At 41.4% G+C, this 72,089-nt stretch overlaps 4 protein-coding genes across 6 annotated transcripts in view; 1 reads left to right on the top strand and 3 right to left on the bottom strand.

Moving 5' to 3' along the window:
- LOC133541926 (uncharacterized) overlaps positions 1 to 3,060 on the bottom strand; it is a 13,221-nt gene extending 10,161 nt beyond the window's left edge. The window contains exons 1-2 of one of the 2 annotated variants that reach the window (XM_061885647.1): positions 1,584 to 3,060; positions 1,326 to 1,526 (exon numbers count right to left, since the gene is read on the bottom strand). In XM_061885647.1, coding sequence (XP_061741631.1) covers positions 1,326 to 1,526; positions 1,584 to 2,283 — 901 coding nt within the window. In that variant the 5' untranslated portion in view covers positions 2,284 to 3,060. The remainder of the gene's footprint in view (positions 1 to 1,325; positions 1,527 to 1,583) is intronic. The other variant, XM_061885648.1, reaches the window with a different exon arrangement.
- Positions 3,061 to 11,299: 8,239 nt separating this feature from the next.
- LOC133542026 (polyubiquitin-C-like) lies at positions 11,300 to 14,985 on the top strand (the record flags this gene model as incomplete). Its single annotated transcript, XM_061885810.1, is given in 5 exon segments — positions 11,300 to 11,380; positions 11,383 to 13,723; positions 13,726 to 13,894; positions 13,896 to 14,319; positions 14,468 to 14,985. Coding segments are annotated over 4 exon segments (2,727 nt in total), but the record flags the coding sequence as incomplete, so codon positions are not given.
- Positions 14,986 to 19,033: 4,048 nt separating this feature from the next.
- Positions 19,034 to 36,122, bottom strand: LOC133542334 (zinc finger protein 239-like). Of its 2 annotated transcripts, XR_009804126.1 has the most exons (4): positions 35,993 to 36,122; positions 35,661 to 35,758; positions 20,339 to 22,199; positions 19,034 to 20,307 (listed from the first exon to the last, which is right to left on the bottom strand). XR_009804126.1 is itself a non-coding variant. In XM_061886364.1 (3 exons), exon 3 carries the CDS (start codon positions 22,147 to 22,149, stop codon positions 21,076 to 21,078), a length of 1,074 nt encoding a protein of 357 aa, XP_061742348.1. In that variant the 5' UTR covers positions 22,150 to 22,199; positions 35,661 to 35,758; positions 35,993 to 36,122; the 3' UTR covers positions 19,034 to 21,075. The 2 variants fall into 2 exon arrangements, 1 of the variants encoding a protein (XP_061742348.1); XM_061886364.1 differs by having other exon boundaries at positions 19,034 to 22,199.
- Positions 36,123 to 46,572: 10,450 nt separating this feature from the next.
- LOC133542332 (oocyte zinc finger protein XlCOF6.1-like) lies at positions 46,573 to 71,469 on the bottom strand. Its single transcript, XM_061886362.1, has 2 exons — positions 71,176 to 71,469; positions 46,573 to 50,616 (listed from the first exon to the last, which is right to left on the bottom strand). The coding sequence occupies exon 2, from the start codon at positions 50,570 to 50,572 to the stop codon at positions 49,301 to 49,303; it is 1,272 nt and encodes a 423-aa protein (XP_061742346.1). The 5' UTR covers positions 50,573 to 50,616; positions 71,176 to 71,469; the 3' UTR covers positions 46,573 to 49,300.
- Positions 71,470 to 72,089: the final 620 nt, after the last annotated feature.

Raw genomic sequence — 72,089 nt, 5'->3', positions numbered from 1 at the left:
GTTTGGACATTTTGGGCGTCCTGGGACTTGAGGGACTCGAACCTGGGTAGGTATTTTGGACAAAATTGGGACTTTTTCCGACATTTCTCACTTTACTCCACCCCTTCCCGTGAGACTTGGCTGGGTGATTTTTGGACATTTTGGGCGTCCTGGGACTTGAGGGACTCGAACCTGGGTAGGTATTTTGGACAAAATTGGGACTTTTTCCGACACTTCTCACTTTACTCCACCCCTTCCCGTGGGACTTGGCTGGGTGTTTGGACATTTTCATAAAGTTTAGGTCTCGTCCTGGGACTTGCGCTGCCGGTGGCGGGACTCGAACCTGGGTAGAAATTTTGGACAAAATTGGGACTTTTTCCGATTTTTCTCACTCTTCCCTCCCTTTGGACATTTTGGGCGTCCCGGGACTTGTGGGACTCCAACCTGGGTAGGTATATTGGACAAAATTGGGACTTTTGCCAACTTTTCTCCCCCCTTTCCATGGGACTTGGCTGGGCACATTTTGGGTGTCCCGGGACTTGCACTGCCGGTGGCGTGACTCGAACCTGGGTAGGCATTTTGGACAAAATTGGGACTTTTTCCGACTATTCTCACTCTTCCCCCCTTTGGACATTTTGGGCCTCCCGGGACTTGAGGGACTCTAACCTTGGTAGGTATTTTGGACAAAATTGGGATTTTTGCCATCTTTTCTCACTTTCTCTCCACCCCCCCTTCCCATGGGATTTGACTGGGCGCGTTTTGGACATTTTGGGCATCCCAGGACTTGCGCGGCTGGCGGCGGGACTTGTGGGACTCCAACCTGGATAGGTATTTTGAACAAAATTGGGACTTTAGACAACTTTTCTCACTTTCTCTCCACCCCTTCCCATGGGACTTGACTGGGCGCGTTTTGGACATTTTGCACGTCCTGGGACTTGGGGGACTCCAACCTGGGCAGGTATTTTGGACAATACTTCTGATTTCAAGTGTATACATTGTGTCCTCTAAACGTCTTCTGGCTCCAGATGAAATGAATAGCAAAACACTTTCCACTCACCTTAGTGTTTACCATCAAGTCTTTCTTTTGACAGCCCCTCGCGCTAAAGTTGTCCGAGTGCAAACTGAGGCAGTATTTGTCGGTGATAAAACTGTCGTCGAATCAAAATTTACGACCAAATAATTTACGGCAAATATAAACAAAACACCGGTGGGAAGTGATAATCGATAAAATACAAGAAAAAAGCCAACTGGGCAGTAAATTGCGCGTCCTTTTTGATTTCAATGCGTAAAAAGACCCAAAAAGTGCGTTAACGCCAACACTGAGTTCGATCCTGGCAAAAACTCACCGATGATGCTGAGAGACTCCAGGTTCTTGAGGGGAGTCAGCCAGGAGGTCAGGCGACAGTCCACGCCATCCCGGATGTACCTGTAGCGCACCGTCAGCGAACGCAGCGAGGTCAGGCTCCAGAGGGCCGTCTCGGGCAGGATGGTCTCGGGGTAGTCCACTAGCTCCAAGGTGGTCAGGGCCGGGCCGCCGTACTGGGAGCCTGAGAAAGGCGGGTCGATGAAAAGCTTGCACGTGACAATACGAGGACGGTGTTTACCTGGATGCCGAGGGTCCGGGGGGCTCAGGTAGTCATCCGGCAGAGGTTCCTGGGGCTCCCCCCGCATCCCCCACGAGAGGTGTTTGAGCTTCTTCAGGCGCACCATCATGTGGTGGAAGTCCTCACGGGGCACGGGGCGCACCTTGTCCAGGCCGTAGCCCTGCTGGTGGAAGAGCAGGTAGCGCAGGTTGCCGAGCTGCGACACGGCCGCGACGAAGGCCACGGTGCACGGCAGGCTGACGTTGCACACGCTCAGGTGCGTCAGCCGCTCCTTCAGGTGGGCGATCAGGCCGGGGCCCAACATGGGCTCCGTCCAGGTGGTGTCCCGCACGCCCACGTCCCTGATGTCCGGGAACTGCATCAGGTGGTCCAGGTACTTCTGCTTGTAGACCCGCCCGCCGTCCACGAACACGATGGCGGTGAGCGTCGGCAGGAACTTGACCAGCCGCCGCCACTCCTTCCGCCGGAGGTGGCGCACCGCCACCCGGGTCAGCTTGCGCTGGCGCAGGGTGTCCCAGAAGCCGAAGGTGTAGCGGCGCAGCTCCGTCAGCACCACCGTGTACCTCCTCCACAGGTAGGGGTGGTCCACCAGCTTCTTCAGGGCTCGGCAGCAGCCGCGGACGGCGTGCTTCTCCTCCGTGCTCAGGTAGCTGAACACCGACACCCACAGCTCCGGCGGCATCTGCGGCAGCTCCGACATCTTGGCCGCCCCCACCAACCCCGCCCGGTCAAGTCCGAGAGCGAGGCTCCCTCATGGAAGCTAATAAGTCCACTTGGATTAATTCACCATTAAGTGCTGTTAATACTGGCTAAATGCCCGGATGTTGCACTACTGCCAAATGCCCGGATGTTCCACTTACTAGCGAAATGCCCGGATGTTCCACTTACTAGCGAAATGCCCGGATGTTCCACTACTGCACCTTTAATAAGGTACAATCGTCACTTAGGAGAGTTCACCACTAATTGATGTTAATTCTGGCTAAATGGCCGGATCTTCCTCCTTCAAGGAGGTGAAATTGTTACCTAGGAACATTTTAAACTGACTTAAGCTCCCTGGACGAGGTCAGGTTAGCCTAGCCTAGCATGCGCGGCTATATTGTCACACTTGACATATCGCGCCTTAAGATCTCTTCTCAGAGCACACGCCAGCATCAACGAGTCCGACTTTGTCGCGCACCGCGTTTTTATATCTCATCGTAGCAAACAACGCTGGCTTTGTAGCCGTCCATTAATGATGACGTCAGAGGCCTACAAGAGCGCGGCGGGCTTTAGTCGCCATTTCATTAAAGTCGACGACGACAAGCGCGACTTTTTATAAAAAAAACGCTTTCCTTGTTGCCGCCGACAGCGAAAAAAATGTCGAGTAAATGCGGAATAAATTTACCAAAGGGCCTCTGTTGTCGAGGAGGATGCCATCTTGACGTTAGGCACTCAGCGTTCTTTCACAGTGCGCATGTGCGGCGGTGCCGACGTCATCGCAATACAAATAAGCGTCAGGTTGACAGTGCGCATGTGCGGGGGTGCTGACGTCTTCCCGATATTTTATTTAAAAAATAAAAAGCGTCCTTTCCACAAATGTGCCCTTCCTCGCTTTTTACTTTAAAAACGCGTGTTGATCACATTTGCTACTTTTTATGATTTTCAGGGTAAAAGTTGATTTTCAAGAAAAAAAATGTGGTAAAAGTTGATTTTCAAGGAGAAAAAAAGATTTTCAAGACAAAAAAAATGGTTTTCTTTTTTTTTTTTTCATTTTATTTTTATTGACATCCAGCATCAGACATTTCCATCCACTAAGTCAGTGGTCCCCTCTTCTCACTCCTGCACTTACCAAAGGCATGCGGTAAAAGTAAGCATGGACTAATTATTTTAAAACCTCTTCTCACCCCAGCACTTACCAAAGGTATGCAGTAAAAATTTGAGTGTGATGTAAGCTTGGACCTAAAATCTTACTGAATAGATCTTAATCTTCTTCCCTTTATGCGATTTCAAATTACCGGTATCGAAATCAGCCTAATCCATTTTCAAAATGATGACAGGGGAAGTGTCACGAGTTTGATGAGGCGGTAATACTAAGCGTGAGCTAATATATATATATATATATATATTTTTTTTTTAATCATTAAATCAACACAAAAAACACCATATATACATTATATATCAATACAGATCGATACAGTCTGCACCGATACCGTCCGTAAGCACACATAATTGTATTTCTTTATGAAAATAAATAAAAATAATATAATAATAATAAACAGAAAAAAAATAAAATAAATATAAACATACACTTATATGTATAAATACAGATATAGGAGTAGTATTTTTCTTCTTTTTTTAAACAGTACACTAAGTAAAAAAATGATTTTCAATGAAAAAAATGACTTTCAAGGTAAAAGTTGAAAGTTTGTCAACATTATTATGCTCCAGGAAAAATGTTTTCTACTTAAATGTCAATTTAAGAAAGTATGGCCTTCATTTCCTAATTGGCTTCATGTTTTATAATCATTAATCACATTTTGGAGGATGATTAAAAGTACAAAAGCCTTTAAATTGATATCTTTGTTAAAAACATTTAAAGTGATTTAGGTGGTCTTTTTACTTTTTAGTATTATTACTCTGTTTTTGTTTTCTTTCCATGTGAATTATAAAAGTATGTTTGTTGTTCAATAAAAAATGAAAATACAATAAAACTTTAAACCCTTTTTTTTTTTTAACTTTTATTTATAGTCTTCAAGATTCACAACATTAACATCGAAGCAAAGACATAAGAATAATAATCAAAACAAGTACAGAAACAGTACAAAAACTGCACCAGGGTTGATATCTTTGTTAAAAACATTTAAAGTGATTTAGGTAGCCCTTTTTGTCTTGTACTTTTTAGTATTATTACGCTCTGTTTTTGTTTTCTTTCCATGTGAATTATAAAAGTATGTTTGATGTTCAATAAAACAAAAACAAACTTTAAAACACTTTAAAAAAACAACAACTTTATTTATAGTCTTCAAAATTTACAACATTAACATCGAAGCAGACATAATAATAATCAAAACAAGTACAGAAACAGTACAAAAACTGCACCAGGGTTTGATATCTTTGTTAAAAACATTTAAAGTGATTTAAGTAGCCCTTTTTGTATTTATACTTTTTAGTATTATTACGCTGTGTTTTTGTTTTCTTTCCAGTGTGAATTATAAAAGTATGTTTGTTGTTCAATAAAAACAAAAAAAAAAACTTTAAAACACTTAAAAAAAACAACTTTATTTATAGTCTTCAAAATGTACAACATTAACATCGAAGCAAAGACATAATAATAATCAAAACCAGTACAAAAACAGCACCAGGGGTTGAAAACTCAAAGTAACTAAAATATGCAAAATATATATCCATCCATCCTTTTCTACCGCTTGTCCCTTTTGGGGGTGCCACATTTGGTATTTTTTGTTTTTTATAAAGGACTGTAACACAAAAATGTTTGTCAACATTATTATGCTCCAGGCAAAATGTTTTCTACATCCATCCATTTTTCTCTTCTGCTTAGTCACGTCTTGATCTCTGCTTAGTCACGTCTTGATCTCTGTTTAGTCACGTCTTGATCTCTGTTTAGTCACGTCTTGATCTCTGTTTAGTCACGTCTTGATCTCTGCTTAGTCACGTCTTGATCTCTGCTTAGTCACGTCTTGATCTCTGTTTAGTCACGTCTTGATCTCTGTTTTGTCACGTCTTGATCTCTGCTTAGTCACGTCTTGATCTCTGCTTAGTCACGTCTTGATCTCTGCTTAGTCACGTCTTGATCTCTGTTTAGTCACGTCTTGATCTCTGCTTAGTCACGTCTTGATCTCTGCTTAGTCTTGTCTTGATCTCTGCTTAGTCACGTCTTGATCTCTGTTTAGTCACGTCTTGATCTCTGCTTAGTCACGTCTTGATCTCTGCTTAGTCACATCTTGAACTCTGTTTAGTCACGTCTTGATCTCTGCTTAGTCACGTCTTGATCTCTGCTTAGTCTTGTCTTGATCTCTGCTTAGTCACGTCTTGATCTCTGTTTTGTCACGTCTTGATCTCTGCTTAGTCACGTCTTGATCTCTGCTTAGTCACGTCTTGATCTCTGCTTAGTCACGTCTTGATCTCTGTTTAGTCACGTCTTGATCTCTGCTTAGTCACGTCTTGATCTCTGCTTAGTCACATCTTGATCTCTGTTTAGTCACGTCTTGATCTCTGCTAAGTCATGTCTTGATCTCTGTTTAGTCACGTCTTGATCTCTGCTTAGTCACGTCTTGATCTCTGCTTAGTCACGTCTTGATCTCTGCTTAGTCACGTCTTGATCTCTGCTTAGTCACGTCTTGATCTCTGCTTAGTCTTGTCTTGATCTCTGCTTAGTCACGTCTTGATCTCTGTTTAGTCACGTCTTGATCTCTGCTTAGTCACGTCTTGATCTCTGCTTAGTCACATCTTGAACTCTGTTTTGTCACGTCTTGATCTCTGCTTAGTCACGTCTTGATCTCTGTTTAGTCACGTCTTGATCCCTGTTTAGTCACGTCTTGATCTCTGCTTAGTCACGTCTTGATCTCTGCTTAGTCTTGTCTTGATCTCTGCTTAGTCACGTCTTGATCTGTTTAGTCACGTCTTGATCTCTGCTTAGTCACGTCTTGATCTCTGCTTAGTCACATCTTGAACTCTGTTTAGTCACGTCTTGATCTCTGCTTAGTCACGTCTTGATCTCTGCTTAGTCTTGTCTTGATCTCTGCTTAGTCACGTCTTGATCTCTGTTTAGTCACGTCTTGATCCCTGTTTAGTCACGTCTTGATCTCTGTTTAGTCACGTCTTGATCTCTGCTTAGTCACATCTTGATCTCTGTTTTGTCACGTCTTGATCTCTGCTTAGTCACGTCTTGATCTCTGTTTAGTCACGTCTTGATCCCTGTTTAGTCACGTCTTGATCTCTGCTTAGTCACGTCTTGATCTCTGCTTAGTCTTGTCTTGATCTCTGCTTAGTCACGTCTTGATCTCTGTTTAGTCACGTCTTGATCTCTGCTTAGTCACGTCTTGATCTCTGCTTAGTCACATCTTGAACTCTGTTTAGTCACGTCTTGATCTCTGCTTAGTCACGTCTTGATCTCTGCTTAGTCTTGTCTTGATCTCTGTTTAGTCACGTCTTGATCTCTGCTTAGTCACGTCTTGATCTCTGCTTAGTCACGTCTTGATCTCTGTTTAGTCACGTCTTGATCTCTGTTTAGTCACGTCTTGATCTCTGCTTAGTCACGTCTTGATCTCTGTTTAGTCACGTCTTGATCTCTGTTTAGTCACGTCTTGATCTCTGTTTAGTCACGTCTTGATCTCTGTTTAGTCACGTCTTGATCTCTGCTTAGTCACGTCTTGATCTCTGCTTAGTCACGTCTTGATCTCTGTTTAGTCACGTCTTGATCTCTGTTTAGTCACGTCTTGATCTCTGTTTAGTCACGTCTTGATCTCTGCTTAGTCACGTCTTGATCTCTGTTTAGTCACGTCTTGATCTCTGCTTAGTCACGTCTTGATCTCTGTTTAGTCACGTCTTGATCTCTGCTTAGTCATGTCTTGATCTCTACCGCTGGTCTTTGTTAGCAGCTAGCATGCTAAGCTAACTAGCAAGTTAAGGCTGCTGGAAGGGCGTCAAAGTGTGCCCAGATACAAAAAAACACATTCTTACTTCATGAAAGTACATACTTGTGTAGCTATTAGCTACGCAGACTTTTGAAAACCGCCATTTTGCTTCATTCTGGTCCTCTTCAGATCTCGCGCGGTCTTGTCAGATCTGGCGAGAGAAACAAGACGCTATTCCATTGCGTCATCACGCCCGCCATTTTGTTTTTGTTTTGTTTCTTTCCCCCTTCAAATAGTTTTAATACAAACTGCGCAGGCAACTCACAAATGTCTTGGTCAGTGTGATATTTCCGACAGGAAGTGACGCAGCTAAACAGTCACAGCTGTGCTCAATCAATCCACAGAATAAATCAACAACTTCAAAGATGGGAAATTTGTACAAAATTAATCGCAGACTCAGTACAGTGTCATAGGGAAATAAATAAAGCAATAAACAAATGTAAATAGCAATAAAAAAAATGCACAAAGCAATACAAATAATATACATAGCAATAAAAAACATGTTATAAAGCAAGAAAAATGTTTTTTCAACTTTGCACCTTCCTATTAAAATATGGAAGCTACGCGATCATTTGCAATGATGTATACTATAAAATAGAATAGAATAGAAAGTACTCTATTGATCCCTGGTGGGAATTCAGCACCACAGTTGGCTCACAATAGACAATAAACACTTATGTATTTTTATTATTCACATGTGAATAATATAAATACAGTCTATTATACAGCATTATTTACATGTGAATAATATAAATACAGTCTATCATACAGCATTATTCACATGTGAATAATATAAATACAGTCTATAATACAGCATTATTCACATTTCAATAATATACAGTCTATTATACAGCATTATTTACATGTGAATAACATAAATACAGTCTATTATACAGCATTATTCACATGTGAATAACATAAATACAGTCTATTATACAGCGTTATTCACATTTCAATAATATACAGTCTATTATACAGCATTATTCACATGTGAATAACATAAATACAGTCTATTATACAGCATTATTCACATGTGAATAACATAAATACAGTCTATTATACAGCATTATTTACATGTGAATAACATAAATACAGTCTATTATACAGCGTTATTCACATTTCAATAATATACAGTCTATTATACAGCATTATTCACATGTGAATAACATAAATACAGTCTATTATACAGCATTATTCACATGTGAATAACATAAATACAGTCTATTATACAGCATTATTTACATGTGAATAATATAAATACAGTCTATTATACAGCGTTATTTACATGTGAATAATATAAATACAGTCTATTATACAGCATTATTCACATGTGAATAACATAAATACAGTCTATTATACAGTATTATTTACATGTGAATAATATAAATACAGTCTATTATACAGCATTATTCACATGTGAATAACATAAATACAGTCTATTATACAGCATTATTCACATGTGAATAACATAAATACAGTCTATTATACAGCATTATTCACATGTGAATAATATAAATACAGTCTATTATACAGCATTATTCACATGTGAATAATATAAATACAGTCTATTATACAGCATTATTCACATGTGAATAACATAAATACAGTCTATTATACAGCATTATTTACATGTGAATAATATAAATACAGTCTATTATACAGCGTTATTTACATGTGAATAATATAAATACAGTCTATTATACAGTTATTTTTCACATGTGAATAACATAAATACAGTCTATTATACAGCGTTATTCACATGTGAATAACATAAATACAGTCTATTATACAGCATTATTCACATGTGAATAACATAAATACAGTCTATTATACAGCATTATTCACATGTGAATAATATAAATACAGTCTATTATACAGCATTATTCACATGTGAATAATATAAATACAGTCTATTATACAGCATTATTCACATGTGAATAATATAAATAGTCTATAATATAGCATTATTCACATTTCAATAATATACAGTCTATCATACAGTATTATTTGCATGTGAATAACATAAACATACTAAACTGGGAAGTTACCATACTTGGGGGTTTGGTTATTGTTATTATTGTTATATTGCAAATGTATTTAATTCCCTATTTTCAATCATTCATCCTCCATATTTGTAACTTTAATACATCAAATCATGTCGAGTTAGTTGTTTGTTTGTTTTTAATTGAACAAGGAACACAAAAACATGTTCTCAATGTACACAAAAACCAAAGCACAAATCTCAACACTTTCAAACTTCAATCAGGTTGAGCAAATACTGTCTTCTGCAAAACTTCTAAGGGAAAGAAAACTAAAGCTAATACAAATATAATATACAAATAACAATAAATTATAATAAAAAATAGGATAAGAGACAAATAAATCCAAATCACTTAAAAGTTCTGCAATAACGAAATAAATTGAAGGGCTTTTGTATTTTAAATCCTGTGGATTTTTTTTATTGACCAACAAACTTTACGCCAGAGTAATTTTGTTTACATACTTTTTTAAATTTCTCTTTGCTATTTGGGCTTATTGGACCCTAATTAGAATAAAAACTAAGAATCATCTTTTGATATTGTGTACTTAGTCCATAAGTACACAAACGTGTACTTCATGTTTAGTCACATGCTAATTCTTATTTATACACTTTTTTTCCCCCCCCAAATTCCATTGTATGTTATACTCTTCTGAAACCACCAGATGGCAGTATAAGCGTCCACATAAGTGGCCATGAGACCCTAATTCAGTAGTGTACACCATTTTGGAACTAAGAGCTCAAAGGTGCTGTCCACACATGTGGCCACTAAGCCTTTAGAGGTGTTAAAGATCACGATATCTCCGTGTCTGTGTTATTGTTATGAAAGGACAATACTTTTCTGTTTCTTTTGTTTCACAAATTCAGCAAAATGTCACCGTGAACTTATCGAGTCTGTTTAGCTGATTGGAGGGCTTGCTTCCAAAGCCTGTGGGTCAATGACCATGACTTCTGTTTTGTTTGATCAGCCGTTTTACTGCCGTGTTACGGAGCTAAAGTTACGTGTTGACAGCCTGTTTTCACGTCCGCTTTCCCACAATATAAACAGCGTGTCTGCCCGATGATGTTATAACTGTAGAATGATCGAGGGCGAGTTATTGGTTTCTTATGTGGGTTTATTGTTAGGCAGTTTCATTAACGTCCTCCCAGCGCGGTAACAACACACAACGACAGCAGTCACGTTTTCGTCTACCGTAAAGCAGTTCGTCGGCCGTAAACAGCAATGTGGTGACACTCTTAAACAGGACAATACTGCCATCTACTGTACATGCATATGGTTAGAAAAATAGTGACAGAGAATAGAACAAGGATGGACAATTCAACCCTTAACTCAACAATGAGTGGATGAGTGTTGTGTGTATATATGTGTAAATAAATGAACACTGAAATTCAAGTATTTCTTTTATTTATATATATCTATACATAATAAAATAAATATAATTATATATATATATATAGCGAGAATTCACTGAAAGTCAAGTATTTTTAATATATAGTGCCTGTTTTGCTGCTTTAAATGGCACAATGAAAAAGGAGGATTAGCTCCAAATTCTTCAGGACAAGCTAAACTCATCAGCCCGGAGGTTGGGTCTTGGGCACAGTTGGGTTTCCTAACAAGACAATGACCCTAAAAAAACCCTCAAAAGTGGTAAAGGAATGGCTGAATCAGGCTAGAATGAAGGTTTTAGAATGGCCTTCCCAAAGTCCTGACTTACAGGTGTGGACAATGCTGAAGAAACAAGTCCATGTCAGAAACCCAACACATCAAACTTTCTTGTCCTTGTCAAAAGTCTACCAGCCGCATTTTGTACCAATAACTCGTAGAAGCCTCCATTGGAATACTTCCTATAGTTCAAGACTTACGGTCATGTAAAAACACCACAATGGCAAATACAGTTTGGATGTTAAAGGTGCCGAATTTCCCCCAGGGATCAATAAAGTACTTTCTATTCTATTCTACTCTAAAGAACAATGCATTTTGCCCAAGTCCCGGTTATAGTGACATAACTTCTTGTCTTCAGGTAAAAACATACAGATCTTTGTGACGACTATCTGGAAAGACGCTCACTCTCAAGGTGGATCTCACTGACACAATTGAGAAAGTGAAGACCAAAATAAAATCCGTGCCAAGGAAGGACTTCCAGCCCGCCAGCAAAGACTGATCTTTGCCGGCAAGCAACTGGAAGACAACCGCACCCTCTCGGACTACAACATCGCCCGCCAGCAAAGACTGATCTTTGCCGGCAAGCAACTGGAAGACGACCGCACCCTCTCGGACTACAACATCGCCTGCCAGCAAAGACTGATCTTTGCCGGCAAGCAACTGGAAGACGACCGCACCCTCTCGGACTACAACATCGCCTGGCAGTAAAGACTGATCTTTGCCGGCAAGCAACTAGAAGACGACCGCACCCTCTTGGACAACAACATCGCCCGCCAGCTAAGACTGATCTTTGCTGGCAAGCAACTAGAAGACGACCGCACACTCTTGGACTACAACATCGCCCGCCAGCAAAGACTGATCTTTGCCGGCAAGCAACTGGAAGACGACTGCACCCTCTCGGACTACAACATCGCCTGCCAGCAAAGACTGATCTTTGCCGGGAAGCAACTGGAAGACGACCGCACCCTCTCGGACTACAACATCGCCCGCCAGCAAAGACTGATCTTTGCCGGCAAGCAACTGGAAGACGACCGCACCCTCTCGGACTACAACATCGCCTGCCAGCAAAGACTGATCTTTGCCGGCAAGCAACTGGAAGACAACCGCACCCTCTCGGACTACAACATCGCCCGCCAGCAAAGACTGATCTTTGCCGGGAAGCAACTGGAAGACGACCGCACCCTCTCGGACTAAAACATCTCCCGCCAACAAAGACTGATCTTTGCCGGCAAGCAACTGGAAGATGACCGCACCCTCTCGGACTCCAACATCGCCTGCCAGCAAAGACTGATCTTTGCCGGCAAGCAACTGGAAGACGACCGCACCCTCTCGGACTACAACATCGCCCGCCAGCAAAGACTGATCTTTGCCGGCAAGCAACTGGAAGACGACTGCACCCTCTCGGACTACAACATCTCCCGCCAACAAAGACTGATCTTTGCCGGCAAGCAACTGGAAGACGACCGCACCCTCTCGGACTACAACATCGCCCGCCAGCAAAGACTGATCTTTGCCGGCAAGCAACTGGAAGACGACTGCACCCTCTCGGACTACAACATCTCCCGCCAACAAAGACTGATCTTTGCCGGCAAGCAACTGGAAGACGACTGCACCCTCTCGGACTAAAACATCTCCCGCCAACAAAGACTGATCTTTGCCGGCAAGCAACTGGAAGACGACCGCACCCTCTCGGACTACAACATCGCCCGCCAGGAAAGACTGATCTTTGCCGGCAAGCAACTGGAAGACGACTGCACCCTCTCGGACTACAACATCGCCCGCCAGGAAAGACTGATCTTTGCCGGCAAGCAACTGGAAGACGACCGCACCCTCTTGGACTACAACATCGCCCGCCAGCAAAGACTGATCTTTGCCGGCAAGCAACTGGAAGACAACCGCACCCTCTCGGACTACAACATCGCCTGCCAGCAAAGACTGATCTTTGCCGGCAAGCAACTAGAAGACGACCGCACCCTCTTGGACTACAACATCGCCCGCCAGCAAAGACTGATCTTTGCCGGCAAGCAACTGGAAGACGACCGCACCCTCTCGGACTACAACATCGCCCGCCAGCAAAGACTGATCTTTGCCGGCAAGCAACTGGAAGACGACCGCACCCTCTCGGACTAAAACATCTCCCGCCAACAAAGACTGATCTTTGCCGGCAAGCAACTGGAAGACGACCGCACCCTCTCGGACTACAACATCGCCCGCCAGGAAAGACTGATCTTTGCCGGCAAGCAACTGGAAGACGACTGCACCCTCTCGGACTACAACATCGCCCGCCAGGAAAGACTGATCTTTGCCGGCAAGCAACTGGAAGACGACCGCACCCTCTCGGACTACAACATCTCCCGCCAGCAAAGACTGATCTTTGCCGGCAAGCAACTGGAAGACGACTGCACCTTCTCGGACTACAACATCGCCCGCCAGGAAAGATTGATCTTTGCCGGCAAGCAACTGGAAGACGACCGCACCCTCTCGGACTACAACATCGCCTGCCAGCAAAGACTGATCTTTGCCGGCAAGCAACTAGAAGACGACCGCACCCTCTTGGACAACAACATCGCCCGCCAGCAAAGACTGATCTTTGCCGGCAAGCAACTGGAAGACGACCGCACACTCTCGGACTACAACATCCAGAGGGAGTCCACCGTCCACTACATCCTGCCTCTGCGAGGTGGCATGCAGGTCTTTGAGAAGGACTTACTCGGGAGGCTCCACCCTTACGAGGTTGAGATAGGTGACACTGTCGAGAGTTTGAAGGAGAAAATCCAGGACATAACGGGGGTTCCTCTCTACGAGCAAGTACCGGACTGTAACGGCCGGAGCAAGAACGCTTGTCCGACTACGACATCAGTCAACAGTCTGTGATTGATCTTGGAATGAGTAGCTGTCGGAAAATGCGGATCTTCGTGAAGACCCTCACTTGCAGGGTCATCACCCTCGACGTCAGGGTGGAGAACACTATTAAGAATCCGAGAACAAGTAGGGATTCCTCTTCACCAGCAGGCACGGACTTTTGGCCAAAGTCTACTGGAGGATGACAAGTACTTGTTTTCATACAGGATCAAGACCGAAGCGACCCTTTATCTCGTCCTGCGTCATTTGTGAAGATCACAATCGACATTTCTGCCAGTGGGTGTATTAGTGTTGTCCCCATACCGATATGTTGGTACTGGTACAGGCACCAAAAGTATCTTGGAACTTTTCCATCCATTTCTACCGCTTGTCCCTATTGGGTTCGTGGGGGGTGATGAAGCCTATCTCAGCTGCATTCGGGCAAACACAGACAGACAACATTTACACACTAGGGACCATTTAGTGTTGCCAATCAACCTGTCCCCAGGTGCATGTCTTTGGAGGTGGGAGGAGCCTATCCTCAGGTGCATGTCTTTGGAGGTGGGAGGAGCATATCCCCAGGTGCATGTCTTTGGAAGTGGGAGGAGCCCATCCTCAGGTGCATGTCTTTGGAGGTGGGAGGAGCATATCCCCAGGTGCATGTCTTTGGAAGTGGGAGGAGCCTATCCTCAGGTGCATGTCTTTGGAGGTGGGAGGAAGCCGGAATACCCCAAGGGAACCCATGCAAAAATTCCACACAGAAAGATCCCGAGCCCGGGATTGAACCCAGGACTATTCGTATTGTGAGGCTCATGCACAAACCCCTGGTCCACCGTGATGCCCGGTACTTTTCTAAACAAAGGGGACCACAAAAATTGTCATTATTGGCTTTATTTTAACCCCCCCCCAAAAAAAGCACAGTACATTAAAGATGTTTATTAATGTAATTTGAACAATGATAACAAGAGCATGTGTTGTCTGTGTTTTGATGTAAAGGAGAGGTGGTTTTATTGTAAAATAAGTATGTGTCAATGAAAGGGAATTTTATGACTTTCTTTAATTTGAAGACATGCTATAATATGATTTTATTGTTATATTTATTGTATGATTGTTGTATCCCTTCAATTTAGGTAGCCAGGGACTGCAGGCGGAAATCTGGTGCAGAACATATCTGTCTTTGAGCTTCATGATTCTGTGCTTTGTGCCTTCAAATAAAAGTTGGTGCTGCAGGGAATTCTGGGAATTTAGTTGGTTTTTTTTTGCCACAGGAGAATCCGTTCAGTAAACAGCCCTGGGAAGAGAGGAAACATTTGGTACAACTATCCCTGGCGGGAAACGCAAACAGCTGACTTTGAACAACACAATATATAAATATCATATACATAATACAGGATGATGTTAGCAATGGATTCAACAGTTATGTATGAAAATGGCCACATTCACCCATGTTGGTTGCCTCTCGCAAAACATATTAGCATTGGATTCAACAGTTACAGTATGTATGAATATGGCCACATTTACCCATGTTGGTTGCCTCTCCCAAAATAATACAGGATTATGTTAGCATTGGATTCAACAGTTATGTATGAAAATGGCCACATTCACCTATGTTGGATGCCTCTCGCAAAATGATACCGGATGATATTAGCAATGGATTCAACAGTTATGTAAGAAAATGGCCACGTTTACCTATGTTGGTTGCCTCTCGCAAAATGATACAGGATGATGCTAGCAATGAATTCAACACTTATGTATGAAAATGGCCACATTCACCCATGTTGGATGCCTCTCGCAAAATGATACAGGATGATGTTAGCAATGGATTCAACAGTTATGTAAGAAAATGGTCACATTCACCTATGTTGGTTGCCTCTCGCAAAATGATACAGAATATTAGGAAGGGATTCAACAGTTATGTAAGAAAATGGTCACATTCACCTATGTTGGATGCCTCTCGCAAAATGATACAGGATGATGTTAGCAATGGATTCAACAGTTATGTAAGAAAATGGCCACATTCACCCATGTTGGATGCCTCTCGCAAAATGATACAGGATGATGTTAGCAATGGATTCAACAGTTATGTAAGAAAATGGTCACATTCACCTATGTTGGTTGCCTCTCGCAAAATGATACAGAATATTAGGAAGGGATTCAACAGTTATGTAAGAAAATGGTCACATTCACCTATGTTGGATGCCTCTCGCAAAATGATACAGGATGATGTTAGCAATGGATTCAACAGTTATGTAAGAAAATGGCCACATTCACCCATGTTGGATGCCTCTCGCAAAATGATACAGGATGATGTTAGCAATGGATTCAACAGTTATGTAAGAAAATGGTCACATTCACCTATGTTGGTTGCCTCTCGCAAAATGATACAGAATATTAGGAAGGGATTCAACAGTTATGTAAGAAAATGGTCACATTCACCTATGTTGGATGCCTCTCGCAAAATGATACAGGATGATGTTAGCAATGGATTCAACAGTTATGTAAGAAAATGGTCACATTCACCTATGTTGGTTGCCTCTCGCAAAATGATACAGAATATTAGGAAGGGATTCAACAGTTATGTAAGAAAATGGTCACATTCACCTATGTTGGATGCCTCTCGCAAAATGATACAGGATGATGTTAGCAATGGATTCAACAGTTATGTAAGAAAATGGTCACATTCACCTATGTTGGTTGCCTCTCGCAAAATGATACAGAATATTAGGAAGGGATTCAACAGTTATGTAAGAAAATGGTCACATTCACCTATGTTGGATGCCTCTCGCAAAATGATACAGGATGATGTTAGCAATGGATTCAACAGTTATGTAAGAAAATGGTCACATTCACCTATGTTGGTTGCCTCTCGCAAAATGATACCGGATGATATTAGCAATGGATTCAACAGTTAAGTATGAAAATAGCCACGTTTACCTATGTTGGTTGCCTCTCTCAAAATGATACAGGATGATGCTAGCAATGGATTCAACAGTTATGTATGAAAATGGCCACATTCACCTATGTTGGTTGCCTCTCGCAAAATGATACAGGATTATGTTAGCATTGGATTCAACAGTTATTGTATGAAAATGGCCACATTCACCTATGTTGGTTGTCGCTCGCAAATTGATACAAGCTATGGATTCAACAGTTAAGTATGAAAATGGCCACATTTACCTATGTTGGTTGCCTCTCGCAAAACTACACAGAATGATATTAGCAATGGATTCCACAGTTAAGTATGAAAATATCCACATTTACCTATGTTGGTTGCCTCTCGCAAAACTACACAGAATGATATTAGCAATGGATTCAACAGTTAAGTATGAAAATAGCCACATTTACCTATGTTGGTTGCCACTCACAAAAAGATACAGAATGATGTTAGCAATGGATTCAACAGTTATGTATGAAAATGGCCACATTCACCTATGTTGGTTGCCTCTCGCAAAATGATACAGGATTATGTTAGCATTGGATTCAACAGTTATTGTATGAAAATGGCCACATTCACCTATGTTGGTTGCCTCTCACAAAATGATACCGGATGATGTTAGCAATGGATTCAACAGTTATGTATGAAAATGGCCACATTTACCTATGTTGGTTGCCACTCACAAAAAGATACAGGATGATGTTAGCAATGGATTCAACAGTTATGTATGAAAATGGCCACATTCACCTATGTTGGTTGCCTCTCACAAAATGATACAGGATTATGTTAGCATTGGATTCAACAGTTATTGTATGAAAATGGCCACATTCACCTATGTTGGTTGCCTCTCGCAAAATGATACTGGATGATATTAGCAATGGATTCAACAGTTATGTATGAAAATGGCCACATTCACCTATGTTGGTTGCCTCTCACAAAAAGATACTGGATGATATTAGCAATGGATTCAACAGTTATGTATGAAAATGGCCACATTCACCTATGTTGGTTGCCTCTCGCTAAATAATACACGATTATGTTAGCATTGGATTCAACAGTTATGTGTGAAAATGGCCACATTCACCTATGTTGGTTGCCTCTCGCTAAATAATACACGATTATGTTAGCATTGGATTCAACAGTTATGTGTGAAAATGGCCACATTCACCTATGTTGGTTGCCTCTCACAAATAATACAGGATATTAGCAATGGATTCAAAAGTTATGCATGAAAATGGCCACAATTAACTTATTGGATTGTGTTTTAAGAGTGTTTTGCATTTTTCCCATCATGCACTCTAATGGATTTAAATGGGTTTAATTTATAGAAAAGAATAGAAATTACTTTATTGATCCCTGGGGGAGATTCAGCACCGCAGTTCGCTCACAATAGGCAATAATAATAGTAAATAATACATAACATATATTATATATATAATATATGAATAGTATAAATATATTCTACATGTATTCTACATTTAAGTGCAGTCAAGGAACATATGCATTATACAGCCTGATGGCTGTCGGTATGAAGGACCTCCTGTGTGGTTCCGTGTTACATTTAGGGACTCTGAGCCTTCCACTGAATGTGCTCATTCTCTCCGCAAGGTCCGAGTGTAGTGGGTGGGAGGTGTTGTCCATAATGACTTGGAGTTTTGCTAGACTTCTCCTCTCTGACACCAGCGCCAGAGAGTCCAGCTCCACTCCCACCACGTTACTGGCCTTCTCTACCAACTTGTCCAGTCTGTTTGCTTCCCTCACTCTCAGCCTCTAGCCACGGCGTACAAAAAGGTGCTCGCCACCACCGACTCGTAGAACATCTTCAACATCTTTGTACAGACGTTGAAGGTTCCTAGCCTCCTGAGGAAGTAGAGGCGGCTCCGTCCCTTCTTGTCGAGGGCCTCAGCGTGTTTTGACCCATTCAGCTTGTTGTCCATGTGTACTCCCAGCTATCTATAATCCTCATCCATGTCCACATCCACCCCCCTGATGGAAAGAGGGGTCGCTGAAGTTAGAAAATGTTTATGATGTTTGGACGCTTTTCCTAACATCCACAATGTATAGGTTGTGTTATGTTGGTTGATTTGACCTTTAAGTATGTTTTTTGGCACCATGACTAAGGAAGGTTGTTTGGATTGTCTCATATAAATGGTGTTTTAAGAGTATTTTGCATTTTTGCTACCATGCACTGTAATGGATTTATCGGGTGTAATTTAGAACAGTTTTGAAACAGCGCTATAAATATATCTTTGATTTAAGATCATATTTATCAAAATTCCTAAAAACAACAAAATATCAAACATGACGGCAAAACTAAATAGAATACAATACATACTCACAAATCTTCACTACATTTATTGTACCCAACTTTAGTTGAAGCATACATTGTTGCAAAAAGGTGTGGGGACATACATATAAAACAATCACAGAACAATATTAATATTACGAAAGAGTAATAAAAGTCATTAATAAAATGGACTGAGAGTCAACAAATGATTGATAAAGTCACACATTTTAAATAAAAGGGGAACATGATCACAATTTCAAAAGGGTTAAAAACAATAAAAATCCGTTCCCAGTGGCTTGTTGTATTTTTTGAAGTTGTTTTCAAAATGTTACCGGTCTCGGAATATCCCTAAATAAAGCTTTAAAGTGCCTTATTTCGTCTCTCTGCGAAGACACTGGCCATTTCCCTGTGACGTCACACAGTGCTGCCAATGTAAACAAACAATGGGAATACCACAGCAAGATATAGCGACATTAGCTCGGATTCAGACTCGGATTTCAGCGACTTAAGCGATTCAACAGATTACGCATGTATTGAAACAGATGGTTGGAGTATGAAAGTATTGAAGAAGAAACTGAAGCTATTGACGCTATTCATAGCCATAGCATGGCCGAATAGCTGCGTTAGCATCGCCGGTAAAATGTGCGGACCAAACGATCAGGACTTTCGCATCTTTTGACACTGGAGCAACTTAAATCCGTCGATTGGTAAGTGTTTGTTTCGCATTAAATGTGGGTGGAAGGAAACGTAATATAGTTGCAAATGCATCTACAGGTTATCCATACATCTCTGTGCCATGTCTGCTTTAGCACCGCCGGTAAATAGCATGTTAGCATCGATTAGCGTAGCATGTTAGCATCGATTAGCTGGCAGTCAACATCAACAAAACTCACCTTTTGTGATTTCATTGACTTAATCGTTGCAAACGCATCTGGAGGTTATCCATACATTTCTGTGCCATGTCTGCTTTAGCACCGCCGGTAAATAGCATGTTAGCGTTGATTAGCGTAGCATGTTAGCATACATTAGCTGGCAGTCAACATCAATAAAACTCACCTTTGTGATTTCATTGACTTTATCGTTGCTAACGCATCTGCAGGTTATCCATACATCTCTGTGCCATGTCTGCTTTAGCACCGCCGGTAAATAGCATGTTAGCGTCGATTAGCATAGCATGTTAGCATCGATTAGCTGGCAGTCACGCCGCAACCAAATATGTCTGATTAGCACATAAGTCAACATCAACAAAACTCACCTTTGTGATTTCGTTGACTTAATAGTTGCAAATGCATCTGCAGGTTATCCATACTACTCTGTGCCATGTCTGCTTTAGCATCGCCGGTCAAATGTGGAGACACTCTGGCACATTCAATGGGGGTCTGGCGGCAGACACTTTGGCATCTTGGGGCCAGTGGTGCAACTTGAATCCCTCCCTGTTAGTGTTGTTACACCCTCCGACAACACACCCACCAGGCATGATGTCTCCAAGGTCCCAAAAAATAGTCCAAAAGACAGAAAATAACAGAGCTGAGACCCGGTGTTTGTAATGTGAAAATGAAAATGGTGGGTGTGTTACCTCGGCGACGTCACATTCTGACGTCATCGCCTCCAGCCCGATAAACAGAAAGGCGTTTAATCCGCCAAAATCCACCCATTTAGAGTTCGAAAATCGGTTAAAAAAATATATATTCTTTTTTCTGCAGCATCAAGGTATATATTGACGCTTACATAAATCTGCTGATAATGTTCCCCTTTAAATGATCTTGTATAAAACACAACTGCTCAAATGATGTATAAAGTAAATAATCATAAGCTTCCAGAAGTGGTCCAGAAGTATGAACACATGTAAAATGAAGATGTATATCATATAAAGGAACCATTTACAGTTAAAATTGAGAATATAGACTAACAACTCATTGTTGAAGAAAAACTACATAGACTAAGAAAACGTACACAAGTGAACTAAGTATATTTGTACACACATATCTTTATTTTATGTAACATTTTTTGTAGTGCTTACTCTAACATTTTCAGTCAAATTAGTTGAAGTAAAAGTACTGAGTTTTGTACAATGACGAAGTAAAAGACCACAACTCTACACTTTCTCACCCTTGTGTGTTTTCATGTGAACCTTCAAGTGGTGACTGCGTGTGAAACCTTTGCCGCAGACTGAACAGATATGAGGTTTTTCGCCGCTGTGTATCCTGGCGTGTATTTGCAAATACGCCTTCTGGGTGAATCGTTTGGAGCAAATTGAGCACATGAACGGTTTTTCTCCAGTGTGCATCATCATGTGAATTTTCAACTCGCCGCTTTGTGTGAAACCTCTGCTGCACACGGAACACGAAAAGGGTTTTTCTCCGGTGTGTACTCGCATGTGGGTTTTTAAATTGCAGCCTCGTGTGAAACCTTTGCCGCAGACGATGCACGGGAAGGGTTTCGCCCCGGTGTGTATTCTCATGTGTGCTTTCAAGTTGTGACTTTGTGTGAAGCCTTTACCACATTCTGAACAGATAAAAGGTATTTCGCCGGTGTGAATTCTCGAGTGCATTACCAAATTCCCTTTCACGGAGAATATTTTACTACAAACTGAGCACATGAACGGTTTTTCTGCGGTGTGCGTTCTCATGTGTATTTTCAAGTCCCCACTTTGTATGAAACCTTTACCGCACACCGAACACGAGTAAGGTTTTTCTCCGGTGTGCGTTCTCATGTGTACTTTCAGCACATTCTTTCGCGCGAATCCTTTACCGCATTCTGTGCAGGAAAAGGGTTTTTCCCCGGTGTGCGTTCTCATGTGTGTTTTCAGACTGCAACGGTGCTTAAAGGTTTTGTCACAGTGAGAACACGTCAAGTGTGTGTTGTCAGTGTGACATGTTGCATTATCCTTAGAGTCTTCATCATCATCATCAGTGTCAGGAGTGTGTGACGTCCTGTCCTCACCGTCTGATAGTGGCGCTAAGATCTTGTCAGCTGGTGGTCCTCCACTGTGGTCTCTCTCACCTTCTGTTGGAGGCTCCGCCTCTCTTTCAACTTTGACCTCGCCGTCTTCACTCTTCACAACCACCGGGACCTCCTCCGACCATTCCAGACGCTCTCCCACCTGACTGATGATATGCTCCTCCTCTTCCTCTTTAAAGTGGGAGGTCTGTGGCTCCTCCTCCTCCATCCCGAAGCTCCACCCCTGCTGCTCAGGGAGAAGATGTTCCTCACAGATGTCTGGAAAAAAAAGAAGGCACACATTTTTTTTAAGAAACAACACCTTCAGTACGTTTATTTTAGAGGAAAACAAGTTATTGTGTGAACTGCCTTGAAATCTCGCTGCTCTTTGCAATGTTTTTCACAGGAAAAGAAAACAAGCCATAACGGGTGTAATTCTTACTAGGGATGGGCCTAAAACTATTATGGGCCTGCTGCAATGCAAGCAGACTGTTGCGTTTGGACCAGATGTTCCTCCGAGGGAATTTAAGTTGCTGGTCAATCCCAAGTTCTTTAGATGACAGCTGATTTTAAATGATAACCCAGAACAGAATAGGTATTTTGCAATTTATTCCAAAGCTTTGGAGAGACCAACCTAAAATCAACACATTCAAATCGCGTCGCCCTACGGAAACGCTGTCTTCTTCAATATCTTCCCCGCCAACACACCCACCGGAACAAATACACGTATCTGTTGTTCTGCTTAGCCTGAGACAGGAAGATAAGAAGAAGGAGTATTGCTTCCTGTGCACTTAAGATGTGACTTAAAGGTTTTACTACTTACGTATAAAATACTACACGGTCTTGCTCCATCCTATCTTGCCGTTTGTATTGTACCATATGTTCCGGCAAGAAATCTGCCTTCAAAAGACTCCGGCTTATTAGTGATTCCTGAAGCCCAAAAAAAGTCTGCGGGCTATAGAGCGTTTTCCGTTCGGGCTCCAGTACTCTGGAATGCCCTCCCGGTAACAGTTCGAGATGCTACCTCAGTAGAAGCATTTAAGTCTCACCTTAAAACTCATTTGTATACTCTAGCCTTTAAATAGACCTCCTTTTTACACCAGTTGATCTGCCGCTTCTTTTCTTTTTTCTCCTATGTCCCCCCCTCCCTTGTGGAGGGGGTCCGGTCCGATGACCATGGATGAAGTACTGGCTGTCCAGAGTCGAGACCCAGGATGGACCGCTCGCCTGTATCGGTTGGGGAAATCTCTACGCTGCTGATCCGCCTCCGCTTGAGATGGTTTCCTGTGGACGGGACTCTCGCTGCTGTCTTGGATCCGCTTTGAACTGAACTCTCGCGGCTGTGTTGGAGCCACTATGGATTGAACTTTCACAGTATCATGTTAGACCCGCTCCACATCCATTGCTTTCGGTCCCCTAGAGGGGGGGGGGGGTTGCCCACATCTGAGGTCCTCTCCAAGGTTTCTCATAGTCAGCATTGTCACTGGCGTCCCACTGGATGTGAATTCCCCCTGCCCACTGGGTGTGAGTTTTCCTTGCCCTTTTGTGGGTTCTTCCGAGGATGTCGTAGTCGTAATGATTTGTGCAGTCCTTTGAGACATTTGTGATTTGGGGCTATATAAATAAACATTGATTGATAAACATTGATTGATATTGCTACTCCTGCATTCCAAGCTCAAGGTAGTCCACAGTGTACCATCGGTTATGAGATAAAGTAACATAAAAAGAGTAGAAGATGGAAAACTAGCTATTTCACGTATGACTATAGAAAATAACTCCTAAATATGGATATATGTAGATATCTATGTCCGTCACCATATTTTTATTGCTCATACTTCTTATTTGGCATGTTTCCCTTAGACTTAATGCGAGATGATCCGGCCAACGAACCCCCCACATATGTTATACCGTCGGAAAGGGGGCGTTCACGGTCCTATTTTCGGATTTTTATTTTTTTTTTACCGACCCTGCCTTCTCCGTGTCAAAACGGTGTTTTGTTTATATTTGCCAAGTGAAACTTCCAGCCCCGTTTTATCGTGTTTTTATTGGTCGCCTTCAAAGTAATGAAGTTTCCGGTACAATTTCTTTAAATTTTGATTCGCCAAAAATTTTATCGATGACAAATGCTGCATTTCCTGCGTGTTATTGCTTCGGTCGTGGCGAGCAATGAAGCCAAGAAGTGAAGCTTCAAAGAAAAGTGGCTTCAGGAGCATCTTTTCAGCAAATGGCCGACTTACTGAAAATGGAAAGAGGATTGGCACGCCATGTAAACGGGCTAAAAAAAAGGAAGACCTTTACGACTGATTTTCAAAGATCCAGCCTCACCAGGCACCAAAAACATGGTTACACCTTTCCTGTTTGTCGGCTACCAGACCGTAGTCGAGGAGCGCGGGGGAGACCTTCCTTCCAGGGAGTAATGCCCACTCTTTGAATGATGAGGCCGTCGATTTGTTACAACTCTTTATTGATGTTTTCCATGACATCCACCATGCTGTCACCACTAAGTCGTTTAACCACTTAAAGCAGGGCTGGCAACCCAAAATGTTGAAGGAGCCATATTGGACCAAAAATACAAAAACAAATTGAATTAAAGCTGCAAGCAGCGATGGACGGGAGCGCTTTGGCTGCTGCCCCCGCCACCCAAGCCCAGATAAGCGGTAGAAGATGGATGGATGGATTATTACACAGTGAAAAAGTTGTATACACATGTGTTATACATCAGTCTCATAGCAATAACAGTTGTAAAGTTGCTTGGGCATTTTATAAGGACGCCTTGGTGCCGCCATTTTGAGACTCTAATGCACGGTGAATGTAATGCAGTTGTTTAATGAAGTGGGAATAGCAAACTTCCTGTTGATTTTAATTGTGGGTGGTCAGTGTATGAAATATAGGTCTCAGTGAGACCTACATTGAGCTGTTTGTATCACATGTGTATGACAGTCCTACAGGGAGTTAGAGGAAGTTTTGTCTGAGCAGGAAGCCGCCATCTTCTGACAGCAGTAGCGCAGTGGTTCTTTGCGGGCTCATAAAATCCAAACCGGAGCAGTAATTAAAACTGTTTCATCAAATTTTAATCAGGAGGGTTCAATCTCGCTCCTGTTTTGATTTGAATTTGACACGACAAACGGCCTCAGAGGAGATGATGTTTGAGAGAAAGCGACATTTTTTAGCCAACTTTTGTATTTAAGTGGAAATAGCAAACTTCCTGTTGATTTTAGTCCGGGGTTGTCAATGTATGAAATATAGGTCTAAATGAGACCTACGTAGTGGTTTTTGTTTCATCATTCTACGACATTCCTACTGGAAGTTACAGACAGTTTTGTCTGTGTTTTCTTCCTAGGGGTCTCTAGAGCGCAATTTTTAGTTTCGGGGTTTGGTTTTTTTATTAGATCGCAATTTCTGCCAGTCCTGGTGTGTGAGTCCGAGTTTGGTGAGTTTTGAAGCATGTTAAGGAGGTCAAATTACAGCACAAAGAGGCAAAATGTCATTTTTAACAAACTTTTGTTTTGAAGGGGTTTTGCCAACTTCCTGTTGATTTTTGCTGAAGGATGTCATCTTATGAAATCTAGATCTAAATCAAACCTGCATAGAGGTTTTTGTTTCATGTCTCCACGACATTCCTAACGGAAGTTACAAGCAGTTTTGTCTGTTTTTTCCTAGGGGACGCTAGTGCGTAATTTTGAGGTTTTTTTTGGTTTTTTTTATTAGATGGCAATTTTCGCCAGTCCTGATGTGTGTGTAAAATTTGGTGAGTTATGAAGCATGTTAAAGAGGTCAAATTACAGCTCAAAGAGGTGGCGGTATAATAATAAAGAATAATAATAATAAAACCTTAGAAATTCAATAGGGTCCTCTGTCCATCGGTCCCTAATGAGCTCATACATAGCTACAAATGAGGCATAATGATGCAATATGTACATACAGCTAGCTTAAATAGCATCGATTAGCTAGCAGTGAGCAAATATGTCTGATTAGCACTCCACACAAGTCAATAACATCAACAAAACTCACCTTTGTGCATTCACGCACAACGTTAAAAGTTTGGTGGACAAAATGAGACAGAAAAAGTGGCATAAAACACGTCTTAGAAAGTCGGAGAAAGTTCTACATGTAAACAAACTACGGTGAGTTCAATACCCCCAATACTAGTAGGACAAAACGCCGCTAGCCGAATACTAAATTCAGTGAAGCATGTTTAATACAAACAGTGTGCTTTATAAAAATTTAGGGAGGTTTGTGTCAAGTTTGTCCTCCTGCAAAAAACATATTAAAACAAACAAAAAAAATGTTTCCCCTCATCTTTTTCCATTTTTCATACATTTGGGAAAAAGCTCCTGAGAGCCACTAGGGCGGCGCTAAAAGGAATAATCATTTCGCCTAAGCCTCGTTTTAGCCACACTAAACCAGCGTTTAAGGTCACCCTCCTCCGGCTCTTAACTTTGTACGGACTCACTGATCCTTTACAAATTGAGTTCGGAGAGGAAGTGACGCCGGAAGGACACAGGAAGTGACGTCAGAAAGAATAAAGCGCTTTCGTAACTCGGGAGCTAACCACGGGAAATATGGCGGCGAGTCATCCGGACATGTCCGTGTTTCTCCTTCTTCTACGTGTACACACACTTGAGGAGATCACACATAAACACCTTGAGAGAAAGCCATTGCAGCTATTTGGGATACAACACTTCTCTGACGGCAATGTCCAGGTCAGCTGTGATGCTACTTAGCCAAAAACTCTGTAATTTGTCAAAGGAGAGACAACGAGAATGTGGGCTAATTTCCCTTTGAGCTGTCCTGGATGAATAGTTTTGAAGCAATGCGTGATGGGAATCTAATAAACAACACTGTCATAAACATGTGCCATATAGTGAAACCACACTAAACAACACTGTCATAAACATGTGCCATATAGTGAAACCACACTAAACAACACTGTCATAAACATGTGCCATATAGTGAAACCACACTAAACAACACTGTCATAAACATGTGCCATATAGTGAAACCACACTAAACAACACTGTCATAAACATGTGCCATATAGTGAAACCACACTAAACAACACTGTCATAAACATGTGCCATATAGTGAAACCACACTAAACAACACTGTCATAAACATGTGCCATATAGTGAAACCACACTAAACAACACTGTCATAAACATGTGCCATATAGTGAAACCACACTAAACAACACTGTCATAAACATGTGCCATATAGTGAAACCACACTAAACAACACTGTCATAAACATGTGCCATATAGTGAAACCACACTAAACAACACTGTCATAAACATGTGCCATATAGTGAAACCACACTAAACAACACTGTCATAAACATGTGCCATATAGTGAAACCACACTAAACAACACTGTCATAAACATGTGCCATATAGTGAAACCACACTAAACAACACTGTCATAAACATGTGCCATATAGTGAAACCACACTAAACAACACTGTCATAAACATGTGCCATATAGTGAAACCACACTAAACAACACTGTCATAAACATGTGCCATATAGTGAAACCACACTAAACAACACTGTCATAAACATGTGCCATATAGTGAAACCACACTAAACAACACTGTCATAAACATTTGCCATATAGTGAGACCACACTAAACAACACTGTCATAAACATGTGCCATATAGTGAAACCACACTAAACAACACTGTCATAAACATGTGCCATATAGTGAAACCACACTAAACAACACTGTCATAAACATGTGCCATATAGTGAAACCACACTAAACAACACTGTCATAAACATGTGCCATATAGTGAAACCACACTAAACAACACTGTCATAAACATGTGCCATATAGTGAAACCACACTAAACAACACTGTCATAAACATGTGCCGTATAGTGAAACCACACTAAACAACACTGTCATAAACATGTGCCATATACTGAAACCACACTAAACAACACTGTCATAAACATGTGCCATATAGTGAAACCACACTAAACAACACTGTCATAAACATGTGCCATATAGTGAAACCACACTAAACAACACTGTCATAAACATGTGCCATATAGTGAAACCACACTAAACAACACTGTCATAAACATGTGCCATATAGTGAAACCACACTAAACAACACTGTCATAAACATGTGCCATATAGTGAAACCACACTAAACAACACTGTCATAAACATGTGCCATATAGTGAAACCACACTAAACAACACTGTCATAAACATGTGCCATATAGTGAAACCACACTAAACAACACTGTCATAAACATGTGCCATATAGTGAAACCACACTAAACAACACTGTCATAAACATGTGCCATATAGTGAAACCACACTAAACAAAACTGTCATAAACATGTGCCATATAGTGAAACCACACTAAACAACACTGTCATAAACATGTGCCATATAGTGAAACCACACTAAACAACACTGTCATAAACATGCGCCATATAGTGAAACCACACTAAACAACACTGTCATAAACATGTGCCATATAGTGAAACCACACTAAACAACACTGTCATAAACATGTGCCATATAGTGAAAACACACTAAACAACACTGTCATAAACATGTGCCATATAGTGAAACCACACTAAACAACACTGTCATAAACATGTGCCATATAGTGAAACCACACTAAACAACACTGTCACAAACATGTGCCATATAGTGAAACCACACTAAACAACACTGTCATAAACATGTGCCATATAGTGAGACCACACTAAACAACACTGTCATAACCATGTGCCATATAGTGAAACCATACTAAACAACACTGTCATAAACATGTGCCATATAGTGAAACCACACTAAACAACACTGTCATAAACATGTGCCATATAGTGAAACCACACTAAACAACACTGTCACAAACATGTGCCATATAGTGAAACCACACTAAACAACACTGTCATAAACATGTGCCATATAGTGAAACCACACTAAACAACACTGTCATAAACATGTGCCATATAGTGAAACCACACTAAACAACACTGTCATAAACATGTGCCATATAGTGAAACCACACTAAACAACACTGTCACAAACATGTGCCATATAGTGAAACCACACTAAACAACACTGTCACAAACATGTGCCATATAGTGAAACCACACTAAACAACACTGTCATAAACATGTGCCATATAGTGAGACCACACTAAACAACACTGTCATAAACATGTGCCATATAGTGAAACCACACTAAACAACACTGTCATAAACATGTGCCATATAGTGAAACCACACTAAACAACACTGTCATAAACATGTGCCATATAGTGAAACCACACTAAACAACACTGTCATAAACATGTGCCATATAGTGAAACCACACTAAACAACACTGTCATAAACATGTGCCATATAGTGAAACCACACTAAACAACACTGTCATAAACATGTGCCATATAGTGAAACCACACTAAACAACACTGTCATAAACATGTGCCATATAGTGAAACCACACTAAACAACACTGTCATAAACATGTGCCATATAGTGAAACCACACTAAACAACACTGTCATAAACATGTGCCATATAGTGAAACCACACTAAACAACACGGTCATAAACATGTGCCATATAGTGAAACCACACTAAACAACACTGTCATAAACATGTGCCATATAGTGAAACCACACTAAACAACACTGTCATAAACATGTGCCACATAGTGAAACCACACTAAACAACACTGTCATAAACATGTGCCATATAGTGAAACCACACTAAACAACACTGTCATAAACATGTGCCATATAGTGAAACCACACTAAACAACACTGTCATAAACATGTGCCATATAGTGAAACCACACTAAACAACACTGTCATAAACATGTGCCATATAGTGAGACTACACTAAACAACACTGTCATAAACATGTGCCATATAGTGAGACCACACTAAACAACACTGTCATAAACATGTGCCATATAGTGAAACCACACTAAACAACACTGTCATAAACATGTGCCATATAGTGAAACCACACTAAACAACACTGTCATAAACATGTGCCACATAGTGAAACCACACTAAACAACACTGTCATAAACATGTGCCATATAGTGAAACCACACAAACAACACTGTCATAAACATGTGCCATATAGTGAAACCACACTAAACAACACTGTCATAAACATGTGCCATATAGTGAAACCACACTAAACAACACTGTCATAAACATGTGCCATATAGTGACACCACACTAAACAACACTGTCATAAACATGTGCCATATAGTGACACCACACTAAACAACACTGTCATAAACATGTGCCATATAGTGAAACCACACTAAACAACACTGTCATAAACATGTGCCATATAGTGAAACCACACTAAACAACACTGTCATAAACATGTGCCATATAGTGAAACCACACTAAACAACACTGTCATAAACATGTGCCATATAGTGAAACCACACTAAACAACACTGTCATAAACATGTGCCATATAGTGAAACCACACTAAACAACACTGTCATAAACATGCGCCATATAGTGAAACCACACTAAACAACACTGTCATAAACATGTGCCATATAGTGAAACCACACTAAACAACACTGTCATAAACATGTGCCATATAGTGAAAACACACTAAACAACACTGTCATAAACATGTGCCATATAGTGAAACCACACTAAACAACACTGTCATAAACATGTGCCATATAGTGAAACCACACTAAACAACACTGTCACAAACATGTGCCATATAGTGAAACCACACTAAACAACACTGTCATAAACATGTGCCATATAGTGAGACCACACTAAACAACACTGTCATAACCATGTGCCATATAGTGAAACCATACTAAACAACACTGTCATAAACATGTGCCATATAGTGAAACCACACTAAACAACACTGTCATAAACATGTGCCATATAGTGAAACCACACTAAACAACACTGTCACAAACATGTGCCATATAGTGAAACCACACTAAACAACACTGTCATAAACATGTGCCATATAGTGAAACCACACTAAACAACACTGTCATAAACATGTGCCATATAGTGAAACCACACTAAACAACACTGTCATAAACATGTGCCATATAGTGAAACCACACTAAACAACACTGTCACAAACATGTGCCATATAGTGAAACCACACTAAACAACACTGTCACAAACATGTGCCATATAGTGAAACCACACTAAACAACACTGTCATAAACATGTGCCATATAGTGAGACCACACTAAACAACACTGTCATAAACATGTGCCATATAGTGAAACCACACTAAACAACCTGTCATAAACATGTGCCATATAGTGAAACCACACTAAACAACACTGTCACAAACATGTGCCATATAGTGAAACCACACTAAACAACACTGTCATAAACATGTGCCATATAGTGAGACCACACTAAACAACACTGTCATAACCATGTGCCATATAGTGAAACCACACTAAACAACACTGTCATAAACATGTGCCATATAGTGAAACCACACTAAACAACACTGTCATAAACATATGCCATATAGTGAAACCACACTAAACAACACTGTCATAAACATGTGCCATATAGTGAAACCACACTAAACAACACTGTCATAAACATGTGCCATATAGTGAAACCACACTAAACAACACTGTCATAAACATGTGCCATATAGTGAAACCACACTAAACAACACTGTCATAAACATGTGCCATATAGTGAAACCACACTAAACAACACTGTCATAAACATGTGCCATATAGTGAAACCACACTAAACAACACTGTCATAAACATGTGCCATATAGTGAGACCACACTAAACAACACTGTCATAAACATGTGCCATATAGTGAAACCACACTAAACAACACTGTCATAAACATGTGCCATATAGTGAAACCACACTAAACAACACTGTCATAAACATGTGCCATATAGTGAAACCACACTAAACAACACTGTCACAAACATGTGCCATATAGTGAAACCACACTAAACAACACTGTCATAAACATGTGCCATATAGTGAGACCACACTAAACAACACTGTCATAACCATGTGCCATATAGTGAAACCACACTAAACAACACTGTCATAAACATGTGCCATATAGTGAAACCACACTAAACAACACTGTCATAAACATATGCCATATAGTGAAACCACACTAAACAACACTGTCATAAACATGTGCCATATAGTGAAACCACACTAAACAACACTGTCATAAACATGTGCCATATAGTGAAACCACACTAAACAACACTGTCATAAACATGTGCCATATAGTGAAACCACACTAAACAACACTGTCATAAACATGTGCCATATAGTGAAACCACACTAAACAACACTGTCATAAACATGTGCCATATAGTGAAACCACACTAAACAACACTGTCATAAACATGTGCCATATAGTGAGACCACACTAAACAACACTGTCATAAACATGTGCCATATAGTGAAACCACACTAAACAACACTGTCATAAACATGTGCCATATAGTGAAACCACACTAAACAACACTGTCATAAACATGTGCCATATAGTGAAACCACACTAAACAACACTGTCATAAACATGTGCCATATAGTGAAACCACACTAAACAACACTGTCATAAACATGTGCCATATAGTGAAACCACACTAAACAACACTGTCATAAACATGTGCCATATAGTGAGACCACACTAAACAACACTGTCATAAACATGTGCCATATAGTGAAACCACACTAAACAACACTGTCATAAACATGTGCCATATAGTGAAACCACACTAAACAACACTGTCATAAACATGTGCCATATAGTGAAACCACACTAAACAACACGGTCATAAACATGTGCCATATAGTGAAACCACACTAAACAACACTGTCATAAACATGTGCCATATAGTGAAACCACACTAAACAACACTGTCATAAACATGTGCCATATAGTGAAACCACACTAAACAACACTGTCATAAACATGTGCCATATAGTGAGACCACACTAAACAACACTGTCATAAACATGTGCCATATAGTGAAACCACACTAAACAACACTGTCATAAACATGTGCCATATAGTGAGACCACACTAAACAACACTGTCATAAACATGTGCCATATAGTGAAACCACACTAAACAACACTGTCATAAACATGTGCCATATAGTGAAACCACACTAAACAACACTGTCATAAACATGTGCCATATAGTGAAACCACACTAAACAACACTGTCATAAACATGTGCCATATAGTGAAACCACACTAAACAACACTGTCATAAACATGTGCCATATAGTGAAACCACACTAAACAACACTGTCATAAACATGTGCCATATAGTGAGACCACACTAAACAACACTGTCATAAACATGTGCCATATAGTGAAACCACACTAAACAACACTGTCATAAACATGTGCCATATAGTGAAACCACACTAAACAACACTGTCATAAACATGTGCCATATAGTGAAACCACACTAAACAACACGGTCATAAACATGTGCCATATAGTGAAACCACACTAAAAACCGACAAACACTTTTTGGAAGAATATTTACACCGCAACACAACATAAACACTGCAGAACAAATACCCAGAATTCCCTGCAGCACCAACATTTCCAGGACGCTCCAATATAAACAAACGCCATTGGTGGATCTACACCTAACGTCCACTGTAATGATACCACGTAGAATAGCGTATCTAGTCGATACTACTATGATTACATCGATATTTTTAACATCACAAAATCTTTTTACGCTTTTTAAATATTCATATTATGTTGATAAAGTCAGTAAATATGTCCCTGGACACATGAGGACTTTGAATATGACCATTGTATGATCCTGGAACTACTTGTTATCGGATCGATACCCAAATTCGTGGTATCATCCAAAACTAATGTCAAGTATCAAAGAAGAGAAGTATAAGTGATTATTACATTTGAACAGAAGTGTAGATAGAACATGTGAAAACAGAAAACGAGCAGATATTAACAGTAAATGAACAAGTGGATTAATAATCAATTTTTACAGTTTGTCCCTCATAATGTGTATAAAATAATAGGTGTATAAATGACACAATATGTTAGTGCAGACTAATTAGGAGTCTTTGTTTGTTTACTTACTACTAAAAGACAAGTTGTCTAGTATGTTCAACATTTTATTTAAGGACTAAATGACAATAATAAACACATGTTTCATGTACAATAACATTTTTTTTGCTAAACAAAAGACTATAAATAAATTGTTTTTGGTCCCCTTTATTTAAAAAAGTACCGAAATACTTTTAGTACCGGTACCAGAACCAGAATATTGGTATGGAGACCACACTGATACACACACACACCGAGTGGAAATGTAGTTTGGCGCCTGTGATGTTAGTGATGTCATAGGAAGTTAGTAAAGATGTGAGAGTAAGAAGTAAACAAAATATGAAGTTAGTAAAGATGTGAGAGTAAGAAGTAAACAAAATATGAAGTTAGTAAAGATGTGAGAGTAAGAAGTAAACAAAATATGAAGTTAGTAAAGATGTGAGAGTAAGAAGTAAACAAAATATGAAGTTAGTAAAGATGTGAGAGTAAGAAGTAAACAAAATATGAAGTTAGTAAAGATGTGAGAGTAAGAAGTAAACAAAATATGAAGTTAGTAAAGATGTGAGAGTAAGAAGTAAACAAAATATGAAGTTAGTAAAGATGTGAGAGTAAGAAGTAAACAAAATATGAAGTTAGTAAAGATGTGAGAGTAAGAAGTTAACAAAATATGAAGTTAGTAAAGATGTGAGAGTAAGAAGTAAACAAAATATGAAGTTAGTAAAGATGTGAGAGTAAGAAGTAAACAAAATATGAAGTTAGTAAAGATGTGAGAGTAAGAAGTAAACAAAATATGAAGTTATTAAAGATGTGAGAGTAAGAAGTAAACAAAATATGAAGTTAGTAAAGATGTGAGAGTAAGAAGTAAACAAAATATGAAGTTATTAAAGATGTGAGAGTAAGAAGTAAACAAAATATGAAGTTAGTAAAGATGTGAGAGTAAGAAGTAAACAAAATATGAAGTTATTAAAGATGTGGGAGTAAGAAGTAAACAAAATATGAAGTTATTAAAGATGTGAGAGTAAGAAGTAAACAAAATATGAAGTTAGTAAAGATGTGAGAGTAAGAAGTAAACAAAATATGAAGTTAGTAAAGATGTGATAGTAAGAAGTAAACAAAATATGAAGTTAGTAAAGATGTGAGAGTAAGAAGTAAACAAAATATGAAGTTATTAAAGATGTGAGAGTAAGAAGTAAACAAAATATGAAGTTAGTAAAGATGTGAGAGTAAGAAGTAAACAAAATATGAAGTTAGTAAAGATGTGATAGTAAGAAGTAAACAAAATATGAAGTTAGTAAAGATGTGAGAGTAAGAAGTAAACAAAATATGAAGTTATTAAAGATGTGAGAGTAAGAAGTAAACAAAATATGAAGTTAGTAAAGATGTGAGAGTAAGAAGTAAACAAAATATGAAGTTAGTAAAGATGTGAGAGTAAGAAGTAAACAAAATATGAAGTTATTAAAGATGTGAGAGTAAGAAGTAAACAAAATATGAAGTTAGTAAAGATGTGAGAGTAAGAAGTAAACAAAATATGAAGTTAGTAAAGATGTGAGAGTAAGAAGTAAACAAAATATGAAGTTAGTAAAGATGTGAGAGTAAGAAGTAAACAAAATATGAAGTTAGTAAAGATGTGAGAGTAAGAAGTAAACAAACCTGCGGTGTGCAACACAACTTGATGTTTGAATCAAACAGCGTCCAGTAGTTGATGTTGTGGCTCCTTTTCCTCCTTGGTCAAAGTCCCCCCTCGTATTCTGGTTTTTAACACAACAACAACATTTTACTCTGAAACGTGTCAGTTTGGTCATTAGTTGACTACTTCTGCGCGTCTTTGTTAGCGGCTAGCAAGCTAAGCTAACTAGCCAGCTAAGCTAACTAGCAAGCGCAGCTAACACGAGGAGTTTGGGTGAGTTCAGCTTAATGTGTCCCACTCCAAACCAGCATTAGCGATGTTTAGTCTGTCAAACAACATGTGGACATGTACGTACCGATTAATAAGACAGAGATTTAAAAAGCACGATAACGTCTTCTCCGTCAGCCGCCATTTTGTTCTTCTTCCGGCCCGCTTCCTCCACGCGCACTCTCGTCACATGTCTCGTAGGATCTCGCGAGAGAAACAAGCAAGCAGCTCTTTTAACTCTACTCCTAAAGTACATTTGAAGAATATGAATGTATAAATAAACACTGTCTGTTGTATATTTTATGAATAAATACATGTTAAACTTTAAACAAGGTATTGAGACAACACGACCATTAATAATAATAATAATGGACAGACTTTCTAGGCACAGTCAAGGAGTTGAGGGGATCTGGTTTGGTGGCTGCAGGATTAGGTCTCTGCTTTTTGCACATGATGTGGTCCTGATGGCTTCATCTGGTCAGGATCTTCAGCGAGTGTGAAGAGACCGGGAAGAGAATCAGCACCTCCGAGTCCGAGTCCATGGTTCTCACCCGGGAAAGTGTGGAGTGCCATCTCTGGGTTGGGGAGGAGACCCCGAGTGCCCCAAGTGGAGGAGTTCAAGTACCTAGGAGTCTTGTTCACGAGTGAAGGAAGAGTGGATGGTGAGATGGACAGGTGGATCAGTGTGGCGTCTTCAGTAATGTGGACGCTGTATCGATCCGTCTTTGTTTGTTTCCACAGCATGTTGTTGTCTTCTTGAAGGGTCTTTGTTTGTTTCCACAGCATGTTGTTGTCTTCTTGAAGGGTCTTTGTTTGTTTCCACAGCATGTTGTTGTCTTCTTGAAGGGTCTTTGTTTGTTTCCACAGCATGTTGTTGTCTTCTTGAAGGGTCTTTGTTTGTTTCCACAGCATGTTGTTGTCTTCTTGAAGGGTCTTTGTTTGTTTCCACAGCATGTTGTTGTCTTCTTGAAGGGTCTTTGTTTGTTTCCACAGCATGTTGTTGTCTTCTTGAAGGGTCTTTGTTTGTTTCCACAGCATGTTGTTGTCTTCTTGAAGGGTCTTTGTTTGTTTCCACAGCATGTTGTTGTCTTCTTGAAGGGTCTTTGTTTGTTTCCACAGCATGTTGTTGTCTTCTTGAAGGGTCTTTGTTTGTTTCCACAGCATGTTGTTGTCTTCTTGAAGGGTCTTTGTTTGTTTCCACAGCATGTTGTTGTCTTCTTGAAGGGTCTTTGTTTGTTTCCACAGCATGTTGTTGTCTTCTTGAAGGGTCTTTGTTTGTTTCCACAGCATGTTGTTGTCTTCTTGAAGGGTCTTTGTTTGTTTCCACAGCATGTTGTTGTCTTCTTGAAGGGTCTTTGTTTGTTTCCACAGCATGTTGTTGTCTTCTTGAAGGGTCTTTGTTTGTTTCCACAGCATGTTGTTGTCTTCTTGAAGGGTCTTTGTTTGTTTCCACAGCATGTTGTTGTCTTCTTGAAGGGTCTTTGTTTGTTTCCACAGCATGTTGTTGTCTTCTTGAAGGGTCTTTGTTTGTTTCCACAGCATGTTGTTGTCTTCTTGAAGGGTCTTTGTTTGTTTCCACAGCATGTTGTTGTCTTCTTGAAGGGTCTTTGTTTGTTTCCACAGCATGTTGTTGTCTTCTTGAAGGGTCTTTGTTTGTTTCCACAGCATGTTGTTGTCTTCTTGAAGGGTCTTTGTTTGTTTCCACAGCATGTTGTTGTCTTCTTGAAGGGTCTTTGTTTGTTTCCACAGCATGTTGTTGTCTTCTTGAAGGGTCTTTGTTTGTTTCCACAGCATGTTGTTGTCTTCTTGAAGGGTCTTTGTTTGTTTCCACAGCATGTTGTTGTCTTCTTGAAGGGTCTTTGTTTGTTTCCACAGCATGTTGTTGTCTTCTTGAATGGTCTTTGTTTGTTTCCACAGCATGTTGTTGTCTTCTTGAAGGGTCTTTGTTTGTTTCCACAGCATGTTGTTGTCTTCTTGAAGGGTCTTTGTTTGTTTCCACAGCATGTTGTTGTCTTCTTGAAGGGTCTTTGTTTGTTTCCTCAGCATGTTGTTGTCTTCTTGAAGAGTCTTTGTTTGTTTCCACAGCATGTTGTTGTCTTCTTGAAGGGTCTTTGTTTGTTTCCACAGCATGTTGTTGTCTTCTTGAAGGGTCTTTGTTTGTTTCCTCAGCATGTTGTTGTCTTCTTGAAGAGTCTTTGTTTGTTTCCACAGCATGTTGTTGTCTTCTTGAAGGGTCTTTGTTTGTTTCCACAGCATGTTGTTGTCTTCTTGAAGGGTCTTTGTTTGTTTCCTCAGCATGTTGTTGTCTTCTTGAAGGGTCTTTGTTTGTTTCCACAGCATGTTGTTGTCTTCTTGAAGGGTCTTTGTTTGTTTCCTCAGCATGTTGTTGTCTTCTTGAAGGGTCTTTGTTTGTTTCCACAGCATGTTGTTGTCTTCTTGAAGGGTCTTTGTTTGTTTCCTCAGCATGTTGTTGTCTTCTTGAAGGGTCTTTGATTGTTTCCACAGCATGTTGTTGTCTTCTTGAAGGGTCTTTGATTGTTTCCACAGCATGTTGTTGTCTTCTTGAAGGGTCTTTGTTTGTTTCCACAGCATGTTGTTGTCTTCTTGAAGGGTCTTTGTTTGTTTCCACAGCATGTTGTTGTGTTCTTGAAGAGTCTTTGTTTGTTTCCACAGCATGTTGTTGTCTTCTTGAAGGGTCTTTGATGGTTTCCATAGCATGTTTTTGTCTTCTTGAAGGGTCTTTGATGGTTTCCATAGCATGTTGTTGTCTTCTTGAAGGGTCTTTGTTTGTTTCCACAGCATGTTGTTGTCTTCTTGAAGGGTCTTTGTTTGTTTCCACAGCATGTTGTTGTCTTCTTGAAGGGTCTTTGATTGTTTCCACAGCATGTTGTTGTCTTCTTGAAGGGTCTTTGTTTGTTTCCATAGCATGTTGTTGTCTTCTTGAAGGGTCTTTGATTGTTTCCACAGCATGTTGTTGTCTTCTTGAAGGGTCTTTGTTTGTTTCCACAGCATGTTGTTGTCTTCTTGAAGGGTCTTTGTTTGTTTCCATAGCATGTTGTTGTGTTCTTGAAGGGTCTTTGATTGTTTCCACAGCATGTTGTTGTCTTCTTGAAGGGTCTTTGTTTGTTTCCACAGCATGTTGTTGTCTTCTTGAAGGGTCTTTGTTTGTTTCCACAGCATGTTGTTGTCTTCTTGAAGGGTCTTTGTTTGTTTCCACAGCATGTTGTTGTCTTCTTGAAGGGTCTTTGTTTGTTTCCACAGCATGTTGTTGTCTTCTTGAAGGGTCTTTGTTTGTTTCCACAGCATGTTGTTGTCTTCTTGAAGGGTCTTTGTTTGTTTCCACAGCATGTTGTTGTCTTCTTGAAGGGTCTTTGATTGTTTCCACAGCATGTTGTTGTCTTCTTGAATGGTCTTTGTTTGTTTCCACAGCATGTTGTTGTCTTCTTGAAGGGTCTTTGTTTGTTTCCACAGCATGTTGTTGTCTTCTTGAAGGGTCTTTGTTTGTTTCCACAGCATGTTGTTGTCTTCTTGAAGGGTCTTTGTTTGTTTCCACAGCATGTTGTTGTCTTCTTGAAGGGTCTTTGTTTGTTTCCACAGCATGTTGTTGTCTTCTTGAAGGGTCTTTGTTTGTTTCCACAGCATGTTGTTGTCTTCTTGAAGGGTCTTTGTTTGTTTCCACAGCATGTTGTTGTCTTCTTGAAGGGTCTTTGTTTGTTTCCACAGCATGTTGTTGTCTTCTTGAAGGGTCTTTGTTTGTTTCCACAGCATGTTGTTGTCTTCTTGAAGGGTCTTTGTTTGTTTCCACAGCATGTTGTTGTCTTCTTGAAGGGTCTTTGTTTGTTTCCTCAGCATGTTGTTGTCTTCTTGAAGGGTCTTTGTTTGTTTCCACAGCATGTTGTTGTCTTCTTGAAGGGTCTTTGTTTGTTTCCACAGCATGTTGTTGTCTTCTTGAAGGGTCTTTGTTTGTTTCCACAGCATGTTGTTGTCTTCTTGAAGGGTCTTTGTTTGTTTCCACAGCATGTTGTTGTCTTCTTGAAGGGTCTTTGTTTGTTTCCACAGCATGTTGTTGTCTTCTTGAAGGGTCTTTGTTTGTTTCCACAGCATGTTGTTGTCTTCTTGAAGGGTCTTTGTTTGTTTCCACAGCATGTTGTTGTCTTCTTGAAGGGTCTTTGTTTGTTTCCACAGCATGTTGTTGTCTTCTTGAAGGGTCTTTGATTGTTTCCACAGCATGTTGTTGTCTTCTTGAATGGTCTTTGTTTGTTTCCACAGCATGTTGTTGTCTTCTTGAAGGGTCTTTGTTTGTTTCCACAGCATGTTGTTGTCTTCTTGAAGGGTCTTTGTTTGTTTCCACAGCATGTTGTTGTCTTCTTGAAGGGTCTTTGTTTGTTTCCTCAGCATGTTGTTGTCTTCTTGAAGAGTCTTTGTTTGTTTCCACAGCATGTTGTTGTCTTCTTGAAGGGTCTTTGTTTGTTTCCACAGCATGTTGTTGTCTTCTTGAAGGGTCTTTGTTTGTTTCCTCAGCATGTTGTTGTCTTCTTGAAGAGTCTTTGTTTGTTTCCACAGCATGTTGTTGTCTTCTTGAAGGGTCTTTGTTTGTTTCCACAGCATGTTGTTGTCTTCTTGAAGGGTCTTTGTTTGTTTCCTCAGCATGTTGTTGTCTTCTTGAAGGGTCTTTGTTTGTTTCCACAGCATGTTGTTGTCTTCTTGAAGGGTCTTTGTTTGTTTCCACAGCATGTTGTTGTCTTCTTGAAGGGTCTTTGTTTGTTTCCTCAGCATGTTGTTGTCTTCTTGAAGGGTCTTTGATTGTTTCCACAGCATGTTGTTGTCTTCTTGAAGGGTCTTTGATTGTTTCCACAGCATGTTGTTGTCTTCTTGAAGGGTCTTTGTTTGTTTCCACAGCATGTTGTTGTCTTCTTGAAGGGTCTTTGTTTGTTTCCACAGCATGTTGTTGTGTTCTTGAAGAGTCTTTGTTTGTTTCCACAGCATGTTGTTGTCTTCTTGAAGGGTCTTTGATGGTTTCCATAGCATGTTTTTGTCTTCTTGAAGGGTCTTTGATGGTTTCCATAGCATGTTGTTGTCTTCTTGAAGGGTCTTTGTTTGTTTCCACAGCATGTTGTTGTCTTCTTGAAGGGTCTTTGTTTGTTTCCACAGCATGTTGTTGTCTTCTTGAAGGGTCTTTGATTGTTTCCACAGCATGTTGTTGTCTTCTTGAAGGGTCTTTGTTTGTTTCCATAGCATGTTGTTGTCTTCTTGAAGGGTCTTTGATTGTTTCCACAGCATGTTGTTGTCTTCTTGAAGGGTCTTTGTTTGTTTCCACAGCATGTTGTTGTCTTCTTGAAGGGTCTTTGTTTGTTTCCATAGCATGTTGTTGTGTTCTTGAAGGGTCTTTGATTGTTTCCACAGCATGTTGTTGTCTTCTTGAAGGGTCTTTGTTTGTTTCCACAGCATGTTGTTGTCTTCTTGAAGGGTCTTTGTTTGTTTCCACAGCATGTTGTTGTCTTCTTGAAGGGTCTTTGTTTGTTTCCACAGCATGTTGTTGTCTTCTTGAAGGGTCTTTGTTTGTTTCCACAGCATGTTGTTGTCTTCTTGAAGGGTCTTTGTTTGTTTCCACAGCATGTTGTTGTCTTCTTGAAGGGTCTTTGTTTGTTTCCACAGCATGTTGTTGTCTTCTTGAAGGGTCTTTGATTGTTTCCACAGCATGTTGTTGTCTTCTTGAATGGTCTTTGTTTGTTTCCACAGCATGTTGTTGTCTTCTTGAAGGGTCTTTGTTTGTTTCCACAGCATGTTGTTGTCTTCTTGAAGGGTCTTTGTTTGTTTCCACAGCATGTTGTTGTCTTCTTGAAGGGTCTTTGTTTGTTTCCACAGCATGTTGTTGTCTTCTTGAAGGGTCTTTGTTTGTTTCCACAGCATGTTGTTGTCTTCTTGAAGGGTCTTTGTTTGTTTCCACAGCATGTTGTTGTCTTCTTGAAGGGTCTTTGTTTGTTTCCTCAGCATGTTGTTGTCTTCTTGAAGAGTCTTTGTTTGTTTCCACAGCATGTTGTTGTCTTCTTGAAGGGTCTTTGTTTGTTTCCACAGCATGTTGTTGTCTTCTTGAAGGGTCTTTGTTTGTTTCCTCAGCATGTTGTTGTCTTCTTGAAGGGTCTTTGTTTGTTTCCACAGCATGTTGTTGTCTTCTTGAAGGGTCTTTGTTTGTTTCCACAGCATGTTGTTGTCTTCTTGAAGGGTCTTTGTTTGTTTCCTCAGCATGTTGTTGTCTTCTTGAAGGGTCTTTGATGGTTTCCATAGCATGTTTTTGTCTTCTTGAAGGGTCTTTGTTTGTTTCCTCAGCATGTTGTTGTCTTCTTGAAGGGTCTTTGTTTGTTTCCTCAGCATGTTGTTGTCTTCTTGAAGGGTCTTTGATTGTTTCCACAGCATGTTGTTGTCTTCTTGAAGGGTCTTTGATTGTTTCCACAGCATGTTGTTGTCTTCTTGAAGGGTCTTTGTTTGTTTCCACAGCATGTTGTTGTCTTCTTGAAGGGTCTTTGTTTGTTTCCACAGCATGTTGTTGTGTTCTTGAAGAGTCTTTGTTTGTTTCCACAGCATGTTGTTGTCTTCTTGAAGGGTCTTTGATGGTTTCCATAGCATGTTTTTGTCTTCTTGAAGGGTCTTTGATGGTTTCCATAGCATGTTGTTGTCTTCTTGAAGGGTCTTTGTTTGTTTCCACAGCATGTTGTTGTCTTCTTGAAGGGTCTTTGTTTGTTTCCACAGCATGTTGTTGTCTTCTTGAAGGGTCTTTGTTTGTTTCCATAGCATGTTGTTGTCTTCTTGAAGGGTCTTTGATTGTTTCCACAGCATGTTGTTGTCTTCTTGAAGGGTCTTTGTTTGTTTCCACAGCATGTTGTTGTCTTCTTGAAGGGTCTTTGTTTGTTTCCACAGCATGTTGTTGTCTTCTTGAAGGGTCTTTGTTTGTTTCCATAGCATGTTGTTGTGTTCTTGAAGGGTCTTTGATTGTTTCCACAGCATGTTGTTGTCTTCTTGAAGGGTCTTTGTTTGTTTCCACAGCATGTTGTTGTCTTCTTGAAGGGTCTTTGTTTGTTTCCACAGCATGTTGTTGTCTTCTTGAAGGGTCTTTGTTTGTTTCCACAGCATGTTGTTGTCTTCTTGAAGGGTCTTTGATTGTTTCCACAGCATGTTGTTGTCTTCTTGAAGGGTCTTTGTTTGTTTCCACAGCATGTTGTTGTCTTCTTGAAGGGTCTTTGTTTGTTTCCACAGCATGTTGTTGTCTTCTTGAAGGGTCTTTGTTTGTTTCCACAGCATGTTGTTGTCTTCTTGAAGAGTCTTTGTTTGTTTCCACAGCATGTTGTTGTCTTCTTGAAGGGTCTTTGATGGTTTCCACAGCATGTTGTTGTCTTCTTGAAGGGTCTTTGTTTGTTTCCACAGCATGTTGTTGTCTTCTTGAAGGGTCTTTGTTTGTTTCCCCAGCATGTTGTTGTCTTCTTGAAGAGTCTTTGTTTGTTTCCACAGCATGTTGTTGTCTTCTTGAAGGGTCTTTGTTTGTTTCCACAGCATGTTGTTGTCTTCTTGAAGGGTCTTTGTTTGTTTCCACAGCATGTTGTTGTCTTCTTGAAGGGTCTTTGTTTGTTTCCACAGCATGTTGTTGTCTTCTTGAAGGGTCTTTGTTTGTTTCCTCAGCATGTTGTTGTCTTCTTGAAGGGTCTTTGTTTGTTTCCACAGCATGTTGTTGTCTTCTTGAAGGGTCTTTGTTTGTTTCCTCAGCATGTTGTTGTCTTCTTGAAGGGTCTTTGTTTGTTTCCACAGCATGTTGTTGTCTTCTTGAAGGGTCTTTGTTTGTTTCCACAGCATGTTGTTGTCTTCTTGAAGAGTCTTTGTTTGTTTCCACAGCATGTTGTTGTCTTCTTGAAGGGTCTTTGTTTGTTTCCACAGCATGTTGTTGTCTTCTTGAAGGGTCTTTGTTTGTTTCCACAGCATGTTGTTGTCTTCTTGAAGGGTCTTTGTTTGTTTCCTCAGCATGTTGTTGTCTTCTTGAAGGGTCTTTGTTTGTTTCCACAGCATGTTGTTGTCTTCTTGAAGGGTCTTTGTTTGTTTCCTCAGCATGTTGTTGTCTTCTTGAAGGGTCTTTGTTTGTTTCCACAGCATGTTGTTGTCTTCTTGAAGGGTCTTTGTTTGTTTCCACAGCATGTTGTTGTCTTCTTGAAGAGTCTTTGTTTGTTTCCACAGCATGTTGTTGTCTTCTTGAAGGGTCTTTGTTTGTTTCCACAGCATGTTGTTGTCTTCTTGAAGGGTCTTTGTTTGTTTCCACAGCATGTTGTTGTCTTCTTGAAGGGTCTTTGTTTGTTTCCACAGCATGTTGTTGTCTTCTTGAAGGGTCTTTGTTTGTTTCCACAGCATGTTGTTGTCTTCTTGAAGGGTCTTTGTTTGTTTCCACAGCATGTTGTTGTCTTCTTGAAGGGTCTTTGTTTGTTTCCACAGCATGTTGTTGTCTTCTTGAAGGGTCTTTGTTTGTTTCCCCAGCATGTTGTTGTCTTCTTGAAGAGTCTTTGTTTGTTTCCACAGCATGTTGTTGTCTTCTTGAAGGGTCTTTGTTTGTTTCCACAGCATGTTGTTGTCTTCTTGAAGGGTCTTTGTTTGTTTCCTCAGCATGTTGTTGTCTTCTTGAAGGGTCTTTGTTTGTTTCCACAGCATGTTGTTGTCTTCTTGAAGGGTCTTTGTTTGTTTCCTCAGCATGTTGTTGTCTTCTTGAAGGGTCTTTGTTTGTTTCCACAGCATGTTGTTGTCTTCTTGAAGGGTCTTTGTTTGTTTCCACAGCATGTTGTTGTCTTCTTGAAGGGTCTTTGTTTGTTTCCTCAGCATGTTGTTGTCTTCTTGAAGGGTCTTTGTTTGTTTCCACAGCATGTTGTTGTCTTCTTGAAGGGTCTTTGTTTGTTGGCACATCTCATGCTTTTGGTTGCTAGGCAACCGCTTTGAACTGCGGTAAAGCCGCCCTTGGCTTGAGTCTAAGAACTCTTCCAACTCGCCTTATTGCAGCTATCAGTGCCTCTCAACTGACTAAACTCAGAGGCCAGGTGACCAGGTGAGTCTCCCGGGGAAAATCTTCAGACTGAAGAAAAACTCCGGCATTGAAGCGCAGCCTTGGCGTTTGCGTCCTTTCTCGTTGACAGGAAGTGACGTAAGAAAGTCATCAATAAAGGAATTCAAGTTTCGGGAGGTATTTTGCTGTAATGCAGTAGTTTTTCCACCAGATGGCAATGTTGATTAATTTCATTCCACTTTGTATCTTTCAGTGTGGAGGAAAATTGGGCAAATTAAGGCCCGGGGGCCACATTTGGCTCGTTAAGCTTTTCAATCTGGCCCCGGGGACATCCATCCATCCATCCATTTTCTACCGCTTATTCCCTTTTGGGGTCGCGGGGGGCGCTGGCGCCTATCTCAGCTCCCGGGGACATTGGCATATAATTTATTTTTATATCTTTAAGTGTAGCTGCACTCACACAAGTCTTCAACTATACCTGGTTGGAATCTGCACTTTTGCATGATATTTTAGCGACTAGTGTTGTCTTGATACCAATATTATTTCCATACTTTTAAGCAGGGGTCCCCAAACTACGGCCCGCCAGCGTCCAAAATCCAACCCGTGGGAAGTCCCAAGTAAAAAAATAATTAAATAATTATATTATTTTATTTTTAATTTTATTTTTTATTTTTAAATGTGCTCTTTCTAATACATTTAACTCTTCTAGCCGCTCACTGTTTGTTGCATTTGGCTTGACTGTAAAATAAACGTTCATATGTTGTCAATATTCAGGGTTTTATCCTTCATAGAAACTTCTAAATTCCATTCCGTTTTTAAGGCAGACTGTCATAACATTTATAGCGTTCAATCAGACATTTTTATTAGCTTTTGTATTAGTTTTCCTAAAAATATAGATATACCGGCCCCCAGAACCATTTTTTCCTCCAAATTTGGCCCCCTGAGTCAAAATAATTGCCAAGGTCTGGTGTGGAGTCTCCAAAGACATGCACCTGGGGATAGGCCCCTCCCACCTCCAAAGAGGGATAGGCCCCTCCCACTTCCAAAGACATGCACCTGGGGATAGACCCCTCCCACCTCCAAAGACATGCACCTGGGGATAGGCCCCTCCCACCTCCAAGGACATGCACCTAGGGATAGGCCCCTCCCACCTCCAAGGACATGCACCTGGGGATAGGCCCCTCCCACCTCCAAAGACATGCACCTGGGGATAGGCCCCTCCCACCTCCAAGGAAATGCACCTGGGGATAGGCCCCTCCCACCTCCAAGGACATGCACCTGGGGATAGGCCCCTCCCACCTCCAAGGACATGCACCTGGGGATAGGCCCCTCCCACCTCCAAAGACATGCACCTGGGGATAGGCCCCTCCCACCTCCAAGGAAATGCACCTGGGGATAGGCCCCTCCCACCTCCAAGGACATGCACCTGGGGATAGGCCCCTCCCACCTCCAAGGACATGCACCTGGGGATAGGCCCCTCCCACCTCCAAGGACATGCACCTGGGGATAGGCCCCTCCCACCTCCAAGGACATGCACCTGGGGAGTAAATCTGTTGTTTTCTTCTCTCCAATTTACAAGTTGAAGGCGTTCCTCCAATGTTATTTCTTCAAAAAGAGAGACATTAATTGGAGGGCAAATGTCGTGGGTGCTCTTTTTTTATTTTTATATTCACAAATGTAGATTATTAAAAACAAAAATATCCTTCATGTCCTTTCACAAATAATTATGCCGTCTTCCTTCTTCTACATATTGCATAAAAGATGTGGGGACATGCATATAAAACAATCACAAAACAATATTCATATCACAAAAAGGAGTAATAAAGATCATTAGTAGAATGGATTATCGATACCCAACAAATGGTTCATAAAGTCTTACACTTGAGTAAATTATCTTGTATAAAACAAAAAAACTGCTCAAATAATGAGCTTCCGGAAGTGGTCCAGAAGATGTTTCCCATGTGAACCAGTAAATATCAACTCAAAAGGAATTAAGTGTTTATTTAAAAGCAAAGGTATGAACACATGTAAAACAATTAAAGCTGCAAGCAGCGATGCACGGGACAGAGTATTTACAGCCATCTTTTGTATTGAAGGGGGAATTGGAAACTTCCTGTTGATTTTAGCTGGGGGTTGTCAGTGTATGAAATGTATAGGTCTAAGTGAGACCTGCATTGAGGTTTTTGTTTCATGTGTCTACGACAAACCTACTGGGAGTTAGAGGCAGTTTTGTCTGAGCAGGGTGCCGCCATCTTGAGACTCTAATGTATTGCGAATGGAGAGAAGCTTTTGTATTGAATGGGGGATGGCAAACTTACTGTTGATTTTAGCTCGGGGTTGTCAGTGTATGAAATATAGGTCTAAGTGAGACCTGCATTGAGGTTTTTGTTTCATGTGTCTATGACAATCCTACTGGGAGTTAGAGGCAGTTTTGTCTGAGCAGGGTGCTGCCATCTTGAGACTCTAATGTATTGCGAATGGAGAGAAGCTTTTGTATTGAATGGGGGATGGCAAACTTACTGTTGATTTTAACTGGGGGTTGTCAGTGTATGAAATATAGGTCTGAGTGAGACCCACATTGAGGTGTTTGTCTCATGTGTCTCTGACATTCCTACTGGGAGTTAGAGAAGGTTTTGTCTGAGCAGGGTGCCGACATCTTGAGACTCTAATGTATTGCGAATGGAGAGAAGCTTTTGTATAGAATGGGGAATGGCAAACTTCCTGTTGATTTTAGCTGGGGGTTGTCAGTGTATGAAATATGGGTCTAAGTGAGACTTACATTGAAGTTTCTGTCTCATGTGTCTCTGACATTCCTACTGGGAGTTAGAGGCAGTTTTGAGACAGCAGCAGCACACCAGCAGCGACTCTTTAAGGGCTCATAAAATCCAAACAGGAGCAGTAATTTAAATTCTTTCATCAACTTTTAATCAGAAGGGTTCAATCCCTCTCCTGTGGTTATTTGAAGCCGACACGACAAAAGCACTCAGAGGAGATAATGTTTGAAAAATGGTGACTGTTTTTACACAACTTTTGTTTTGAAGGGGTAATTGCAAACGTCCTGTTGATTTTAGCTGGGGGTTGTCAGTGTATGAGATATAGGTCTAAGTGTGACCTACATAGAGGTGTTTGTTTCATGTGTGTACGACATTCCTACTGGGAGTTAGAGGCCGTTTTGTCTGTGTTTTCTTCCTGGGGGGCGCTCAAGCACAATTTTGAGTTTTGGTTTTTTGATTAGATCGCAATTTTTGCCAGTCCTGATATGTGTGTCCAGTTTGGTGAGTTTTGAAGCATGTTGAGGGGATCAAATTACAGATCAAAGAGGCGGCGGTATAATAATAAAGAATAATAAAATGCTAGAAATTCAATAGGGTCATTTACAATAAATAAAAAAAGCTAACATTTTTAACAATTAATTATTTCAAAAACCTCTATAAAACACTATTGTGAATAAGTATAAAATAGTCTTTAAAATATCTTTATACATGTACATTGTATTTATTGTAACATGTTTTGTACTGTTTACTCTCCAGTCAAATTGTTCTGTTACTTCTAAATAAATGTACACAATGTTGTAAAAATAAGGCATGTACTTGACTGGAAAAAAAACACTAAAGTATTTAATCTACGAATAGTACGAGCAAAATAACAAGAAAACAATTTATGTTAACCCCAAAAGCAGTGAAGTAGTCAGCTTGTGTAAATGCTAAATAAAAAGAGAATACAACAAATCCTTTTCAACTTATATTCTATTGAATAGACTGCAAAGACAAGATTTTTCATCTTCACACTGACAAACTTTGTTAGTTTTTAGCAAATATTAGCTCATTTGGAATTTGATGCCGGCAACATGTTTCAAAAAAAGAGTGAGAAAGTTGAGGAATGCTCATCAAATACTTATTTGGAACATCCCACAGCTGTGCAGGCTAATTGGGAACAGGTGGGTGCCACGATTGGCTATAAAAGCAGCTTCCATGAAATGCTCACTCGTTCACAAACAAGGACGGGGCGAGGGTCACCACTTGGTCAACGCACCTTCCATCCTTCAGGCCTCAAAAAGCCACACCAGTGTGTAAAGGATATCACCACATGGGCTCAGGAACACTTCAGAAAACCATGTCAGTAACTACAGTTGGTCGCGACGTATGTAAGTGCAAGGTAAAACTCTACTATGCAAAGCCACAGCCATTTATCAACAACACCCAGAAACGCTTCGCCGGGCTTGAGCTCATCTAAGATGGATTTTGGAATTTTAATATTAGTCGAAAAGGATTTGCAAATCATTGTTATTGTTTTTATTTACACAACGTGACATCTTCACTGCTTTTGTATGTGTTGATGATGTTTGTTTGTCAGCTTCTTTGAAAGCCTTCAGCTTCCTTTGCTGCTGTCCTCACCAGCACACTTGTGCTTCTTGCACTGGTACTTGTAAGAGAATCCTTGGCCGCACACACTGCAACTCAACACTTTCTCTCCCGTGTGTCTTCTCGTGTGTCTTTTCAAATGGTGACTCTGTATAAAACTTTTACCGCAGACCGAACAGATAAAAGGTTTTTCGCCGGTGTGTATTCTCGTGTGTATTTGCAAATTTGCCTTCTGGGGGAATATTTTACTACAAATGGAGCAGGAGAATGTTTTTTCTCCGACGTGTGTTCTCATGTGAACTTTCAACTCGCCTCGTTGTAAGAAACCTTTACCGCAGACCGAACATGAAAAAGGTTTTTCCCCGGTGTGTATTCTCATGTGTGCTTTCAAACAGAGACTTTGCGCAAAACCTTTACCACACACTGAACAGATAAAAGGTTTCTCACCAGTGTGTGTTCTCACGTGTGCTTTCAAACTGTGATTTTGTGTAAAACCTTTCCCACATTCTGAACAGACAAAAGGTTTTTCTCCAGTGTGCGTTCTTGCGTGCATTATTAAATTTGCCTTCACGGAGAATATCTTATTACAAACGGAGCACACGAATGGTTTTTCTGCAGTGTGTATTCTCATGTGTATTTTCAAATGTTGCCTCTGACTAAAATACTTGCCGCAGATTGAACAGGAACAGGGTTTTTCTCCGGTGTGCGTCCTCGTGTGCACTTTCAACACGTTTTTCCGCGCAAAGCCTTTGCCGCACTCCGCGCAGGAAAAGGGTTTTTCCCCGGTGTGCGTTCTCACGTGCACTTTCAGAGTACAGCGGTGTTTGAAGGTTTTGTCACAGTGAGAACATTTAAAGCGCGTGTCGCCGTCGCCATCAGAGTCAGGAGAGTGAGACGTCGTCTCGTCCCCGTCTGATAGTGGAGCTAAGATCTTGTCTGCTGGTGGTCCTCCACAGGGGTCTCCATCACCTTCTGTCGGAGGCTCCGCCTCTCTTTCAACTTTGACCTCCTCATCTTCACTCTTCACAACCACCGGGATGTCGTCCAACCATTGGATGCTGTGCTCCTCCTCTTCCTCCTTAATGTGGGGGGTCCACGCATCCTCTTCCTTTTTAAGCCCTGCCTCTTGTTCCTCTTTGATACGTGGGGTCAGCGGGTCCTCCTCTTCTTTTTCAAGGTGCATGATCTGTGGCACCTCCTCTTCCTTTTTCATGTAAAGGGTCTGTGGCGCCCCGTCTTCCTTTTCAACGTGGGGGGGCTGTGGCTCCTGCTGCTGCATCCCAAAGCTCCTCTCCGCTTGTTCGAGGCGATGAAGTGCGATGTCTGTCGGACACAAGAAAACAAACTTTAGAAACAGACAGCTTTTCTCAGTCACATGAGAGATTCAGCACATTTCCATGGATACTATATCGCCAAAAGTATTTGGCCACCTGCCTTGACTCACATATGTGCCATATAGTGAAACCACACTAAACAACACTGTCATAAACATGTGCCATATAGTGAAACCACACTAAACAACACTGTCATAAACATGTGCCATATAGTGAAACCACACTAAACAACACTGTCATAAACATGTGCCATATAGTGAAACCACACTAAACAAGACTGTCATAAACATGTGCCATATAGTGAGACCACACTAAACAACACTGTCATAAACATGTGCCATATAGTGAAACCACACTAAACAACACTGTCATAAACATGTGCCATATAGTGAAACCACACTAAACAACACTGTCATAAACATGTGCCATATAGTGAAACCACACTAAACAACACTGTCATAAACATGTGCCATATAGTGAAACCACACTAAACAACACTGTCATAAACATGTGCCATATAGTGAAACCACACTAAACAACACTGTCATAAACATGTGCCATATAGTGAAACCACACTAAACAACACTGTCATAAACATGTGCCATATAGTGAAACCACACTAAACAACACTGTCATAAACATGTGCCATATAGTGAGACCACACTAAACAACACTGTCATAAACATGTGCCATATAGTGAAACCACACTAACCAAGACTGTCATAAACATGTGCCATATAGTGAGACCACACTAAACAACACTGTCATAAACATGTGCCATATAGTGAGACCACACTAAACAACACTGTCATAAACATGTGCCATATAGTGAAACCACACTAAACAACACTGTCATAAACATGTGCCATATAGTGAAACCACACTAAACAACACTGTCATAAACATGTGCCATATAGTGAAACCACACTAAACAACACTGTCATAAACATGTGCCATATAGTGAAACCACACTAAACAACACTGTCATAAACATGTGCCATATAGTGAAACCACACTAAACAACACTGTCATAAACATGTGCCATATAGTGAGACCACACTAAACAACACTGTCATAAACATGTGCCATATAGTGAAACCACACTAAACAACACTGTCATAAACATGTGCCATATAGTGAAACCACACTAAACAACACTGTCATAAACATGTGCCATATAGTGAAACCACACTAAACAACACTGTCATAAACATGTGCCATATAGTGAGACCACACTAAACAACACTGTCATAAACATGTGCCGTATAGTGAAACCACACTAAACAACACTGTCATAAACATGTGCCATATAGTGAGACCACACTAAACAACACTGTCATAAACATGTGCCATATAGTGAAACCACACTAAACAACACTGTCATAAACATGTGCCATATAGTGAAACCACACTAAACAACACTGTCATAAACATGTGCCATATAGTGAAACCACACTAAACAAGACTGTCATAAACATGTGCCATATAGTGAGACCACACTAAACAACACTGTCATAAACATGTGCCATATAGTGAAACCACACTAAACAACACTGTCATAAACATGTGCCATATAGTGAAACCACACTAAACAACACTGTCATAAACATGTGCCATATAGTGAAACCACACTAAACAACACTGTCATAAACATGTGCCATATAGTGAAACCACACTAAACAACACTGTCATAAACATGTGCCATATAGTGAAACCACACTAAACAACACTGTCATAAACATGTGCCATATAGTGAAACCACACTAAACAACACTGTCATAAACATGTGCCATATAGTGAAACCACACTAAACAACACTGTCATAAACATGTGCCATATAGTGAGACCACACTAAACAACACTGTCATAAACATGTGCCATATAGTGAAACCACACTAAACAAGACTGTCATAAACATGTGCCATATAGTGAGACCACACTAAACAACACTGTCATAAACATGTGCCATATAGTGAGACCACACTAAACAACACTGTCATAAACATGTGCCATATAGTGAAACCACACTAAACAACACTGTCATAAACATGTGCCATATAGTGAGACCACACTAAACAACACTGTCATAAACATGTGCCATATAGTGAGACCACACTAAACAACACTGTCATAAACATGTGCCATATAGTGAAACCACACTAAACAACACTGTCATAAACATGTGCCATATAGTGAAACCACACTAAACAACACTGTCATAAACATGTGCCATATAGTGAGACCACACTAAACAACACTGTCATAAACATGTGCCATATAGTGAAACCACACTAAACAACACTGTCATAAACATGTGCCATATAGTGAAACCACACTAAACAACACTGTCATAAACATGTGCCATATAGTGAAACCACACTAAACAACACTGTCATAAACATGTGCCATATAGTGAGACCACACTAAACAACACTGTCATAAACATGTGCCGTATAGTGAAACCACACTAAACAACACTGTCATAAACATGTGCCATATAGTGAGACCACACTAAACAACACTGTCATAAACATGTGCCATATAGTGAAACCACACTAAACAACACTGTCATAAACATGTGCCATATAGTGAAACCACACTAAACAACACTGTCATAAACATGTGCCATATAGTGAAACCACACTGTCATAAACATGTGCCATATAGTGAAACCACACTAAACAACACTGTCATAAACATGTGCCATATAGTGAAACCACACTAAACAACACTGTCATAAACATGTGCCATATAGTGAGACCACACTAAACAACACTGTCATAAACATGTGCCATATAGTGAAACCACACTAAACAACACTGTCATAAACATGTGCCATATAGTGAAACCACACTAAACAACACTGTCATAAACATGTGCCATATAGTGAAACCACACTAAACAACACTGTCATAAACATGTGCCATATAGTGAAACCACACTGTCATAAACATGTGCCATATAGTGAAACCACACTAAACAACACTGTCATAAACATGTGCCATATAGTGAAACCACACTAAACAACACTGTCATAAACATGTGCCATATAGTGAAACCACACTAAACAACACTGTCGTAAACATGTGCCATATAGTGAAACCACACTAAACAACACTGTCATAAACATGTGCCATATAGTGAAACCACACTAAACAACACTGTCATAAACATGTGCCATATAGTGAAACCACACTAAACAACACTGTCATAAACATGTGCCATATAGTGAAACCACACTAAACAACACTGTCATAAACATGTGCCATATAGTGAAACCACACTAAACAACACTGTCATAAACATGTGCCATATAGTGAAACCACACTAAACAACACTGTCATAAACATGTGCCATATAGTGAAACCACACTAAACAACACTGTCAAACATGTGCCATATAGTGAAACCACACTAAACAACACTGTCATAAACATGTGCCATATAGTGAAACCACACTAAACAACACTCTCATAAACATGTGCCATATAGCAGTGGTACCCAACCACCGGGCCGCGGCCCGGTATTGGGTCGCAGAAGAATTTTTTATTAATTTTTATTTAAAAAAATAAATAAATAAATAAAAAATAAATATATATATATATTTTTTTTTTAATTAAATCAACATAAAAAACACAATATACACTTACAATTAGTGCACCAACAACAAAAACCTCCCTTTTTCATGACAAAAACGCCCCTTTTTCATGACAAAGCAAAAAAAACCCAAAAAAAACCCCGACATTAGTGTGTAAAGGATATCACCACATGGGCTCAGGAACACTTCATAAAACCACTGTCAGTAACTACAGTTGGTCGCTACATCTGTAAATGCAAGTTAAAACTCTACACTGCAAAGCGAAAGCCATTGATCAACAACATCCAGGAACGTCGCCGGCGTAGCTGGGCCCGAGATCATCTAAGAGGGACTGATGCAAAGTGGAAAAGTGTTCTGTGGTCTGACGAGTCCACATTTTAAATGATATTTGGAAACTGTGGATGTGGTGTCCTCCGGAACAAAGAGGAAAATAACCATCCGGGTTGTTATCCACACAAAGTGTAAAAGCCAGCATGTGTGATGGTATGGGGGTGTATTAGTGAACAAGACATGGGTAACTTACACATGTGTGATGGTATGGGGGTGTATTAGTGCCCAAGACATGGGTAACTTACACATGTGTGATGGTATGGGGGTGTATTAGTGCCCAAGACATGGGTAACTTACACATGTGTGATGGTATGGGGGTGTATTAGTGAACAAGACATGGGTAACTTACACATGTGTGATGGTATGGGGGTGTATTAGTGAACAAGACATGGGTAACTTACACATGTGTGATGGTATGGGGGTGTATTAGTGCCCAAGACATGGGTAACTTACACATGTGTGATGGTATGGGGGTGTATTAGTGAACAAGGCATGGGTAACTTACACATGTGTGATGGTATGGGGGTGTATTAGTGCCCAAGGCATGGGTAACTTACACATGTGTGATGGTATGGGGGTGTATTAGTGCCCAAGACATGGGTAACTTACACATGTGTGATGGTATGGGGGTGTATTAGTGAACAAGACATGGGTAACTTACACATGTGTGATGGTATGGGGGTGTATTAGTGCCCAAGGCATGGGTAACTTACACATGTGTGATGGTATGGGGGTGTATTAGTGAACAAGACATGGGTAACTTACACATGTGTGATGGTATGGGGGTGTATTAGTGCCCAAGACATGGGTAACTTACACATGTGTGATGGTATGGGGGTGCATTAGTGCCCAAGGCATGGGTAACTTACACATGTGTGATGGTATGGGGGTGTATTAGTGAACAAGACATGGGTAACTTACACATGTGTGATGGTATGGGGGTGTATTAGTGCCCAAGACATGGGTAACTTACACATGTGTGATGGTATGGGGGTGTATTAGTGCCCAAGGCATGGGTAACTTACACATGTGTGATGGTATGGGGGTGTATTAGTGCCCAAGACATGGGTAACTTACACATGTGTGATGGTATGGGGGTGTATTAGTGAACAAGACATGGGTAACTTACACATGTGTGATGGTATGGGGGTGTATTAGTGCCCAAGGCATGGGTAACTTACACATGTGTGATGGTATGGGGGTGTATTAGTGAACAAGACATGGGTAACTTACACATGTGTGATGGTATGGGGGTGTATTAGTGCCCAAGACATGGGTAACTTACACATGTGTGATGGTATGGGGGTGTATTAGTGAACAAGACATGGGTAACTTACACATGTGTGATGGTATGGGGGTGTATTAGTGCCCAAGACATGGGTAACTTACACATGTGTGATGGTATGGGGGTGTATTAGTGCCCAAGGCATGGGTAACTTACACATGTGTGATGGTATGGGGGTGTATTAGTGCCCAAGACATGGGTAACTTACACATGTGTGATGGTATGGGGGTGTATTAGTGAACAAGACATGGGTAACTTACACATGTGTGATGGTATGGGGGTGTATTAGTGCCCAAGGCATGGGTAACTTACACATGTGTGATGGTATGGGGGTGCATTAGTGCCCAAGGCATGGGTAACTTACACATGTGTGATGGTATGGGGGTGTATTAGTGAACAAGACATGGGTAACTTACACATGTGTGATGGTATGGGGGTGTATTAGTGCCCAAGACATGGGTAACTTACACATGTGTGATGGTATGGGGGTGTATTAGTGCCCAAGGCATGGGTAACTTACACATGTGTGATGGTATGGGGGTGTATTAGTGCCCAAGACATGGGTAACTTACACATGTGTGATGGTATGGGGGTGTATTAGTGAACAAGACATGGGTAACTTACACATGTGTGATGGTATGGGGGTGTATTAGTGCCCAAGGCATGGGTAACTTACACATGTGTGATGGTATGGGGGTGTATTAGTGAACAAGACATGGGTAACTTACACATGTGTGATGGTATGGGGGTGTATTAGTGCCCAAGACATGGGTAACTTACACATGTGTGATGGTATGGGGGTGTATTAGTGAACAAGACATGGGTAACTTACACATGTGTGATGGTATGGGGGTGTATTAGTGCCCAAGACATGGGTAACTTACACATGTGTGATGGTATGGGGGTGTATTAGTGCCCAAGGCATGGGTAACTTACACATGTGTGATGGTATGGGGGTGTATTAGTGCCCAAGACATGGGTAACTTACACATGTGTGATGGTATGGGGGTGTATTAGTGAACAAGACATGGGTAACTTACACATGTGTGATGGTATGGGGGTGTATTAGTGCCCAAGGCATGGGTAACTTACACATGTGTGATGGTATGGGGGTGTATTAGTGAACAAGACATGGGTAACTTACACATGTGTGATGGTATGGGGGTGTATTAGTGCCCAAGACATGGGTAACTTACACATGTGTGATGGTATGGGGGTGTATTAGTGAACAAGACATGGGTAACTTACACATGTGTGATAGTATGGGGGTGTATTAGTGCCCAAGGCATGGGTAACTTACACATGTGTGATGGTATGGGGGTGTATTAGTGCCCAAGACATGGGTAACTTACACATGTGTGATGGTATGGGGGTGTATTAGTGAACAAGACATGGGTAACTTACACATGTGTGATGGTATGGGGGTGTATTAGTGAACAAGACATGACTAACTTACACATGTGTGATGGTATGGGGGTGTATTAGTGAACAAGACATGGGTAACTTACACATGTGTGATGGTATGGGGGTGTATTAGTGCCCAAGGCATGGGTAACTTACACATGTGTGATGGTATGGGGGTGTATTAGTGAACAAGACATGGGTAACTTACACATGTGTGATGGTATGGGGGTGTATTAGTGCCCAAGACATGGGTAACTTACACATGTGTGATGGTATGGGGGTGTATTAGTGAACAAGACATGGGTAACTTACACATGTGTGATGGTATGGGGGTGTATTAGTGCCCAAGGCATGGGTAACTTACACATGTGTGATGGTATGGGGGTGTATTAGTGCCCAAGACATGGGTAACTTACACATGTGTGATGGTATGGGGGTGTATTAGTGAACAAGACATGGGTAACTTACACATGTGTGATGGTATGGGGGTGTATTAGTGAACAAGACATGACTAACTTACACATGTGTGATGGTATGGGGGTGTATTAGTGCCCAAGACATGGGTAACTTACACATGTGTGATGGTATGGGGGTGTATTAGTGAACAAGACATGACTAACTTACACATGTGTGATGGTATGGGGGTGTATTAGTGCCCAAGACATGGGTAACTTACACATGTGTGATGGTATGGGGGTGTATTAGTGAACAAGACATGACTAACTTACACATGTGTGATGGTATGGGGGTGTATTAGTGCCCAAGACATGGGTAACTTACACATGTGTGATGGTATGGGGGTGTATTAGTGAACAAGACATGGGTAACTTACACATGTGTGATGGTATGGGGGTGTATTAGTGCCCAAGGCATGGGTAACTTACACATGTGTGATGGTATGGGGGTGTATTAGTGCCCAAGGCATGGGTAACTTACACATGTGTGATGGTATGGGGGTGTATTAGTGCCCAAGGCATGGGTAACTTACACATGTGTGATGGTATGGGGGTGTATTAGTGAACAAGACATGGGTAACTTACACATGTGTGATGGTATGGGGGTGTATTAGTGCCCAAGGCATGGGTAACTTACACATGTGTGATGGTATGGGGGTGTATTAGTGCCCAAGGCATGGGTAACTTACACATGTGTGATGGTATGGGGGTGTATTAGTGAACAAGACATGGGTAACTTACACATGTGTGATGGTATGGGGGTGTATTAGTGAACAAGACATGGGTAACTTACACATGTGCGATGGTATGGGGGTGTATTAGTGCCCAAGGCATGGGTAACTTACACATGTGTGATGGTATGGGGGTGTATTAGTGCCCAAGACATGGGTAACTTACACATGTGTGATGGTATGGGGGTGTATTAGTGCCCAAGGCATGGGTAACTTACACATGTGTGATGGTATGGGGGTGTATTAGTGCCCAAGGCATGGGTAACTTACACATGTGTGATGGTATGGGGGTGTATTAGTGCCCAAGGCATGGGTAACTTACACATGTGTGATGGTATGGGGGTGTATTAGTGAACAAGACATGGGTAACTTACACATGTGTGATGGTATGGGGGTGTATTAGTGCCCAAGGCATGGGTAACTTACACATGTGTGATGGTATGGGGGTGTATTAGTGAACAAGACATGGGTAACTTACACATGTGTGATGGTATGGGGGTGTATTAGTGCCCAAGACATGGGTAACTTACACATGTGTGATGGTATGGGGGTGTATTAGTGCCCAAGACATGGGTAACTTACACATGTGTGATGGTATGGGGGTGTATTAGTGCCCAAGGCATGGGTAACTTACACATGTGTGATGGTATGGGGGTGTATTAGTGCCCAAGACATGGGTAACTTACACATGTGTGATGGTATGGGGGTGTATTAGTGAACAAGACATGGGTAACTTACACATGTGTGATGGTATGGGGGTGTATTAGTGCCCAAGGCATGGGTAACTTACACATGTGTGATGGTATGGGGGTGTATTAGTGAACAAGACATGGGTAACTTACACATGTGTGATGGTATGGGGGTGTATTAGTGCCCAAGACATGGGTAACTTACACATGTGTGATGGTATGGGGGTGCATTAGTGCCCAAGGCATGGGTAACTTACACATGTGTGATGGTATGGGGGTGTATTAGTGAACAAGACATGGGTAACTTACACATGTGTGATGGTATGGGGGTGTATTAGTGCCCAAGACATGGGTAACTTACACATGTGTGATGGTATGGGGGTGTATTAGTGCCCAAGGCATGGGTAACTTACACATGTGTGATGGTATGGGGGTGTATTAGTGCCCAAGACATGGGTAACTTACACATGTGTGATGGTATGGGGGTGTATTAGTGAACAAGACATGGGTAACTTACACATGTGTGATGGTATGGGGGTGTATTAGTGCCCAAGGCATGGGTAACTTACACATGTGTGATGGTATGGGGGTGTATTAGTGAACAAGACATGGGTAACTTACACATGTGTGATGGTATGGGGGTGTATTAGTGCCCAAGACATGGGTAACTTACACATGTGTGATGGTATGGGGGTGTATTAGTGAACAAGACATGGGTAACTTACACATGTGTGATGGTATGGGGGTGTATTAGTGCCCAAGGCATGGGTAACTTACACATGTGTGATGGTATGGGGGTGTATTAGTGCCCAAGACATGGGTAACTTACACATGTGTGATGGTATGGGGGTGTATTAGTGAACAAGACATGGGTAACTTACACATGTGTGATGGTATGGGGGTGTATTAGTGAACAAGACATGACTAACTTACACATGTGTGATGGTATGGGGGTGTATTAGTGCCCAAGACATGGGTAACTTACACATGTGTGATGGTATGGGGGTGTATTAGTGAACAAGACATGGGTAACTTACACATGTGTGATGGTATGGGGGTGTATTAGTGCCCAAGGCATGGGTAACTTACACATGTGTGATGGTATGGGGGTGTATTAGTGCCCAAGGCATGGGTAACTTACACATGTGTGATGGTATGGGGGTGTATTAGTGAACAAGACATGGGTAACTTACACATGTGTGATGGTATGGGGGTGTATTAGTGAACAAGACATGGGTAACTTACACATGTGCGATGGTATGGGGGTGTATTAGTGCCCAAGGCATGGGTAACTTACACATGTGTGATGGTATGGGGGTGTATTAGTGCCCAAGACATGGGTAACTTACACATGTGTGATGGTATGGGGGTGTATTAGTGCCCAAGGCATGGGTAACTTACACATGTGTGATGGTATGGGGGTGTATTAGTGCCCAAGGCATGGGTAACTTACACATGTGTGATGGTATGGGGGTGTATTAGTGAACAAGACATGGGTAACTTACACATGTGTGATGGTATGGGGGTGTATTAGTGCCCAAGGCATGGGTAACTTACACATGTGTGATGGTATGGGGGTGTATTAGTGCCCAAGGCATGGGTAACTTACACATGTGTGATGGTATGGGGGTGTATTAGTGCCCAAGGCATGGGTAACTTACACATGTGTGATGGTATGGGGGTGTATTAGTGAACAAGACATGGGTAACTTACACATGTGTGATGGTATGGGGGTGTATTAGTGAACAAGACATGGGTAACTTACACATGTGTGATGGTATGGGGGTGTATTAGTGCCCAAGGCATGGGTAACTTACACATGTGTGATGGTATGGGGGTGTATTAGTGCCCAAGACATGGGTAACTTACACATGTGTGATGGTATGGGGGTGTATTAGTGAACAAGACATGGGTAACTTACACATGTGTGATGGTATGGGGGTGTATTAGTGCCCAAGGCATGGGTAACTTACACATGTGTGATGGTATGGGGGTGTATTAGTGAACAAGACATGGGTAACTTACACATGTGTGATGGTATGGGGGTGTATTAGTGCCCAAGGCATGGGTAACTTACACATGTGTGATGGTATGGGGGTGTATTAGTGCCCAAGGCATGGGTAACTTACACATGTGTGATGGTATGGGGGTGTATTAGTGAACAAGACATGGGTAACTTACACATGTGTGATGGTATGGGGGTGTATTAGTGCCCAAGGCATGGGTAACTTACACATGTGTGATGGTATGGGGGTGTATTAGTGCCCAAGACATGGGTAACTTACACATGTGTGATGGTATGGGGGTGTATTAGTGAACAAGACATGGGTAACTTACACATGTGTGATGGTATGGGGGTGTATTAGTGCCCAAGGCATGGGTAACTTACACATGTGTGATGGTATGGGGGTGTATTAGCGAACAAGACATGGGTAACTTACACATGTGTGATGGTATGGGGGTGTATTAGTGAACAAGACATGGGTAACTTACACATGTGTGATGGTATGGGGGTGTATTAGTGCCCAAGACATGGGTAACTTACACATGTGTGATGGTATGGGGGTGTATTAGTGAACAAGACATGGGTAACTTACACATGTGTGATGGTATGGGGGTGCATTAGTGCCCAAGACATGGGTAACTTACACATGTGTGATGGTATGGGGGTGTATTAGTGAACAAGACATGGGTAACTTACACATGTGTGATGGTATGGGGGTGTATTAGTGAACAAGACATGGGTAACTTACACATGTGTGATGGTATGGGGGTGTATTAGTGCCCAAGGCATGGGTAACTTACACATGTGTGATGGTATGGGGGTGTATTAGTGAACAAGACATGGGTAACTTACACATGTGTGATGGTATGGGGGTGCATTAGTGCCCAAGACATGGGTAACTTACACATGTGTGATGGTATGGGGGTGTATTAGTGAACAAGACATGGGTAACTTACACATGTGTGATGGTATGGGGGTGTATTAGTGAACAAGACATGGGTAACTTACACATGTGTGATGGTATGGGGGTGTATTAGTGAACAAGACATGGGTAACTTACACATGTGTGATGGTATGGGGGTGTATTAGTGCCCAAGACATGGGTAACTTACACATGTGTGATGGTATGGGGGTGTATTAGTGCCCAAGACATGGGTAACTTACACATGTGTGATGGTATGGGGGTGCATTAGTGCCCAAGGCATGGGTAACTTACACATGTGTGATGGTATGGGGGTGTATTAGTGCCCAAGGCATGGGTAACTTACACATCTGTGAAGGCACCATTAATGCTGAATGGTCCATACAGGTTTTGGAGCAACATATGTTGTCATCCAAGCAACGTTATCATGGACGCCCCTGCTTATTTCAGCAAGACAATGCCAAGCCACGTGTTACAACAGCGTGGCTTCATAGTAAAAGAGTGCGGGTACTTTCCTGGCCCGCCTGCAGTCCAGACCTGTCTCCCATGGAAAATGTGTGGCGCATTATGAAGCGTAAAATAGGACAGCGGAGACCCCGGACTGTTGAAGGACTGAAGCTCTACATAAAACAAGAATGGGAAAGAATTCCACTTTCAAAGCTTCAACAATTAGTTTCCTCAGTTCCCAAACGTTTATTGAGTGTTGTTAAAAGAAAAGGTGATGTAACACAGCGGTGAACATGCCCTTTCCCAACTACTTTGGCACGTGTTGCAGTCATGAAATTCTAAGTTAATTTGCAAAAAACAAATAAAGTTTATGAGTTTGAACATGAAATATGTTGTCTTTGTAGCATATTCAACTGAATATGGCTTGAAAAGGATTTGCAAATCATTGTATTCTGTTTATATTTACATCTAACACCATTTCCCAACTTATATGGAAACGGGGTTTGTATATTCTGGGTTCCTCATTCAGTAAAAAAATGTAAAATTCCATTCCATTTAAGGTGGTCTCTGTCATATAACGTTGTTAGCATTTAATCCGACATTATTGTGAGGTTTTGTCTTCCATCCATCCATCCATCCATTTTCTACCGCTTATTCCCTTTCGGGGTCGCGGGGGGCGCTGGCGCCTATCTCAGCTACAATCGGGCGGAAGGCGGGGTACACCCTGGACAAGTCGCCACCTCATCACAGGGCCAACACAGATAGACAGACAACATTCACACTCACATTCACACACTAGGGACCATTTAGTGTTGCCAATCAACCTTAGTGTTCTAAAAATAGATGTAAAATGGACGTCACACGGCGGTGAGGGATGTCTTGTTTTGGGGTTTTTGTCTTATGCTTTTAATTTGAAAAGTAACTCTCCTCTGGTTTCAGGTCACTTCCTTTTGTGTCATCAGTCTGACGTCATCCTTGTTCTCTGATTGTTTCCAGCTGTTCTCTATTACCTTCATGTGTTTATAAGCTCACTCCTTCCTTTCTTCTGTGCCAGATTGTCTGCTTTATTGGTGCTCTCTAGCGTCCATGTCTTTGTCCATGTCTTTGTCCATGCCTTGCCTTGTCTTTGTCCATGTCTTTGTCCATGCCTTGCCTTGTCTTTGTCCATGTCTTTGTCCATGTCTTGCCTTGTCTTTGTCCATGTCTTTGTCCATGCCTTTGTCCATGTCTTTGTCCATGCCTTTGTCCATGCCTTGCCTAGTCTTTGTCCATGTCTTTGTCCATGCCTTGCCTTGTCTTTGTCCATGTCTTTGTCCATGCCTTGCCTTGTCTTTGTCCATGTCTTTGTCCATGTCTTTGTCCATGTCTTTGTCCATGCCTTTGTCCATGTCTTTGTCCATGCCTTGCCTTGTCTTTGTCCATGTCTTTGTCCATGTCTTTGTCCATGCCTTGCCTTGTCTTTGTCCATGTCTTTGTCCATGTCTTTGTCCATGCCTTGCCTTGTCTTTGTCCATGTCTTTGTCCATGTCTTTGTCCATGTCTTTGTCCATGCCTTTGTCCATGTCTTTGTCCATGTCTTTGTCCATGCCTTTGTCCAAGTCTTTGTCCATGCCTTGCCTTGTCTTTGTCCATGTCTTTGTCCATGTCTTTGTCCATGCCTTGCCTTGTCTTCGTCCATGTCTTTGTCCATGTCTTTGTCCATGTCTTTGTCCATGTCTTTGTCCATGTCTTTGTCCATGCCTTGCCTTGTCTTTGTCCATGCCTTGCCTTGTCTTTGTCCATGCCTTGCCTTGTCTTTGTCCATGTCTTTGTCCATGTCTTTGTCCATGCCTTGCCTTGTCTTTGTCCATGTCTTTGTCCATGTCTTTGTCCATGCCTTGCCTTGTCTTTGTCCATGTCTTTGTCCATGCCTTGCCTTGTCTTTGTCCATGTCTTTGTCCATGCCTTGCCTTGTCTTTGTCCATGTCTTTGTCCATGTCTTTGTCCATGCCTTTGTCCATGTCTTTGTCCATGCCTTGCCTTGTCTTTGTCCATGTCTTTGTCCATGCCTTGCCTTGTCTTGGTCCATGTCTTGTCCATGCCTTGCCTTGTCTTCTGCTTATGTCCCTTGATGCTGAACCCCTTCATGAATATTTGGAGTTTTCCTTTCTTCCTCCTCAGCAGAGTGATTTTGCTTATTTAGTTATTCAGCCGCAGTGCTAAGTTTCAGTTAATTTCTTTCATTCATTCCTCAACTTTTTGAGTGACTATTTTTGTTAAATACTTTATTACATTAGTTAGTGTAGAATTGTTTTTGTCCTCCTGTTGGAGCGCTTTTTGTTAAATACTGTTTATAGTTCGTCTTCACTTTTGTGTTTTCCTCCGTTCGGAGCGATTTTCGGTTGTTCCTTCTTTTTCTGGAACCTTTTCACCGCGTAGTTTTTTTTTTTGTGATATTAGATGTTTTTTCTTGACTCGGGAGGTAAAAGGAAACCGTCAAAATAAAAGCCTGTCTAAAGTCCCAAATCTGCATCGGAGTCCAAATCCTTTTATCAAAGCCTTACAGCCATATTGGACTAAAAATACAAAAACAAATCTGCAAAAAATCCAAAGCCATATTACGTACAAATAGTGTGTCAGGAGATATAAATGAGTTAAGAGGACTTAAAGGAACCTAAATGAGATGAAATATAGCAACAAATGAGGCAAAATGGGGCTTCACGGTGGCAGAGGGGTTAGTGCGTCTGCCTCACAATACGAAGGTCCTGAGTAGTCCTGGGTTCAAATCCAGGCTCGGGATCTTTCTGTGTGGAGTTTGCATGTTCTCCCCGTGACTGCGTGGGTTCCCTCTGGGTACTCCGGCTTCCTCCCACCTCCAAAGACATGCACCTGGGGATAGGCCCCTCCCACCTCCAAAGACATGCACCTGGGGATAGGCCCCTCCCACCTCCAAAGACATGCACCTGGGGATAGGCCCCTCCCACCTCCAAAGACATGCACCTGGGGATAGGCCCCTCCCACCTCCAAAGATATGCACCTGGGGATAGGCCCCTCCCACCTCCAAAGACATGCACCTGGGGATAGGCCCCTCCCACCTCCAAAGACATGCTCCTGGGGATAGGCCCCTCCCACCTCCAAAGACATACACCTGGGGATAGGCCCCTCCCACCTCCAAAGACATGTACCTGGGGATAGGCCCCTCCCACCTCCAAAGACATGCACCTGGGGATAGGCCCCTCCCACCTCCAAAGACATGCACCTGGGGATAGGCCCCTCCCACCTCCAAAGACATGCACCTGGGGATAGGCCCCTCCCACCTCCAAAGACATGCACCTGGGGATAGGCCCCTCCCACCTCCAAAGACATGCTCCTGGGGATAGGCCCCTCCCACCTCCAAAGACATACACCTGGGGATAGGCCCCTCCCACCTCCAAAGACATGCACCTGGGGATAGGCCCCTCCCACCTCCAAAGACATGCACCTGGGGATAGGCCCCTCCCACCTCCAAAGACATGCTCCTGGGGATAGGCCCCTCCCACCTCCAAAGACATACACCTGGGGATAGGCCCCTCCCCCCTCCAAAGACATGCACCTGGGGATAGGCCCCTCCCACCTCCAAAGACATACACCTGGGGATAGGCCCCTCCCACCTCCAAAGACATGCACCTGGGGATAGGCCCCTCCCACCTCCAAAGACATGCACCTGGGGATAGGCCCCTCCCACCTCCAAAGACATACACCTGGGGATAGGCCCCTCCCACCTCCAAAGACATGCACCTGGGGATAGGCCCCTCCCACCTCCAAAGACATGCACCTGGGGATAGGCCCCTCCCACTTCCAAAGACATGCACCTGGGGATAGGCCCCTCCCACCTCCAAAGACATGCACCTGGGGATAGGCTCCTCCCACCTCCAAAGACATGCACCTGGGGATAGGCCCCTCCCACCTCCAAAGACATCCACCTGGGGATAGGCCCCTCCCACCTCCAAAGACATGCACCTGGGGATAGGCCCCTCCCACCTCCAAAGACATGCACCTGGGGATAGGCCCCTCCCACCTCCAAAGACATGCACCTGGGGATAGGCCCCTCCCACCTCCAAAGACATGCCCCTGGGGATAGGCCCCTCCCACCTCCAAAGACATGCCCCTGGGGATAGGCCCCTCCCACCTCCAAAGACATGCCCCTGGGGATAGGCCCCTCCCACCTCCAAAGACATGCACCTGGGGATAGGCCCCTCCCACCTCCAAAGACATGCACCTGGGGATAGGCCCCTCCCACCTCCAAAGACATGCACCTGGGGATAGGCCCCTCCCACCTCCAAAGACATGCACCTGGGGATAGGCCCCTCCCACCTCCAAAGACATGCACCTGGGGATAGGCCCCTCCCACCTCCAAAGACATGCACCTGGGGATAGGCCCCTCCCACCTCCAAAGACATGCACCTGGGGATAGGCCCCTCCCACCTCCAAAGACATGCACCTGGGGATAGGCCCCTCCCACCTCCAAAGACATACACCTGGGGATAGGTAGATTGGCAACACTAAATGGTCCCTAGTGTGTGAATGTTCTCTTATCTGTGTTGGCCCTGCGATGAGATGGCGACTTGTCCAGGGTGTACCCCGCCTTCCGCCCGATTGTAGCTGAGATAGGCGCCAGCGCCCCCCCGCGACCCCAAAAAAAGGGAATAAGCGGTAGAAAATGGATGGGATGGATGAGGCAAAATGATGCAATATGTACATACAGCTAGCCTAAATAGCATGTTAGCATCGATTAGCTTACAGCAGGGGTGTCCAAACTTTTTCCACTGAGGGCCGCACACGCCACTATATTTTTAATTTTCAAACCATAACAAAATATATGGATTTATTTTCATTTATTTTTTTACCTTTAGGGCTGCTGGAGACCATAAAGGGTGTAGTGAATTATATTTATATAGCGCTTTTCTCAAGTGACTCAAAGCGCCTTACATAGTGAAACCCAATATCTGAGTTCCATTTAAAGCAGTGTGGGTGGCACTGGGAGCAGGTGGGTCAAGTGTCTTGCCCAAGGACACAACGGCAGTGACTAGGATGGCGGAAGCGGGAATCGAACCTGCAACCCTCAAGTTGCTGGGACAGCCACTCTACCAACCGAGCTATGTCGCCCCAGTTAGTTGTTTTTTAATTATTTAATGCTTATAGTAAATATTTACAGTACATCAACTTCAGGTTGATATAAAGCTAAAAAACAAACAAAAAGGTTTTATGCCTTTTCTGTTATTTAACATTTTTCAACATTGAAAACAACTAAATTTGTGCATTTTTAAGCATGACCAACATTTGCAGAATATAATATATTCTTTTTAACAACATTGTTATTCTAAAAGTTAACCCATAATAAATATAATACTTCTTACCATTAATGCGACTTTTTGAACAGGTGCGGTAGAAAACGGATGGTTGGATTAAAATGCATGAGAATGTTTTATAATTTGAACGTTATTTTTGAAACTGTGATTACCGGCCGAATTATCGTGTTAAGCAATGTCAGCTAAGATTGATCTGAGACAGGTGCAGTCATCAAAAGAGCCACATCTGGCTCTAGAGCCATAGGTTCCCCACCCCTGGTTTATTTTACCTGCACTCTGCCTCCCGCTGTTTCCCACATCTTCAAAGCAATTAGCTACCGACTGCCACCTACTGATATGGAAGAGTATTACACGGTTACTCGGCATAGCTCGGTTGGTAGAGTGGCCGTGCTAGCAACCTGAGGGTTCCAGGTTCGATTCCCGCTTCCGCCATCCTAGTCACTGCCGTTGTGTCCTTGGGCAAGATACTTGACCCACCTGCTCCCAGTGCCACCCACACTGCTTTAAATGTAACTCAGATATTGGGTTTCACTATGTAAAGCGCTTAGAGTCACTAGAGAAAAGCGCTATATAAATATAATTATACAAGTACAACCCATTTATCATTTATCATTTATTATCTGAGAGCCATATGTGGTCATCCAAAGAGCCACATCTGGTTCCCTACCCCTGAATTAGAGCCTTGAAAAGATCAATAATGCAGAACATCGTTGATTTCAATGATTATTTTTGAGTAATCACAGTGAAAATATAAATAAAATCCCAATAAATATATTTGGGATCCAAAAGGTGCCTCACTCATAAAGTCATACATTTTTATTATTGTTTTTTTACTTTCAACACTTCAACTTTCAACACGTTTATGTTTTTGTATGGCAACCACAAAATATATGCAATATTTTCAATATTAAAACATTGTAAAGTCAAATATTTGTAGCCTTGAATAGGGCAATAATACATTACAACATACTATATCACACACGTCGACACAAACACCACACTTTATACTATATCACACACGTCGACACAAACACCACACTTTATACTATATCACACACGTCGACACAAACACCACACTTTATACTATATCACACACGTCGACACAAACACCACACTTTATACTATATCACACACGTCGACACAAACACCACACTTTATACTATATCACACACGTCGACACAAACACCACACTTTATACTATTTCACACACGTCGACACAAACACCACACTTTATACTATTTCACACACGTCGACACAAACACCACACTTTATACTATTTCACACACGTCGACACAAACACCACACTTTATACTATTTCACACACGTCGACACAAACACCACACTTTGTACTATATCACACACACACGTCGACACAAACACAACACTTTATACTATATCACACACATGTCGACACAAACACCACACTTTGTACTATATCACACACGTCGACACAAACACCACACTTTATACTGTATCACACACACGTCGACACAAACACCACACTTTATACTATTTCACACACGTCGACACAAACACCACACTTTATACTATTTCACCCACGTCAACACAAAAACCACACTTTGTACTATATCACACACGTCGACACAAACACCACACTTTATACTATATCACACACATGTCGACACAAACACCACACTTTGTACTATTTCACACACATGTCGACACAAACACCACACTTTGTACTATTTCACACACGCATGTTGACACAAACACCACACTTTATACTATTTCACACACGTCGACACAAACACCACACTTTGTACTATATCACACACGTCGACACAAACACCACACTTTATACTATATCACACACACGTCGACACAAACACCACACTTTATACTATTTCACACACGTCGACACAAACACCACACTTTATACTATTTCACCCACGTCAACACAAAAACCACACTTTGTACTATATCACACACGTCGACACAAACACCACACTTTATACTATATCACACACATGTCGACACAAACACCACACTTTGTACTATTTCACACACATGTCGACACAAACACCACACTTTGTACTATTTCACACACGCATGTTGACACAAACACCACACTTTATACTATTTCACACACGTCGACACAGACACCACACTTTATACTATTTCACACAGATGTCAACACAAACACCACACTTTGTACTATTTCACACAGATGTCAACACAAACACCACACTTTGTACTATTTCACACAGATGTCAAAACAAACACAACACTTTATACTATTTCACACAGATGTCAACACAAACACCACACTTTATACTATTTCACACAGATGTCAACACAAACACCACACTTTGTACTATTTCACACACGCATGTTGACACAAACACAACACTTTATACTATTTTACACACGCATGTTGACACAAACACCACACTTTGTACTATTTCACACAGATGTCAAAACAAACACAACACTTTATACTATTTCACACACGCATGTTGACACAAACACAACACTTTATACTATTTCACACACGCATGTTGACACAAACACAACACTTTATACTATTTCAGACACACGTGTTGACACAAACACAACACTTTATACTATTTCACACACATGTTGACACGAACAACACTTTATACTATTTCACACACATGTTGACACGAACACAACACTTTATACTATTTCACACACATGTCGACACAAACGCAACACTTTACACTATTTCACACACGTCGACACAAACGCAACACTTTATACTATTTCACACACATGTCGACACGAACAACACTTTACACTATTTCACACACATGTCGACACAAACGCAACACTTTATACTATTTCACACACATGTCGACACGAACAACACTTTACACTATTTCACACACATGTCGACACAAACACAACACTTTATACTATTTCAGACACACATGTCGACACAAACACAACACTTTATACTATTTCAGACACACGTGTCGACACAAACGCAACACTTTATACTATTTCACACACATGTCGACACGAACAACACTTTACACTACTTCACACACATGTCGACATAAACGCAACACTTTATACTATTTCACACACATGTCGACACAAACGCAACACTTTATACTATTTCACACACATGTCGACACAAACACAACACTTTATTCTATTTCACACAAACGTTTCGACACAAACACCACACTTAATACTATATCACACACACGTGTCGACACAAACACCACACTTAATACTATATCACACACACATGTTGACACAAACACCACACATTATAATATATCACACAAAGGTGTCGACACAAACACCACACTTAATAGTATATGTCCCACACAGGTGTGGACACAAACACCGCACTTTATACTCACAGGTGGCTGACTTCCGGCCGTCTTAGTTAGCCTAGCAGCTAAGCTAACTAGCAAGTAGAGCAGGAAAAGACACTTCAAAGACGAGATGACGTCATCCTAACAAAGTTGACTTTGGGACACGAACAGGCACGCAGGTGAAGAAGAAGGAATAGAGTAGTTAGTTACAATATAGTAGTTAGTTGAAATATAGTAGTTAGTTACAATATAGTAGTTAGTTGAAATAGAGTAGTTAGTTGAAATAGTTAGTTAAAAAGACAAGATTGCTGTGCTGACCGCGTTGTCACACCAAATGTCTTCCCCCCTACAAAAACCTTCCCCCCCATTTACTTCCGGGGTCATGATTAATACAGACGTTTTGTTAACACTATATTATAAAATATAACAATATATTATGAAAATACAGACGTTTTGTTAACGCAGTATTATAAAAAAAAATTAAAAAACAATTTACAAACACAAGCTATGGGATGACGCATTTACTTCCGGGGTCACGTTTCCTCTTATGTCATCCCACAGCTTGTGTTTGTAAATTGTTTTTTAATTTTTTTTTATAATATAGCGTTAACAAAACGTCTTTATTTTTATAATATAGCGTTATATTTTTATAATATAGCGTTAGGGTTAGGGTTAGGGGGGTTTGTAGGGAGAAGAAATTTGGCGTGACAACGCCAGCGCATCACGCATGCGCAAGGGACACTTCCCTTCCCATGCTGTGCGCATGAGCAGAGCGGGCAGCATTACCCCGCCACCTGCTGGTCACATGGTGTATTACACGCACTTCACTCAGTATAAAGGACATAAATGTTTGTTAATATTATTATAAAGGATTGTAACATAGAAATGTTTGTTAATATTATTATAAAGTATTGTAAAATAGAAATGTTTGTTAATATTATTATAAAGGATTGTAACAT

Source organism: Nerophis ophidion, linkage group LG24 (assembly GCF_033978795.1).
Source record: "Nerophis ophidion isolate RoL-2023_Sa linkage group LG24, RoL_Noph_v1.0, whole genome shotgun sequence".
NCBI classification, from domain to species: Eukaryota; Metazoa; Chordata; class Actinopteri; order Syngnathiformes; family Syngnathidae; genus Nerophis; species Nerophis ophidion.
The sequence above is the reverse complement of the archived record's forward strand: the minus strand, read 5'-3'. Positions and strand labels throughout refer to the sequence as shown.

Bases quoted from the DNA above. Each gene is read 5' to 3' on its own strand.
- LOC133542334 (XM_061886364.1), bottom strand. From the start codon at position 22,149: ATGGAGGAGGAGGAGCCACAGACCTCCCACTTTAAAGAGGAAGAGGAG.
- LOC133542332 (XM_061886362.1), bottom strand. From the start codon at position 50,572: ATGCAGCAGCAGGAGCCACAGCCCCCCCACGTTGAAAAGGAAGACGGG.